This window comes from Salminus brasiliensis, chromosome 20 (assembly GCF_030463535.1).
Source record: "Salminus brasiliensis chromosome 20, fSalBra1.hap2, whole genome shotgun sequence".
Taxonomy (NCBI): Eukaryota; Metazoa; Chordata; class Actinopteri; order Characiformes; family Bryconidae; genus Salminus; species Salminus brasiliensis.
This window is the reverse complement of record NC_132897.1, coordinates 2,274,589-2,346,677: the sequence shown is the minus strand read 5'-3', so window position 1 is coordinate 2,346,677 and position 72,089 is coordinate 2,274,589. Positions and strand designations below refer to the sequence as shown.

The window sequence follows — 72,089 nt, the reverse complement described above, 5'->3', positions numbered from 1 at the left end:
TGCAGTAACAGCCTCTACTCTTCTGGAACATTGCTGTGGGGAGGATTTGATTGCACTCAGCCGCTCACATGCATCAGTGAGGTCTGGTACTGATGCGGGGCAATAAGGCCTGGCTTGCAGCCGCTGTTCCGATTCATCCCCACGTTGACCACTGCTCTGGATCCAGGCTCGTAGCGCTCTCCTGTCGAGTCCAGAATCATCCCTCAGACTGCCAGACAGTGAAGCGTGATTCGTCACGCCAGAGAACAGGTTTCCACAGCTCCAGGCTCGTGTGCAGCCGCAATAGCACTTGCAGCTGACTAGGGCAGCTCTAGCAGGACAGATTTTGGCTGTGCTCCAAAGCCTAGGCAGCGTTTCTCAGCCGATATGTCGTAAAAGGCTGTTTGAAAGTGAAGGAGCCCGGAAATGCAGCCTACGTTCGGAGAGATTTGGAAAGCAGTTACCCACAATTCTCTGCACAGATTTCACGCCACAATTGCAAGAGCCGGGACCTTTCCGATGATGTCACCACGGAGCCTGGTCAAACCGTTCCATTCGTGTGACCAATCGGCTGCAGGCTAGGACTTTGGGATGCTGCTTTTATGTAAGAGTGGACTGGGTGAAAATGTCTCTTATGCCCCCAAGTGGCTGTCTGCAGTACAACTTTTAACCCCAATTATGTATATATCTTTATTTTGCCAGTTGTGATCTGTCAATTCTATAGGCTCCGCCCACATTAATACCCCCTAGGGTTATTCTACATGTTTTTTGTGAGGTATTTGATGACGTTGAAAGGGGTGTGGCGAACAGGTGATTGCCAGCTGTGGGCAAGTTGATTGACAGCTAATACTGACCGTCTGATATCATGAATGCACAGGAATTACAAGACCAATAGTAGCGTATTGCTGTAATTTCGGACTTGGCGTGCGGATGCTTGAGCAATCAGGGTGTGGTAATCGCTATTTATCGTTTCTAACTTGGGATGGCAGCATCCATTTCGTCCACTGAATGGGGATGTTCCCACCCACTCCTTAGGGCTCCCCCTATCACACAGTCCCAGCAGTGCTGGTAGAGTAAAGATGATGATGATGATGATGATGATGAGAGAGAGAGAGAGAGAGAGACCAATAATGCTCTCTGGAATTCCAAGGCAACGCATGGCTGTGGCATCGGCTGGGCAGCAAAACAGCCCCAGAGCATGACACTACCACCACCATGCTTAACAGAGTCAATACTGCTAGACATGTGGTACAGCCAATTACATCATGCCAGGCAGTACGACATTCCGAAAAAAATTCCTGATCCCGTATTTTATTCCGTATTTAGTGTTTACGTTGTACTCAATTACTCATTTTCGGAGGGCCCCTGTCAGTCACAGGCCTACAGAATCGTCCACCACCCCCATCCCCCCCAACCATACACCGTCCCTGGGTACGCAAGTCAGTGTGTGTGTGTGTGTGTGCTGTCCTCTGCTGTTTCCTGCAAAAGTTGACACACTCAGATTGTTGGACCGGTCTCAGTACACTGATCCCTCTCTCTCTCGCTCGCTCGCTCACTCAGTATCTCACTCTCTGAAGCTGGGAGGAAATGTGGTGTCTCAGGTCTATAAATTGTCTCTGTACCACAAAGACATAGACCTGCTTTATGTGTCTCGGCTGTCTCTCACAGAACCTCAGGATGCTGCACAGTCAGTCCCAGGTACCGACACACATACCGTACACATACAGACGTACACAGCCTGGCCGGCCCTGAGGACCAGGCCGAGAGCCTCTGAGGGCAGGTGTTTGTGGAGCAGTGAGGAAAAAAATGATGGTAAAGTTTATTTTTATCAGTTTATTATCAGTTTATTATCAGTTTATGCTTCTGCTCTTACATTTCTTTTGAGATTTGGGGATTAGTTTTATTTCTATTATAAATTTTTGAGCTTGATTTTTGAGCTTCTCCCCCTTTTTCAGGCAGTAGAATCATCTGCAGCTCTGTTCATCACTCTGGACTTATCTTACATACCTTTTTTTATACAACGCCAAAAACAGGGGCAGCAAATGGGGATCCTAATGCTAAATGCTAATGCTAGCTGACACTAACTTTGACCCTCTCTCCTCTCCATCGACCGTCCCGGACAAACCCAAGGAAGCGAGTGGGGGCAAGGCTAAAAGCTAACCGGCTACAGTCTCTTCAGCTTGCTAACAGCACATCATGCTGAGAGGACACAGCGAGAGGACAGCAGCAGCTCTATCGTGGGAAGCAGGTTGACCAATGATTTATGTAGATGCAGGTACATGTAGACCAATAGTGGCAGTACGTCTCACCTGGACCCGCCATCCTTCCTCCACCAGACTTTTTACTGTCCTGCACCGAAGTGGTGGAACGAACTTCCCCTGGGTGTCCGAACAGCGGAGTCCAATGCTCACTGTCCTCAAACCCAGACTGAAGACCCTCTGAAGAGTGTAGAGGACACATCTGGGGGAAAGCGGACGTATTGCCAACCCTGCGTAAGCCTGCCAATCAGAGCACATATCAGAGCTCATATAAAAGGAATGTCAGTGTTTTATTCTTAGGTAAAGTAACGGGGTGGTAAATAGGCTTGTAAAACCACATGTGAGCATTTTTAACCTCAACCAAAGCCACATACATATTAATAAATCAATACCAGCTTAAATTCTCCATAATTCATTCTATTCTTTACATTGTGTGAAAGTTTCACGCTATACAGACCAATAGGTTCGGTACCTCCATGCTGCTGCATCCTGAAAAGTGTCGTTTTGGAGAAAACGGCATTCGGAAAGGCGTCAACCTTAAAAATATGAAGATAAATAATTAAATAAATAAAAATTGAGGAAGATGTTATTCTGTAGAAGATACATTTATCATATTTTATTATGAAAACATAGATAAACATGTTACTACTAAATAAACTATATTCATTAATAGATATTTTATATTTCATATAAGAATGATATGATTATATATAATTATATTGTAGATATTTTCATTATAATTATTATTATTATTATTATTATTATACAATTAGAAATATAGATATTCACATTATTACTATTAAATAACCTGTATTCATTATTATATCATTTATATTTCATTTAATAATGAAAATCTAAAATACAAAAACATTAATATTTTCCTTATTTTTATTATTATACAATTAGAAAATATAGATATCACATTATTATTAAATAACCTGCATTCATTGTTATATGTATTATATGTATAAAAAAGAAATATAATATATATATAATTGTAATAAAATAATAATATGATTATTTCTAATTAAAGCAATGAGTTATTTATTTATTTTTGTTTGTTTGTTTGTTTATTGTATTTTGAGCACTTTTATCCTCCATAATTAGAAATTTCATATTAAAATCTTTAGTTAAGGGTTTTCTGAGGTTGTATTACAACAATGAAATGCTGCCTTAAGTTAGACTTGCCTCTTTTACACACACACACTCACACACACTCACTCACACACACACACACACACACACACTCACTCACACACTCACTCACACACACACACACACACACACTCAAAGAATAGCCTGATTCAGGCCTTCGAGCCGCCTTCCGTTCAATGGGAGACAAAACGCCTTGTCTCAGGTGTTTGAGAAGCGCTGACCGCTGGTGAAGGGACCGCAGCGGAGGGGCAGAGGGGTGATCGAGGCTGTAGTGAGGCTGTTTCTGCTCTGCACCTCCCCCCCATCCTCCCCCTCACCCACACTCCAATAACACCAATGGATATGGTCCGACCGCTCTGAACTCAGAGCATAACCTTCCTCTCTGCACACACACACACACACACACACACACACACACACACTTACGCCCCCAACAGCTCGTAGAGCTGAATCATCAGGAAAAAGTGCAGGGAGATGCAGCTTCGCCAAGAATGCTCTCCTCTGATTTCTCTCTGTTATCAGTGTAATTCGACGCCACTCTGTGGAGCTGTGTGTGAGTCCTGCTCTGATGTCCTGGGCTGCATGCTTGTTTTTATCACTGTGTGAGGACCCTTACATGCAGCACACAAGAGTCCCAGAAGAGCCTCTGCAGTACTACAGAGGCTCCCAGCCAACATGCTCATGTGGGGCTCGGGTGGGTTCCAGGTGGGCATAGGCTTACATGTGTTGTTACTGGGACCCAGTTGGGCCTCCCAAATGGACCCCATCATTACAGCCCACCTTAAGTACCAACTCTCCTTCTAGGCGCCCATCTAGGCCCCATATGCAGTGTACAATCCCTCCTGGTCCCATCACTGACCCTGCTGGCCAACGTGGAACCCAAAGGTTCCTCACACTCAACCATCTACCATCTCTCTTACAAACAGGGTTCTTTATGGAACCAAATGAGGTTCCTCCATGACATCACTCAAAGAACCATTGGAAGGTTTGAGGTCAACATGACCATACCAACGCCCCCTGGCTTTGGGCTGTGGAGCAGTGGCTACAACGGGACACTCTGGAGAAGCCACCCATGGGCCTCTCCAGTTGGCCGGAGGGGTACAAAGACCCCATCCCAGCACTAGGCTGTAGAGCAGTGAAGAACCTGTGAGACATGGAGCTCTAGTCAGCTCCTGGGAGATGAGCTGGAATGCAATCAAATGCTCACACAGCAATGTTCCCAGAAGACTCCAGTAATGCAGTAATACAGAGGCCCAATGTAAGTGTCAACACCATAGTAGTATGTGTCCAAAAGTATCTGGACGGAGATGCACATGAGCCAAGAACCATGTGTGTAGGTCTGAAGAACCTTCTCACGATGCAAAGGTTCCTCACATCTCCATTGCAAGCATTACCAGCGCAGTGAAGCAGCGGAGAACTGCATCCTGTGGTGTGACGGACCTCTTAATCATCACCGAATTATCCCCAGTCTGAGTCGGAATGCAATCAGATTCTCACAGCAATGTTCCATCGAATAATAGCGCAGCAAAAGTGGCCATAAGCTCCAAAAGAACCGCTGGAGAACATGTGTGTGTGTGTGTCTGGGCTGGCTTGGGCGTGGCTGGCAGGGCGGGGTGGGGGTGGGGGGGTAGAGAATGACTATCAGGGTCAGGGCCTCATTCAGTATTCAGCCACTGCGGAGGACGGGCGGCGTGAGGAGGGAGCAGCCTGCAGTGCACTCACACACACACACACACACACACACTCACACACACACACACTCTCTCACACACACACACACACACCAACTCAGATGCTCCGCATTGTTCGATCCCATGCAGCTGCAGCACACAGCATCCGGGGAAAGCTGCAAGTGCAGCAGCTGATGATGCATCACTCAGCGGTGCTGTAGACTGTAGTAGCCTCTGCACAGCTGTTCCAGATGCTGAGTGACGGCCCTATAGGGATCAGTGATGGGACACGGGGACACGGGGACTCTAGGCTGTGAGATTAGGGTGGGCTGTAACGACAGGGCCCATTTGGGACGCCTAACTCCCTTAGAGCCCATGCCAAGGAATGTCAAGTGGCCTCCAGGACTGGGCTATGAAGCAGGGCATACACCGATCACCGGTCAAAAGTATTCGGACACCTCTCCTAATTCCCAAAGAAAGCTTTGGACCTTCACAGGGTGCTCTGATGTTCTAGAAGAACCACCCTTGGAAAGGTTCTTCACACTCACCTTTGCTTTGAAGAGGGTTTTTGAGAGGTTACCGTGCCAACCGGTGGAGCAGTGGTTCAGTAATCATCCTTTATGATGTTCCTCACTCTGCAGGAGCATGCATGCACAAGGGAGAGAGGGCCAGGAGGAATGCACGTGAGCACTCTTAGAGATGGGTGGAGGGGTGCACAGGCTCCTCTTTTTCTTTTTTTTTTTGTCCAGTGCAGCAGGATCTCCTCTCTGCTGCGCCTCGCTCTGCGTCAAATGACGCACCAGCCCCCCTCCGTCTCGAGCTCCATGCATGTATATATAGTTGGGTCCGGAGGCTGGAGCGCGTGCACTTTCTCTCCCCTCTCTCTCTGATCTCTCTGATCTCTCTGATCTCTCTCTCTCTCACCCTCTCGCGCTCCTCGTTAGACCATGGCTTTTACCGGCGACGCGTACTCCAGCAGCTCGTACCGGCGGATATTCTCGGACCCATCGCGCCTCTCCGCTCGCTGCCCCGTGACTACGTCGTCTCGGTTGCTGCACGCGACGCCCCGCGTGGGCGCGCGCCTCGCGCTGGACGCGACGGCGGACCTCGCGCACACGGCGGCCGTGACCAACGAGATGAAGATCATCCGCACGAACGAGAAGGAGCAGCTGCAGGGCCTCAACGACCGCTTCGTCTGCTTCATCGAGAAGGTGCGCGCGCTCGAGCAGCGCAACCGCGCGCTCGAGACCGAGGCGGCGCAGCTGCGCGAGCGCCACCGCGAGCCCTCGCGTCTCCGCGACCTCTACGAGCGCGAGGTGCGCGAGCTGCGCGCGCGCGCCGACGAGCTGGCGCGCGACTCCAGCCGCCTGAGCGTGGAGCGCGCGCAGGCCGGCGAGGCGCTCGAGCGCACCCGGGAGCAGCTGGCCGAGGAGGTGCGCCGGCGCGAGGAGGCTGAGCGCGGCGTGAGCGGCTGCCGCAGGGACGCCGAGGAGGCGGCGCTGGCGCGCCACGAGCTGGAGAGGCGCGTGGAGGCGCTGCTCGAGGAGATCGAGTTCCTCAGGAGGGTGCACGAGGAGGAGCTGCGCGAGCTGCAGGCGGCGCTGCAGTCCACGCAGGTATGGGGTTGGGGGAAGGGGGAGGGCTTCAGGGATTAAAGCCTAGGCTTGGACTAAACCTCAGTGGCTAAATCTCTGTTTAGTCTAAGCTTAGACCTAATCTTGGTCTTGAGCGAACCTTAGGCTTAATCTAGGTGCGGAAAATCTGGACTACAGGGTCCTGGACTAAACCTTAACACTGAGTCTAGATAACTGTCTGGTTTCCTGGAGATTAAAGCCTAGGCTTGGACTAAACCTCAGTGCCAGTGCTGTTTTATCACTAAAGGGTCTGTTTAGTCTAGTCTTAGTCCGGTAAACTGGTACTAAACCTCAATACCAATACAGTTTGTATTGTTAGGCTTAATCTGGGGTCCAGGGAATATGCTGGAGTAAAGTCTAGGCTTGGACTAAAACCCTCATTGCTGTTTTATCACTAAATTTTGGTTTAGTCTCATCTTAATCTTAATCTCCATCAATTTTCTGGACCTGGATCAAAACCTAGTCTAATGCCAGTAATGCTTTACCAATAAAATTCCACTTAGACTAATCTTAGACTTAATCTTGATTAATCTTGATTAGTCCTAGTCATGAGTTAAGGTCTAGTCTTGGACTAAACTGCAGTAACAACAGTGTTTTATTCATCTGTGTAGCCTAACCTTAAATTTAATCTAGGTATGAACTGACTGTAGGGGTTTTGGACTAAATCCTAAACATGAGTCTAGGGAACTAGCTAGTCCCCAGGCTGGCATAATCCTAATCTGAGTCTGAGTAATTTTGGACTTAATCTTGGTCTGGTAAACAGACATCTAAATTAGTACCATACTAAATGGAAAGGTCATTGCTTTTAGTCTAATCTTAGACTTAATCTGGGTCTAGGATACTGGCCTATAGATTAGAACTGTACTAAACCTCAATGCTGTTCAAATTCATTTAGGTCTAATTTTAGGCTTAGTCTCAGTCTAGGGAACTGGATAGGGGCCTGATTTGCTGCACATGGATTCAAACCTAGTCCTGGACTAAACCTCAACACAAATATAGTCTTATAGTTTAGTCTAATTTAGTCTTTGGACTTAATTTTGATCTGAAGACCTAACCTGTAGATTAGTAAAGAACTAACCCTCAATGCCACTGTCATGGTTAAAAGTCATTGTAGTCTAAATGTAGGCTTAATCTGGATCTAGGGAGCTGACTTGTGGATTAGTACTGTACTAAACCTCAAGTCAATGCTGTTAGAATTCATGTTAGTCTGTTTAGTCTATTTTAGGCTTAATCTGAGTCTGGGAAGCAGAGTTTTGGACTAAACCTCAATAATAATAGAGGTTCACCATTGAACTTTAATTTTAGTCTAATTTTAGGCTTAATCTTAGTCTAGGGAACCTTTGAAGTTACATACAGTAAACAGTGGTTTTACAAGTGCATAATAAAAACATAATATAAAGTTTAAGATTAAACGAATAATAATAATAATATTATTATTATTATTATTATTATTATTATTAGTGTGATCTGAGGTGTGTGGGGGGCTGTTAGTGGTCCCGATGTGGTGAATAATTAATGCACAAGCAGCAGTTTGTCCTGACTGTGATTCTCCAGCCTGCACTGCAGCACACACACACACACACACACACACACACACACACTGAAAGGCCAGACATCTCTATCATGCACATATTAATGACTCACAGTGTGACAGAGAGAAAAGAGAGAGAGAGAGAGAGAGAAAGAGAGAGAGAGAAAGAGAGAGAGAGAGAGAGAGAGAGAAAAGAGGGAGAGAGAGAGAAAAGAGGGAGAGAGAGAGAGAAAAGAGGGAGAGAGAGAGAAAAGAGGGAGAGTGAGGGGGAGAGAGAGTGAGGGGGGGGCAGGAGCAGTGAAGTTGCAGCACTCTCTGTAGCGCAGGATTCTAGGTGTGGCCCTGCACTCTGATTGGCTGGAACAGTCCCGGGCCACTCAAGAGTATAAACTTACTGGCCTATCACAGCACAGGAGGGCGGGGTCTATCGGAATACAGCAGGAGAAATGTAGATAGAGCACAGCAGGCAGGTTTAATGTTATATAAAGCAAGAAATCAATGGCCTTAAATAATATATATATATATATGGATTATGTATCCAGTAATATTAAATCCTGTATAATGGATTACGTATCTATTATACAGGATTAAGAACCCAGTATTCAGATACCTCTTCTAATTCAGCTACTTTAAGGTGCACCATTGCTGCACACACACACACACACACACACACACCTTGTATAATCTCCTTAGAAAAGCTTAAACAGTGGAACAGCTAGAGGGATATAAAGCCCTATTGGGGATCCTCAGCGTTGGGCTCTTGAGCCGTGGAACTGCATTTTCTGTAGTGATGGAGATCCATCTAATATCTAATACCTTTGGGATAAGCTAGATCAGCCAAGCATATTAATAGACCTATCCATCTTTAGGTGGTTCTAAAGGTCTGCAGTGTGGTTCTGTATACCGTACTGTACCGTATGTATCACTTCTAACTCCCCCGAGCATCGGCAGCATCAGCTGTTCTGTTCGCTTGGAGTTCTGACTCAGCAGCTCAGATTAGGGCTCTCAGCGATTTAACCTCATTAAAGCTCACAGCTTTTCAGTTCATTACAGAAATGAACAGCAACAGCATGGGGCTATAGATACACTCACTGAGCTGCAAGAGCTTCCAAATATCAGTTAACCCTTCTGATATTCAATTCAGTTTCATTCAGTTCAAATTTATTCATTTGGTGCTTTTTCGCGACGGATGTGGTCACAAAGCAGCTTTACAGAAAGCCAGGTCCGATCCTCTTTTGAGCAAACCAAACATGACAGTGGCAATGAAACTTTGTGAGGAACCCATCCTCCTCTGATCGACACTGGATAGAAGAACAAATAAAATAACAATGAATGAATCCAGAGTATCCAGAGTAGGACAGCATCGCAGCAGGCAGCAGGATAGTGGAGAGCCGGGTTGGGCAGAACCAGAACAGAACAGTAGGAAGAGGTCATCTCAATATATGGGAAAGAGACAGAAAGAAAGCAGAAAGGAAGGAAAAACAAAGGGGTTAAGAGGATTATGGCAAATCTTGGCAAGTTAACACAGCAGGAGAGCCTGATCCAGAGAGCAGGCAGGCAGCAGCACTTAACCATTAATGGGACTGGCACCAGCATCAAGCAGACAGCAGATGGCAGCTCAGGACATGGGAGAAAGAGGAGAAAGGAGACGTAAGAAAGAAAACCTGTAATCTGAGTAGTACATAACAACGGGTAATGGAGGGTTTACTGAACGATTGTACGGATTGTACGGATTTGGGGGAACTGTATGAAAGGAGGAGCTGACAGCAGGCCAGCATCTTGCGAGCTGGTCATCCAGGAAAAAAACATACTGGTAAGCCAGCTGGTTAACCAGTTCTACACCAGCGTAGCGTACGTAGCATTTGAGTTTGGTCTCGCTTAGTTTTGCTTGTCATGCTGGTAAAGCTGGTTGTCTGCAATTAACAGATGTGAGCTGGAGGCGATCATCAAAACTAATGACTGTAGAAAACATGGACAGTGTCTTTGAAAAGTGAAGCAACAGGCCTGGCGCCTCTGCTGGCTGGTTGCAGGATGATGAGTAGCTCTGCCCATCCCTATATATATATATCCCCATTTAATTTCCCTCCTCTATGTAATCTCCAGTGTCTTCCAAGTCCAACAGTTAGTGTTGGGCTGACATGCAAAAATATGGGCCCCTAAAATATCAACTTTATAGAAAAGGGAAACAAACTCTATGTAAAGAAATTTAATTTCAAATCATTTTGGAGCATTTCTATTGGTCCGTTTATCATGAAATTATAATAAAACATTTAAAGAAGAACTGCCAGATTGACATTAAGCCAAAAATGGCAAAAATGGAGATGGTGGACGTTCAGCCAGAACTTCTTAGAAATCTTATTCTTATTCCTGGAAACTCCTCTGAGGGACCTCATTTAAAATACACCCTAGTGTGCTGGGCTAACTAAGGATACCTGAGGTTGGTGTGGCATTGGGGTTCGATTCTTGGTCTGGGTCACTATGCTGCGATACACCAATTCCAGAGTCCTTAGGCAAGACTCCTAACACTACATTGGACCCACTTCAGTGGGTCCAGATGAAGTAGAGTAGGTCTTAACTGAACTGGAGACACCGCAGCACCACTGGGACAGTGTCCACTGGGACAGTGGAATGCCTACCTTGGTATCCTTATCCTTGTGATGTTTCAGAGCTTTATGGGACCTAGTGTTATTGGTCCTGTCAGTCGTCTTCGTATTGTTGGGTGAATTGTATCTATAATATGTTTTTACTGAAGCTGAATCACAGAAAAATTTTTTGTTAATTTTCCAAACGATGGATCAATGGTTTTCTCATCTGACTGAAGAATGCAGGACGAATTCCATCCAATTTGACCTAACCTCAGTTCCTTTCTCTCTCCTAATGCTGAACAGGTGTCTGTGGAGATGGACGTGAGTAAGCCGGACCTCGCCGTGGCTCTGAAGGACATCCGAGCTCAGTACGAGGCTCTTTCGTCCAGGAACCAGCTGCAGGCGGACGAGTGGTACCGCTCCAAGTTTGCCAGCGTCACTGAGGCCGCGGCCCGCAACAACGACGCCATCAAACAGGCCAAAGACGAGATGAGTGAGTACCGGCGACAGGTACAGGCACGAACCCTGGAGGTAGAGGCCCTCAGGGGCCACAACGAGGCTCTCGAGAGGCAACTGGCTGAGATGGAAGAGCGCCACAGCAACGAAGTCGGCGAACTGCAGGTGAGTGCCTGGACTCTTCGGCTACTCCCTATAGGCTTCCTTAGAACATGTCTTACTTGGAAGGAACCTTAAGAGGTTCCTCCACAGTTTCAAACTGAAGAACCTCCAAAAGTTCCTCAAGGATCTTCAACATTTTACAGTGTAGGCCCTGTGTTCTTGCCTGTATGTAGACAGCTCCTAAGCTTCTGGACCTCACTCTTTGAATGCACTGCTCGTTTGTAGGAGGCCATCCAGCAACTGGAGGACGCCCTGCGCAGTACTAAAGGAGAGATGTCCCGTCACCTGCGCGAGTACCAGGAGCTGCTAAATGTCAAGATGGCGCTGGACATTGAGATCGCTGCCTACAGGTCAGAGAGACCTTGTGTCACCTTTGCTGTTGGTATGAGGTTTTAGCTGTAGTTCAGAGACACTGGGCTGACCAGGGCTGCCGAATGCCAGGCGAGGGGCTAGAGGGGGTATAAAGCCCCCCAGCATTGAGGAGCTGTGGAGCAGTGGAGGAGCTGTGTTCTCTGGAATGATGGTGGTGGTGGAGCTCCATCCAGTACTTTTTTGGGGATGACTAATTAGGGAGTTGGGGATGCTGATCATCCTGGCAACATCCTGACCTCACTAACAATCTGAATGCAATCAAATCCTCACAGCAATGCTCCTTTAAATTCTAGTAAAAAGCTGTCCTCCATGGACAGTAGAGACAGTTACCCCAACAAACTCTTTTCTGATACCCAGAAAAGAGTTTTCAAAGTAGGTGTCCCAATACTTTTGTCCATTAAGATCATATCCTTGCATTGGCTTCCACATCATGTTCTGATGCTAACTCGGCCTAAATCTCCCTCTCTCTCTCTCTCTCCTTAAAGGAAGCTGCTGGAGGGTGAGGAAACCCGTCTGAGCACCGTGAGCGGCGCCTTGCTCCAGTCCGCGTACCCCAGCATGTCCTACTCGTCCGGACGCACCTTCATGCTGGGCGCTTACAGGAGCAGCGTGGCCAAGCCTGCCGAGACAGAAGAGGTGGAGGAAGAGCAGGAGGAGGCGGAGGCCGAGGTGGAGGAGGAGGAAGAAGAAGGAGCAGAAGAAGAAGGAGCAGAAGAAGAGGAGGGTGAGGGAGAAGCAGATGAGGAGGAGGCTGGGGGAGAGGGAGAGGAGGGTGAGGGAGAAGCTGAGGAAGCAGAGGGAGAAGCTGAGGAAGAGGGAGAGGAGCAGGAAGAGGCTGAGGAGGAGGAGGGGAACGGAGAGGAGGAGGCGGAGGCGGAGGAGGAGAAAGTAGAGGAAAAGGAGAAGAAGGAGGAGAGCAAACCGAAGGAGAAGGAGAAGGAGGCGGAGGCGGAGAAGAAGAAGAGCGAGAGCAAAGGGAACAACAACAACAAGGTGGAGAGCAAGAGCGAAAAGGCCGACAGCAACCAAGGAGAGAAGGGCCCTGCTGCCAAAAGCAAGTAGAGGCATCACCGGTCCAGCCACCGCTGCCCTCCACACCCCGATCCTCTGGACTGTAATCTCCCTTACCTCTCTGTTCATCACACACACTCACACACACACTCACACACAAGCACAAACACTCACGCATGCATGCAGGTGCACCCACACCATCATCGCACCCCATAGTCCATCTCTCTGGGTACGATAGGGTTTACAGACGCTCTGGCGCACTCTTAAAAAGGGGGTTCTGTAAGGGTTCTGAAGTGAAGGCTGTGGTTATATACAGAACCATGATGGCTCACAGAACCAGGTAAATGGGTGAATAGCTCTTCTCTATGACGGAGAGCCCGCTGAGGGCCTTTTAAAGGGCCCCGACCATGGAAAAACGACCTGCAGTGAGCTTGCTGTAGTCTATAAACACCATACAGTTGGCAACATTGTACCAGTATATATATATATATATATATATAAGTATAACATTTTATCTAACAAACAAGAAAAGGAAAAACTATAAAATAATAATAATAATAATAATAATAATAGTATAAAATAAAACATACACCTATGGACTAGGGGTGTCCAAACTTTTCAGTGCACTATTTATATGATTTTCAAATTTAATATAACATTTACAATTCTATGAAAAAATTAAAAAGACATAAGAAATGCACAATTAAATTTGAAAAAAAAAACTTAAAATAATAAAGTGCGTACATAGTTGACTAAAAAAGTTGGACACCCTTATATACCTTATATATACCTTATAATACCTTTTTCAGATCTGCTTTTACAATATTTAAAATTATTTCAATTATATTTAATATATTTAAACTATATTTATAAAAATTTATTTCATTCATTTGTTTTTTGTTTTATTTAATATTTCAAGAGAATTTAACAACTAATGAGTTATTAAATGGTAAATATTATACAATACTATAATGTTCTGTTTCTTGAAAAATTGATCCCCCTTGAAATTTGATTCAATGAGACATTATGAATATGGATTTTTAATATTTTTCTGCAACTGCTATGAATCTCAATCAGTAGTTTTCACCTCATTCTTGCAAAATCTTGCTGTACACTGGAATTGTCTGGACTTTAGCTGTACGATATATAGAACCCCCTTTTTCTAAGAGCCTGCAGTCGGCCCACTGTGCTGACCGAGCGGATCCATACAGAGTAGCTGCAGGTAGCTCATGCACTCACAAGACACTCAAGGGACCACGAACAGAACCGAGGTCCGAATGTTTGACGACGGCGAAGAGAATGCATGCCTTAACGTGACAATAGCCAGTGGGATCTGGAGCCCACAGTGCCCAGTCACTCCGTTCATCATGTGCCATCATTCCCCAGAAGAACGTGCTGGATGGGAGAAGTGCAAGGCGACGGCTGACCTCCACTGCAGTAGAACCGTCCTCTCTGGTTCCAACTTTCCGGTGCTATTAGATTTAAACATCAAGTTGGACGTTGACGGGTTCAAATGGCACAACATAAAAACAGCAAGTGCTTCGTTTGAGGTCTTGAGTGAACGATACCAGCCAACAAATCACCCCAATCTTCACCCCAGAACCCACCCCCCCAATCCCCCACCCCCCCGTGTACCCCACCAAGCACCCCAGTCTTCAGTAATACTAGAATAGCTATGTGCACACTCTTGAATGTCTATTTCTTGGGGCTGCCCAAGCTCATATCTAAGAAAGGATGTAGAATGTCTGCCTAATGTTCTACTATTTTCATAACTAAGTTCATAACCAGCACTAATCTGATCTCCTACCATCCATCGTCTGTTTTATTGCGGAGCTCAGCAAAAGTGTCAAGATTCAGCAATGAGCAGATCATCGAGGAGGGCTTATAGACTGTAGATCTGAGAGATGGGCCTGCATTTTGCATCCAATGCAGTCCATCCAGGAAGACTTAAAAAAGACTGCTGCTATTTATCTTCCTATTCCTGCTACCTTTATGTTAGAAGAAAGCTCCTCCACTCGACTGGTTCACTCTCAGCAGCTATTTCAAAGAGTCTCCAAACAGGAGACCCTGATTGGAGTTGAATTATAGGGTCTTATGTCATCAGTTTATTTCATAATATACAGGATTATAAGTCTACAGTATTGTGCAGAAGCCAGAAACCAGCCCTTCTTTTATTTCCAGTCAAAATGTGCATGACTCATCCATAGCTTACCACCTCACCTGTTAAACATGGTGGAGGGTGTGCTCTGAAACCTGCAGGAGATCTTTCCACATCTCCAAATTTCGGCCTTCGATGTTTAGAAGCATTTTCTGCCTCTCGACATCCGAGCCGTCCCGTACACATTTACTAATGTTGAGGTCTGGACTCTGGGGTGTCCAGGTCAGCCCGTTGTTCTGAGAGCAGCTAGAACTTCTAGAAGGAGCTTCTTGATCAGGTGGTGTTGGTGGTCTACCAGTGCTCGCCGAGTCTTGTTAGGGGTCCCAATTTCTTGTTAAGAACTTACACCTCCGAAATTCAGCCTTAGAAGTTTAGAAGCATTTTCTGCTTCATCATCCAAGTCCTTCCAAACACATTTACTAATGTTGGGGTCTGGACTCTGGGGTGTCCACAGAACAGACCCATAGTGTTTAGCCATTGATTTCAGAATGTGGATGTTCTCAGATCTGAAGAGGTGGTGTTGGTGGTCCACCAGGTCCTGCACAGGGTTGTTAGGGGTCCCATAAGAACTCTAGTTTTACGTCTCCAAAGTTCAGACTTAAACGTTAAGCAGAATTTTGTGCTTCTCACCCTCTAAGCCATCCCGTACACATTCAGTTATGTTGAGGTCTGGACTCTGGGGTGTCCACAGAACAGACCCACAGTGTTGAGCCGTCAGCTTTAACTGCTGTTCTGATCTGATGGCAGGTGGTGGTGGTGGTCTACCAGGTCTTGCAAGGGGTTTCCCCATCCTTATGGAAGAAGATTTATCTGATATCTGGTCTCAGAAAGATCTCCAGGAAGATGTGTGAAGGCCAGTTTGACTGGGAAGGACTGCTAAAGAAGGCTGGGCCCTGACTTTTCCACAGTGCTAGATTTTTGAATGCTGCAGAGTTCAGTGGTTATCACTGAACCTGGACCAGGTCTTTATAGTGGTGCTTCAGTCATCATGAGTCTGTCTGTGTGTGTGTGGCATGGATGGATGCTTGGTGTGCTTGTAGGGTGTCTGAGGGCATCTTTAGATTGTAATCTTGCAGGTGTCTTTAATACTGTATGGAGTGAAACACCATACAGTACTAAACTAGATAAGTGTTTTCTTTTCATGAGATGGATATTGTACCCTGCCCATTAGAGCACTATGATGTCATCAACAATCAGAAAACATGTTGAGATATCAAATATGGACTTTAATGCCATTAAAACATAATTTAAGATTAAATGTGCAATACTGAGATATCAAATATGGATTTTAATGCCATTTAAACATAATTTAATACCAACTTTGCAATACTGAGATATCAAATATGGACTTTGTTGCCATTAAAACATAATTTAAGACCAAATTTGCAGTGCTGAGATATCAAATATGGACTTTAATGCCATTAAAAAATAATTTAAGACCACATGTGCAATACTGAGATATCAAATATAGACTTTTTGGCACTTTAAATGTAATAAAACACCAAATGTGCAGTACTTATATCAAATACTTACTTTAATGCCATTTAAATAGAATAATTTAAGACCAATTTTGCAGTGCTGAGGTATATAGACAACTAATGTCATTTAATTCCATATTTACAGTACTGTTGTATAAAATATTGACCTGAATACCATGTAAATGTAATTCAAGACTAAATGTGCTGTGCTGATATATCAGATATTGACTGTAATGCCACTTAAATGTAATTTAAGACCTACATAGTCATATCTTTACATTGATGACAGTGATAATGTGCCTGTATGTCCACAGTCTGTGGTTTGACTCTGTGGTGTTAGAGTAAGTAGAGCCTCTTTAATGGGCATCTGGTCATGACAGGTCTGGCTCTTTGCGGTCTCTGCAGATGACAGCTCAGAAAACAGCTACAGCTATAGTTAAGGGCTATTACCAAGACATTTAACCCCCTGATTGAATGTACACTCACACCCCTCTCTTATATCTGCCCACCTGTATGGTTATATACGGAATTGGGCAAAACTGTTTTTTGGACCATACAGTGTGCCAGAAATATTGCTATAAACAATATTACTGTCATTATAAGACCATTTAATGCCACAGATATAATGATAATGTAACAGCATTGTAATGCAGTTACCCCCATTTTAAATTGACTTTTTTATTATCTAAAATATTTAGACACTAAAAGTGGAATATAACCTAATTCAACATAAATTGAATAGAAAATTGAATAGAAAACTAAAGGACAAATTGAAGAAGACTGTCTGAAACTTAATTAACAGTCAATTAAAAAAGTAATGCATTTAAAAAGTACTAAATTCAATTAATAGTTTGTCCAACAATCCAAGGAATGTGATTAATTACTGACCTTAGACCCAGTCGATCAAACAAGACATGTACTTCTTTAGTTAGAAGCAGAAGATGCTATGCTAATGTTGCTAACAAACACTGGATTTAGACTGTCACCAATCTTACCATGAATAAACACCATTTTTTATTTAAATGCTTCGTAAAAGTTACAAAAACAAGCTAATAAAGCATAAGTAGGCCTTATTTAAATACTGAAGCTACATTATCATCTGAATATCATCCCACTCTGTAGTTCTAGTCAAAATTGGTTCAGTGGAGAAGTTCATTTTTGTGTTTAAAGACTAAAGCAAGTCACACAATTGTTCTAAATCAGTGGTTCCCAACCCTGGTCCTGGAGGATGTCCTGTTCTGTACACTGTAGTGTTTACTCTGCTCCCAACACACCTGGTCCAGCTAATCAGCTCATTAACAAGCTTTTCCTGAGTGGTGTGTCAGAGCAGGAAACCAAGCGTTTTTCCCAACTAATCATACAAATTCACCCACTGGGAGAAACTGGTTCAGAAGGCAGGCAGGCAGCAGCATCCAGCACAACATACAACAACATGAGTCAGAGCAGGAAGCCAAACGGTTTTCCAAACTAATCAAGATTTGAATGCATTTTAACAGACAGGTTGAGGGTTTCCGGCATGGTTTTTAGGCCTGTACTTACAGAATTGAGATTGGTGATGGTCTAAGTCCAGTGTTTGTCAGCAGTGTTAGCGTAGCATCTCTTATTCTAAGCTAAAGAAACACACATAGGTGTAATTTGGAGCTGCATGGATGTTCAGAATGACTACAGGCCACAGAGGTCTGTTTGCTAGCGCCACTGTAATGTGTAGTACTATCCTTTGTCAATGTTCTACTTGCTAGATCCTATGATACAGTCATCAAGTGATCGAGAGCAGTGGGGTGATATATCAACCGCTTGTGATGACTGAAGCACACTGTCAGCAGCTTGTAAATGGATGAAGTGGGAAGTGAACCAGTTTATGGGAGGATGTTTTTTTTTCTTTTGCATGGCCTGATCCTTGGAGCTTGGCAGTAGAAGACAGGATGGGATAGATATGCTTGTTGTGTCTGTAAAAAAAAATAATGTATGTACTGTAAATGCCTTAATAATGAGAGAAATGCGTTGCACTTTTCTGCATTTTCACACTGTTCCAGAGAGGGTTCAGAGGAGGTGACACCATACTGAGCAAACTGCTAACCTACTGCAACCGAACGAGCTGCTACTTCCATACAGTGGTGTTCTCAAAGCCAAATAAAGCCATTTATCAACCAAAATCACTACATTTCTGAGTCTGTACTGTGGTTTATTTAGTGCTGTCTGCTTTGTGTATGAGACCTGCATTTTGCACAATAATAATAATAATAATAACAGTAAAAACAACTAAAACAAACAAAAAAAAACATTTAATTTTGGACATTTGCTCACTTTTAAGTTTTGGCAATCCCATCAGAATAGCTCTGAGTTTGAGAAAAAAGGTAAATAATGTTAAATCATTATTGTGCAACAAACAACAGAACAGCTGTAGAATAACAGGTCGGACAGACTGAGGCAGCAGGAACAGGTTGTCCCAATACATGGGAAAGAGAGAGGAGATAAAAAATAAACCGAAAGAAAAGAGAGGGTAGTGGCAAACGCGTGCAAATTCACCCACTGGGAGAAACTGGTCCAGAAGGCAGGAAGGCAGCAGCATCCACCGCAGCATACAGACTCGCACCAAGAACAGAGAGCAGGGGGCAGCTCAGGACATGGGAGACAGAGGAGGAAGGAAAAGCAAGAAGACTGCCGAACTGCCAAGGGCTGCATGGAAGGGTCAGTGGCATTTCAACAATGGGGAGTTTGGGACCAAAATATCTGCTTTTTATTGTGAAAAATGTTCTGTGGTATAAAATGACCTTGATTATGTTTCCTGTAGCATTTCCTGTGACCTTGCCTGGTGAAGGCCTCAAGCCTTGCCCTCAGAGCCTGAAGATGTAGACCACATATTGACTTGTGTTTAGATGTAAAGGGCTCTGGACCTCATGAATGTGGCCTGTGACTAACATCAGGCTTGGCGAGGCCAGCGGCCAGGATGGTAGCGAAGTTAATGCTGTAATAGCGATGCTGTTAGTCAGTCTGTCAGCCAGTCAGACGCCCAGTACGCCAAAGTTCCTTCCTCTAGGCAGGCCTGATAGGTGGTCCAGCAAAAATGAAGAATTTACAGGCCCTATCCTCAACTTCAGCCCTACACCCCTCCTGGAAGACCACCCTACGCCCTAAGCCCTACTCCCCTGCATCTCAGAAGTGACCGATCTGAGATGCAGAAGTTGAAAATGTGAGGAGAACTTCTGACTAAACTAAGTTGAGCTAACTCACAAAACGCTGTGTAATCAGTTACTGCATCATTAAGGTGGCCTGACTTTACAGTTTTACAGTGTGTGTGTGTGTGTGTGTGTTTGAGAGTGTGTGTGTGTTTGGGTGCAGTAATGCATAGGATGAAGTTATGGATTATGGATCTAGCTCATGTCTAATGACCACTAACTGCAGCTCCCTCCACTTAAATTAAGTATATTAAAGGAGTGTGACTCGCCTCACCACTCACAATTTGGCCCAACACCTGGTGTCCTGACAAGTCTCTGTGGTGTGTGTGCAGACTTCCAAAAACAAGGGCACTGAGAGCCTTCATCTGCCATTAATTCATCTTTAAGTGGACGTCTAATTAAGGCCGGATGGGATGCGGGCCTGCTGCTGTTTCAGCCTGGCTTTGGCCCAGTTCTGATTTATGCTCATGTCCTGACTGGCCCTGTGGGTGAGGAGACAGCCAGGTCATATTCATTATGCATGAGCCTCCTAAACACACACAGCGCTGACGGCATCTCTCCCCATCTCTCCTTATCCGGACGGAACGAATGAGGAGCAGCTCTGCTGGGTTCCGTCACCCTGCTGCTGCTTCTGTAAGCCTGCAGACACCTGTAGGAACCCACAGAAACCTGCATAAACCTGCATGAACCTGTAGGAACCCACAGAAACCTGCATAAACCTGCATGAACCTGTAGGAACCTGCAGAAACCTGTATAAACCTGTAGGAACCTGCAGAAACCTGTAGGAACCTGTATAAACTGTAGGAACCTGTATAAATCTGTAGGAACTGTATTAATAGTAGGGACCTGCATATATACCTGTAGGAACCTGCAGCAACCTGCAGGAACCTGTAGGAACCCACAGAAACCTGCAGAAACCTGTAGGAACCTGTAGAAACCTGTAGGAACCTGAATAAATTGTAGGAGCATATGTAAACCTGTAGGAACATTATAAACCTGTAGGAACCTGTGTAAACCTGAGGAACCTGTACAAACTTGTAGAAACATGTATAAACATGTAGGAAGCTTATAAACATTTAAGAACCTGTATGAATTGTAGGAACCTGTGTAAACATGTAGGAACCTGGATAAAACTGTAGGAACCTACATGCTGGTAACCCGCTCTACACCTGGGTGGGTTTGCATAAACCTTGGTTTTCACCTCCAGTCCAGGGAGCCAGAGCCCTTCACAGTTTCAGCTATTCCCTGACCCAAAACAGCTGATGCACTCCTCAGCTAATTATCAAGCTCTGCATGAGATCAAGTGTGTTGGGAACGGAAGAAAACCTGAAATTGTGCAGAAAAGCTTTAGAAATATCAGTAACCCAAAATATGACATTTCATATTAAACCCATATGACCTTTAATAAGCTGCGTAGTCCTGAAGACATGAGAAAAGGTCTAAACCTGTAGAACCCTGCATGACCTCTAACATGCATGAACCTGGATGACCTGTATAAATCTGCATCAACCTGTAAACCTGTAAACCTGCAAACGCTACGTAAAGCTTTACACAACTGAATAGTTGTGTACTTGTGTCTGTAACCTGCATAACCAGTATAAACCAGTATAACCTGCTTAAACCATTATAACCAGTATAAACCATTATAACATGCTTAAAACAGCATGACCTGTATAAACCAGTATAACCTGCATAAACCAGTATAATCTGTATAAACCATTATACCCTGTATAAACCATTATAACCTGCATAAACCAGTATAATCTGTATAAACCATTATACCCTGTATAAACCATTATAACCTGCATAAACCAGTATAACCTGTATAAACCATTATAACCTGCATAAACCAGTATAACCTGCATAAACCAGTATAACTTGTTTAAACCATTATAACCTGCATAAACCAGTATAACCTGTACAAACCATTATAACCTGTATAAACCATTATAACCTGCATAAACCAGTATAACCTGTATAAACCATTATACCCTGTATAAACCAGTATAACCTGCATAAACCAGTATAACCTGTATAAACCATTATAACCTGCATAAACCAGTATAACCTGCATGAACCATTATAACTTGTTTAAACCATTATAACCTGCATAAACCAGTATAACCTGTATAAACCATTATAACCTGCATAAATCAGTATAACCTGTATAAACCATTATACCCTGTATAAACCATTATAACCTGCATAAACCAGTATAACCTGTATAAACCATTATAACCTGTATAAACCAGTATAACCTGCATGAACCATTATAACTTGTTTAAACCATTATAACCTGCATAAACCAGTATAATCTGCCTAAACCATTATAACCTGCATAAATCAGTATAACCTGTATAAACCATTATACCCTGTATAAACCATTATAACCTGCATAAATCAGTATAACCTGTATAAACCATTATACCCTGTATAAACCATTATAACCTGCATAAACCATTATAACCTGTATAAACCATTATAACCTGCATAAACCAGTATAACCTGCATGAACCAGTATAATCTGCTTAAACCATTATAGCCTGTATACACCAATATAATCTGCTTAAGACAGTATACCCTGTATAAACCATTATAACCTGCATAAACCAGCATAAATCAGTATAACCTGCTTAAACCTCTATAACTTGTATGAACCAGTATAACCTGTACAAAAAGGTATGGACCTGCTTAAACCAGTATAACCTTCATACTGGTATATACGTAAACTGGTATAACCCTATAGTACGAGCAGTCAGATCTCTGTCTGTCTCCCTTCCCCTCTCTGTATCATCTCCTTCCTCTGCTGCTCTCTATCACACACAGCTGCAGTAACAGTGACTGTGAAGTTCTGGCTGAAGCGTGACTCAGGATCACCACACACACACACACACACACACACACACACACACACACACACACACACACACACACACACACAGCTCAGACAGGAGCATGCAGAGAAGTGATGCAGCTAAACAGAACTATCCTCCTCCCCCACAGAGCACAGTGACTCAGCAGAGCCTCCAGCTGCTAAAAGCACACACTAAAATATTAAATGTAGTGAATACAGAGCAGATTCACCACGCCTGCCCAGCAGCTCTGCTCCCGGCCGGATCCACTACCACTCACTATTCACTACTGAACCCACTGAACCTACTGAACCTACTGAACCCACACTCCGCCCACACAGGAGAACCATTCACTAACGCTAATCTGTCTGTCTGTCTATCTCTCTATCTATCTGTCTGTCTGTCTATCTATCTCTCTATCTGTCTGTCTATCTCTCTATCTATCTGTCTGTCTATCTGTCTCTCTGTCTGTCTGTCTATCTATCTATCTGTCTGTCTATCTCTCTATCTGTCTGTCTATCTGTCTCTCTGTCTATCTATCTATCTATCTATCTATCTATCTGTCTCTCTGTCTGTCTGTCTATCTATCTATCTGTCTGTCTATCTCTCTATCTGTCTGTCTATCTGTCTATCTATATACCTGTCTATCTATCTATCTATCTATCTATCTATCTGTCTCTCTGTCTGTCTGTCTATCTATCTATCTGTCTGTCTATCTCTCTATCTGTCTGTCTATCTGTCTATCTATCTATCTATCTATCTATCTATCTATCTATCTATCTATCTATCTATCTGCCTGCCTGTCTGCCTGTCTGTCTATCTATCTATCTATCTATCTATCTATCTATCTATCTATCTATCTATCTATCTATCTATCTGTCTCTCTGTCTGTCTGTCTATCTATCTATCTGTCTGTCTGTCTGTCTGCCTGTCTGTCTGTCTGTCTGCCTATCTATCTATCTATCTATCTATCTATCTATCTATCTATCTATCTATCTATCTATCTATCTGTCTCTCTGTCTGTCTGTCTATCTATCTATCTATCTGTCTGTCTGTCTGTCTGTCTGCCTGTCTGTCTGTCTGTCTATCTATCTATCTATCTATCTATCTATCTATCTATCTGTCTCTCTGTCTGTCTGTCTATCTATCTATCTGTCTGTCTATCTATCTATCTGTCTGTCTATCTGTCTGTCTGTCTGTTATTCTGTCTGACTTTAAATTACTTGACTTTAATAAGAGTATTGATCTACATGTCAGTATCACTTTATTGAAATGATTGGTTAACACAGTCCCCTCATGTCAGCTCATTGTTTGTGACATTTGGCCTCACAGGTGATGGAAAACCATGACTGGCATTGGTCAAACCTTGAATTACCAAACTCAGCCATGTGGAATATCATTAAGAGGGAAGAATGCACTGTGAGCCCTTAATAGCAAAGGGACTGGCAGACCACCTCCACTGCTGATGGCAGATGATTGCCCACTAATCTTCAGAAAAATCCTCAATTTCCTGTCCGACAGATCAGGAACAACCTTCAGGAGGTGGGTGTGCATTTGTCAGAGTGATGGCAGGAGCAAAAGTGTGGCTTTTTTACTATATGTCCAAATGTTTGTGGACACCCCTTCCAATGAAGTTGCACCCATTGCTGACACAGCTTGCACACACACAGCTTGTCTAGTCCCTGTAGAGAAGTACAGCCAATAGAAAAGGACTCTCTTTAGCAGATAATCATTATGACCCTATTGGCACCACGCTGCCTAATATTGCCAGGCGTGGGCTAGTAGAGGGGTATAAAGCCCCCCAGCATTGAGCTGATGAGCAGTGGAAGAACTGTGTTCTCTGGAATGATGGTTGATGCTCTATCTAACACGGTTGGTAAGGGTTGGGGAGTTGGGGATGAGGTGGGGTGGGGATCATTCAACATACTGACCTCACTAAGGCTGTTATTGCTGAACGCTATCAAATCCTCACAGCAATTCTCCTCCATAATCTAGTAGAAAGCCATCCTCCCTGGACAGTAGAGACAGTTACTCCAACATCTTTTTAGCACCCTTGATTTCAGAGGAAACAATGAATGAGCAGGTGTCCCAATACTTTTGTCTTTATAGTGTAAAGATAATGTTGTGGTTAGGTGACCAAACGTATGTTCTACTTCATCTTGTTTAACTACAAAAGGCTCTCTGGTACATTTTACCCTGCGTTGTGCCTCATTCCCCCCTAAATGTTCACTGAGGGCTAATCTAGTGAACAGGATCTATTTGGAGTCATGAGTGTAGTTAATTTTCCCAGGAGCAGTTTCATTTAGCCTGCCATTTCCCAAGGCTGCTGTATTTTTAGTAAGGCCGTAATTTCCTGCCTTCATATTCTTACTTTAGTCCTGTAGCGTTATATCAAGATGGTGAGAGATTCAAGGTCTGATTGACTCACATTAAAGAGAGCGAGAGAGGGAGAGAGCGAGAGAGGCACTGAACATTTAACATGCTTCTGGTCATCTTCTCATGTTCCCACTAAAATGTCCTCTAGGTGGCGTAATAGAACATTACTCATTACATGAAGCAGACTAACAGCTTGCAGTGAGAGCTATCCAGGCTACAATATAGTCTCCAAACATGGTGGAGGTAGTTTCATCAACAGCTCACAGTGAAAGCTAGCCAGGCTGAAGTACAGCCTCCTAACATGGTGGAGGTAGTTTCATCAACAGCTCACAGTGCGAGCTAGCCTGGCTACAGTACAGCCTTCAAACATGGTGGAGGTAGTTTCATCAACAGCATACAGTGAGAGCTAGCCAGGCTGCAGTACATCCTCCAAACATGGTGGAGGTAGTTTCATCAACAGCTCACAGTGAGAGCTAGCCAGGCTGAAGTACAGCCTCCTAACATGGTGGAGGTAGTTTCATCAACAGCTCACAGTGCGAGCTAGCCTGGCTACAGTACAGCCTCCAAACATGGTGGAGGTAGTTTCATCAACAGCATACAGTGAGAGCTAGCCAGGCTAAAGAACAGCCGTCAAACATGATGGAGGTAGTTTTATCAACAGCGTACAGTGAGAGCTAGCCAGGCTACAGTATAGCCTCCAAACATGGTGGAGGTAGTTTCATCAACAGCTCACAGCGAGAGCTAGCCAGGCTGAAGTACAGCCTCCAAACATGGTGGAGGTAGTTTCATCAACAGCTCACAGTGAGAGCTAGCCAGGCTAAAGTACAGCCTCCTAACATGGTGGAGGTAGTTTCATCAACAGCATACAGTGAGAGCTAGCCAGGCTAAAGAACAGCCGTCAAACATGATGGAGGTAGTTTCATCAACAGCGTACAGTGAGAGCTAGCCAGGCTACAGTATAGCCTCCAAACATGGTGGAGGTAGTTTCATCAACAGCGTACAGTGAGAGCTAGCCAGGCTGAAGTACAGCCTCCAAACATGGTGGAGGTAGTTTCATCAACAGCTCACAGTGCGAGCTAGCCTGGCTATAGTACAGCCTCCAAACTCCCTAAGCACCCACAGTTCTCTCTATGTATGTACATGATAAATATGGCACATATACATAACATATACAAAACATAGGTCACTATACATTCACCATATGGACAAAAGTATTGGGACGCTTGCTTATTCATTGTTTCTTCTAAAATCAAGGGTACTTTAAAAGAGTCTTTCCTGCTTATGTTGGAGTAACTGTCTCTACTGTCCGGGTAAGAAGGCTTTCTACTAGATTTTGAAAAAAAAACATTGCTGTGAGGATTTGATTGTCTTCAGTGACAAAAGTGTTAGTGAGGTCAAAAGAGAGGTTCAGCATGATCCTGAAGCTGTTGTTTTGAGGTAGAATTGCTTCATAAAGTTGTTTATTTTAACTTTATTAGTAGTTTTATTGCTACCATTGTTTTTAAACTAGACGTTTAAAGCAGCATTATGCGAGAATTGGTTCTCTTGCTCGTGGGTCAGTCAGGAAGTGTAATTCGCACTTTGAGCCACCCTTAAATAACTTGCTTTACACATGCATTTCTGGACAAGCTGAGAGAAGCTCCAGAAGCTTGATCTGAAGGTGGAGCAGTATGTGGGCTGAGGCAGTAGAGTAATACTACAGGATTTTACACTAATATGACTCTATGGGTTCTGCAGCGTTACACAGCAGCAGTTCTGGAGAGAGGTTCTCCTCCTGCAGCTCCACCCCTAAAGCTCCATAGTGCAGTAGCAGCAGCAGCAGTGCTCCGACCCAGAGTGGGATTGACGGAGACGCCGTTCTCCCTGTTCCAGTCAGTGGAGCATCAGCATTAAGCTGCTGCTTTAAGGTAGAATTGCTTCAAAAAGTTGTTTTTTTAACTTTAGTCGTTTTATTGCTACCATTGTTTTCAAACTAGATTAGACTAGTTTAAAGCAGCATTATGCGAGAATTGGCTTGCCTGCCCCTGGTCTCCCCCTACAGTCTGGAAGTGTAACTTGCCACCAATGTTCCATGGTGCAATAGCAGAGTGTATTCTTCTGTCAGTGACAGTCAGTGGAGCATCAGCATGATTCTGAAGCTGCTGTTTTAAGGTAAGAATGTTACATAAGGCTGCTTTAATGATTTAATGCAGGCCGCTGGTGGGACACCCTGGGAATAGACTCCTGAAAATTTCTTCCCTAAGCTTTGTTGTTTTTGTTATTATTTTTTTGTTCGCTCTCTTTCTGTCGGTTTCTCTCTCTCTCTCTCTCTCTCTCTCTCTCTCTCTCTCTCTCTCTCTCTCTCTCTCTCACACACACACACACACTTATTGCTATATATGGACTTTCTGCATTGCAGATGTCCCATTACCCAAAGCCTCGAGGCATTATGGGAGGTGGTGTTGATCCCCAGCCAGAATTTGTCACGCACACACACATACACACACACACACACACACACACACACACACAAACACATGGATGATAGGAATTATGCTCAATTAAAATGACAATAAAATATAACAATTAACAGCTATACAGAAATATGGGTTTCATTATTGATTATTGCTGTAATTATTTCATTATTCATTTAGTTAATTTAGCTTTAATATCCTGATTTTTGCACCTAGATGTGTTGTCGATTTTGCAGCTTTGCTGCCAGACCATCCATTCAGTATGTACAGCAATCAGCCATAACATTAATACCACCTCATTGCTTCCACACTCACTGTCCATCATATCAGCTCCACTTCCCATAATGCAGCACTGTGTAGATCTATAACTCCAGACTGTCTCCATCTGTGTCTCTGCAGACTCTGTTATCGGCCTCCTCCTCTTACCCTGTGTGTTCTTCACTGCTCAGGACCCCACAGGACGGACCACCACAGGGCAGACTGTAGTATTTTTGGGTGGGGGCTCATTCTCAGCACTGCAGGGACACTGACTGTCCTGGTGGTGGAGAGTGTGTTGGTGGTGTGTGTTGCGCTGGTGGTGGTACGAGTGGATTGGACGCAGCAGTGCTGCTGGAGTGCTTAAACACTGTGTCTCTGTGTCCACTCACTGTCCACTCTCTGTTAGACACTCCTCCTACCTAGCTGGTCCAGCTTGTAGATGAAGGTAAAGTCAGAGACAGAGGCTCTCTGATCTGCTGCTGCACAGGTTGTTGATGTTGGTCATCCTCTAGTCCTTCATCAGTGCTCACATGAAGCTGTCTACATGACACTGAGGGGTTTAAACTCTCCAGCAGCACAAATACTACAGTCTGCTCTGTGGTGGTCAGTCCTGACCACGGTCTTCTTCCAACAAAAGCAGGAGAAATACCTTTGATTAATACCTTAGACTTCAGAAGAAATAATAAATGAGCAGGTGTCCCAATACTTTTGTCAAAATTGTGTACTTCTTCTTCTAAAGCAATGCTAATGACACATTCCTGTGAAGGTGGTGCTTAGTATTACAGTTTGCGGAAACACTTATGGGTTAAAACTGCGGCACCATCACTCTGGACTGTAAACTGTAAATCACAGCATGTGTGTGTGTGTGTGTGTGTGTGTGTGTGGGCCATGGGGAGCTTTTCCATGTAATGTTCTGGCCGGTGATATATTTGCTTAATAAGTCAATTGCACTGCCAGGGAGATGGATTCCCTCAAGGATCCTAAAGTGGCCAGTCTCTAATAAACCCTAACTAGGGTCAGCACATGTAAAGACTACCTGCATAGAGGCTTCATAACACGTGTATTAACACGCATTTGCAATATGATGTACATTTATAGCTCATTAATAACACTGCTCATAACTAGGCCTCTGGTTTATACTATATGACTCATGAGTAACTAATACTATGTTAATGGCAAGTCTGTGATTGGAGGTTACTTACATAGAGACTCTATAACACATGCATAAGCTGTAGTCCCTATGTAGGTAGCCTTAAAATTAAGCATTAGCCTCTACTGTTTTACACCTATGGCTCAGAACTTACCATTATTATCTTAATGGTAAGTCTGTAATTGGAGGCTACTTACATGGGGACTCTATAACACATGCATAAGCTGTAGTGCCTATGTAGGCAGCCTTCAAATAAAGTGTTACCCACTTTTTACAACCATGATTTAGGACTAACCACTACTATCTTAGTGGCAAGTCTATAATTGGAGACTGGATACATAGGGACTTTATAACACATGCATAAGCTGTAGTCCCTATGTAGGTAGCCTTCAAATAAAGTGTAACAAACTTTTTAAGTACTACTATGTTAATTGGATATCTTTAATTTAATGCTACCTACACTGGCACTTAATTAAACATGCATTAGATTTAGTTCCTATGTAGGTAGCCTTCAAATGCATAGAGACTTTATAACACATGCATAAGCTGTGGTGCCTATGTAGGTAGCCTTTAAATACCATACAATTTTTAAGATACATGACTCATGGGTAAGTCCTACTGTTTCAATGACATGTGTGTAATTAGAGGCTACCTACATAGGGAGTCTATAACACATGCATAAGCATATAAGTAACATAATGCTAACCCTAGTATTAATGAATAGCTTATGTCAGTATTCGCAATATGTTGACATTCGTTGGTCATTAATTACATTGTTTATAACCAGGCCTCATTCTGTTTTGTATGTATTACTAATGATGCCTTATAATGGTAGCATTGTTCACTATGTAGGAAGCCTCTAAATAAAGTGTTACCCACTTATTTACACCCAAGGCTCAGGACTAACCACTACTATCTTAGTGGGAAGTCTGTAATTAGAGGCTACCTACATAGGGACACATGCATTAGTAATAGTCTATGTAGGCTGCCTTCAAATAAAGTGTTACCCAATTACTACTACTACTAAGTGTTATGAACAGGTGTCTGAAACATTGTTTATAACACATGTGTTAACTGTAGCCCCTATATAAGCCCCCTTTAAATAAAGTGTTACCTAATTTACCCAAAATTACACCCATGACTCAGGACTAACTACTACTATCTCAAGTCTGTAATTGAAAGCTTCCTACATATGGACTTTATAACACAAGCATTAGCATATAAGTAGCATAATACCAACCCTAGTATTTATGAATGGCTTATGTCAGTATTTGCATTATGTTGACTAATAAATAAAACATGGACAGCTATTACAGTTCTGGCAAGACAGCACATGATGCCATATCCCATTGTTTCATTCATAACACCACTATTAACCAGGCCTGGAGTTTATATTGTTTCATATAGTTTCATGTTTTACTAATCATGCTTCATAAGACTGTCATAAATGGAGCCGATGTATGTCCACTGTATAGGGATCTTTAAATTAGGTGCAATCACTTTGTTACCAGCTTTTTAATATGCATGACTCAGGGGTAACTACTAATGACTATTTACTTAGAGGCTACATACTTAGAGACTTTATAACACATGCATAAGCTTTGAAAATCATAATGATAAAGCAATATCATTAAACACCTTATGACAGTATTTGCAAGATGGCATAAGGTGTTAAATCCCATTGTTTTTGCTCATAATTGACCGCAGGTGTCTAGTGTTCTGTTATACTCTTTAACTGGAGGCTGCTTACATAGAAACTTTATATCACATGCATAAACAATTCATGATGTAATCGATCATATGGGTTACATTAAGTGTTGCTAATGGTGAAAATGAAGTGCTATCCAATTTAAATAGACATGATTCAGGAGTTGCCACTATTTAAATAGAGACTCTTTAATTGCAGGCTACATACATAGGGAGTTCATAACACATGATACATAAACACTGAATAATGTAACCAAAAAACACGGGTAGCTTACGACAGTCCTCGCAAGGCGGCATACCATGTTGTATCCGGTTGCTTTATTCATAACACCACTCTTAACCAGGCCTGAGGTTTATTTTGTTCTATTGAGTATTACTAAGTATGCTTCATATGACTGTTATAAATGAAACCGATGTCTGTCACATGTTTTCTATGTAGGTGGCCTTCAAATTAAGTGTTAGCTACTTGTTTATGTGTTTAGTGCAATTAAAAAGCAATCCTTAAGTATTTATAAAGGGGGGTTCATGCTAGAATTCACAACATTTGACATAAGGGTCCTTAATATTTAGGTTGCTCCATTAATAACGCTATTGTGAAGCATCATTCCCAGGTAATAGGCTTTAAAGGACAGAGGCCTCGTAAAGAAGACCACGATTTCCTATATTTCATTGATATCACAGTCTTTTAAAGCTGTGCTGCAGAACAGAGCAAAGGGTCATGCACAAAGCTCTGATCTCTATTGTATGGGCCCATGTTATACAGCCACCTTTTTTACAGCATTGCTGCAGTCTTCTGGACCTGTTCCTCGCTGTACACAGGCCTTTAGTGCCACCCAGTGGCTTCTGTCTGAACTGCAACAACATAAACAGTTAAAGGAATGGTGCAGACCAGTCTGATCCACCCAACTGTCCTATTATCCCAAACTCAGCTTACTGCTCAGTGACACAGACTTTTATATAGGGTATTGTACCTCCAGCGAAAGACAACATGAGCTACTGTGTCTTGGCCAAGTAATTAGAAATTTAGTGAGGGTCCACTTATGACCTTTATGCACCGAAAGCAGCTATAATTTACTTTAACGTCACCATGTTTCGACCCCTCTTTAGCTTAGAACTGAAAGGGCTGTTATTGTTACTGTTATTATATTACTGTATGTACTACTGATATTTCTACTACTGCTACAACCACTAACACGACTACCACCACCACTACTACTACTACAACCACTACTACTACTACAACCACTAACACGACCACCACCACCACTACTACTACTACAACCACTACTACTTCTACAACCACTAACACGACCACCACCACTACTACTACTACAACCACTAATACTGCTACAACCACTAACACGACCACCACCACTACTACTACTACAACCACTAATACTGCTACAACCACTAACACGACCACCACCACCACTACTACTACAACCACTACTACTACTACAACCACTAACACGACCACCACCACTACTACTACTACAACCACTAATACTGCTACAACCACTAACACGACCACCACCACCACTACTACTACAACCACTAACACGACCACCACCACCACTACTACTACTACAACCACTACTACTGCTACAACCACTAACACGACCACCACCACCACTACTACTACAACCACTACTACTACTACAACCACTAACACGACCACCACCACCACTACTACTACAACCACTACTACTACTACAACCACTAACACGACCACCACCACCACTACTACTACTACAACCACTACTACTACTACAACCATTAACACGACCACCACCACCACTACTACTACAACCACTACTACTACTACAACCATTAACACGACCACCACCACCACTACTACTACAACCACTACTACTACTACAACCACTAACACGACCACCACCACCACTACTACTACTACAACCACTACTACTACTACAACCACTAACACGACCACCACCACCACTACTACTACTACAACCACTACTACTACTACAACCACTAACACGACCACCACCACCACTACTACTACAACCACTACTACTACTACAACCACTAACACGACCATCACCACCACTACTACTACAACCACTACTGCTACTAATACTACCACTCCTATTACTGCTACTACTATTACTACTACTACTACTACTACTACTACAATCACTACTGCTACTAATACTACCACTACTACTACAACCACTACTACTACTACTACCATTACTACAACCACTACTGCTACTAATACTAATACTGCTACTACTACTACAACCACTACTACTACCACTAACATTACTACAACCACTACCATTACTACAACCACTACTTGTACAACCACCACTGACACAACCACTACGAAAACATATTTTTATTACTACCATTAGCTAATCCTACATCCACTTCTAACACCACCACTATTCCTCCTACTACTACCACGAGTACTACACCTACTCCTACTACTGCTAACACCACCACTACTATTCCTACTACAACCATGAGTACTACACCTACTCCTACTACGTCTAACACCACCACTACTACTCCTACTATCCCTAGTACCAGTTCTTCCACTACTACTCCTTCTACTACCATTAGTACTACACCTACAACTACACCTACTACTTCTAATTCTAACACCACCACTACTACTCCTACTACTTTCACTTGTACTACACCTACTACTACTACTACTTCTAACACCACCACTACTATTCCTATTACTACCACTAGTACTACACCTACTAACATCACTTCTAACACCACCACTACTACGTCTACTACCACTAGTACCAGTTCTTCCACTACTACTCCTTCTACTACCATTATTACTACACCTACTACTACTACTACTACTTTTAACACAATCACTACTACTCCTTCTACTACCATTATTACTACTACTACTACTACCACTACAACTACTACTACTACTTTTAACACAATCACTACTACTCCTACTACTACCACTAATACTACACTACACCTACTACTACTACTACTACTTCTAACACCACCACTCCTACTCCACCACCACTACTACTACCTTTAACACAACCACTACTCTTCCTACCACTAGTACTACACTACACCTACTACTGTTACTACCACTGCTTCTACCACCACCACTACAAGCATTAATACAGTCACTACTATCTCTACTACTAACACTACTACTACCACTACTACTAACACTACTGCTACCACTACTACTACCACTACTACTAACACTACTACTAACACTACTGCTACCACTACTACTACCACTACTACTAACACTACTACTACCACTACTACTAACACTACTACTAACACTACTACTAACACTACTGCTACCACTACTACTACCACTACTACTACCACTACTACTACCACTACTGCTACCACTACTACTAACACTACTACTAACACTACTGCTACCACTACTACTACCACTACTACTAACACTACTACTAACACTACTGCTACCACTACTACTACCACTACTACTAACACTACTGCTACCACTACTACTAACACTACTACTAACACTACTGCTACCACTACTACTACCACTACTGCTACCACTACTACTACCACTACTACTACCACTACTGCTACCACTACTACTACCACTACTACTAACACTACTGCTACCACTACTACTACCACTACTGCTACCACTACTACTAACACTACTACTAACACTACTACTACCACTACTGCTACCACTACTGCTACCACTACTACTACCACTACTGCTACCACTACTACTACCACTACTACTAACACTACTGCTACCACTACTACTACCACTACTGCTACCACTACTACTAACACTACTACTAACACTACTGCTACCACTACTACTACCACTACTGCTACCACTACTACTACCACTACTACTAACACTACTACTACCACTACTACTACCACTACTGCTACCACTACTACTACCACTACTACTACCACTACTACTACCACTACTACTAACACTACTGCTACCACTACTACTACCACTACTGCTACCACTACTACTAACACTACTACTACCACTACTACTACCACTACTACTACCACTACTACTACCACTACTACTAACACTACTGCTACCACTACTACTACCACTACTACTACCACTACTACTACCACTACTACTAACACTACTGCTACCACTACTACTACCACTACTGCTACCACTACTACTACCACTACTACTACCACTACTACTACCACTACTACTACCACTACTACTACCACTACTACTAACACTACTGCTACCACTACTACTACCACTACTACTACCACTACTGCTACCACTACTACTAACACTACTACTAACACTACTGCTACTGCTAACAACCAATTTGACACCCATGTTTGCTAAGCTGCCACTGTTGGGCCCTTAAGCAAGGCCCTTACTCCTCACTGTATCACTGTATGTGTTTGCTCACTAGTGTGTATGGGTGTGTTCGCTGCATGCATGGGTTAAAGGCTACTCCCAGTACTACCAGTATCACTACTGCTACAACTACCACTATTACTACCTCCATCACCACCTCCACTACTACTACTTTATTTACAAAGCACTGTTTGTAACACAACATCAGACCGTGCTGTAAATTACGCTTAAAGGGACACTCTACCCTGATAAGGAAACCCCCTTCTGATGAGGGGTCTGTGAAGGTGGATCTTGTAGGCCCACCAAAGCAGATAGGGTCAGAAGGGGTCAGAGGAGGAGCCAATTTAAAATGAAATAATACAATACTCATAAATACCATTTAATTTAAGTAAAATTGTAAGATTGTAAGTTATGCTTTTTAATGTATTAAACAAAGCGTCTGTAAAATAGTGTTATTTTTATTATATTGAGTCATTTATAATAGTTAATAGTACTTATTGGAGATACTGAATTATTTGTAGTAGATACTGAATCAGTTAGGGTATTAAATAAATCATATCTAATAGTTAATAGTGTCTTTGCAGATACTGAATCAAATTTCTGTAGCTACCGAATCAAATTTCAGTAGATATGGAGTCATTTATAATAGTTAATAGTACTTATTGGAGATAATGAATCATTTTTAGTGGATATTAGATACTGAATCATTTGTAGTAGATACTGAATCATTTATAATATCAAATAAGTCATTTTTAATAGTTTATAAGTGTCTTTGCAGATACTGAATCAAATTTCAGTAGATATGGAGTCATTTATAATAGTTATTAGTACTTATTGGAGATAATGAATCATTTTAATGGATATTAGATACTGAATCATTTGTAGTAGATACTGAATCATTTATAATATCAAATAAGTCATTTATAATAGTTAATAGTGTCTTTGCAGATACTGAATCAAATTTCAGTAGATATGGAGTCATTTATAATAGTTATTAGTACTTATTGGAGATAATGAATCATTTTTAGTGGATATTAGATACTGAATCATTTGTAGTAGATACTGAATCATTTATAATATCAAATAAGTCATTTATAATAGTTAATAGTGTCTTTGCAGATACTGAATCAAATTTCAGTAGATATGGAGTCATTTATAATAGTTATTAGTACTTATTGGAGATAATGAATCATTTTTAGTGGATATTAGATACTGAATCATTTGTAGTAGATACTGAATCATTTATAATATCAAATAAGTCATTTATAATAGTTTATAAGTGTGTTTGCAGATACTGAATCAAATTTCAGTAGATATGGAGTCATTTATAATAGTTATTAGTACTTATTGGAGATACTGAATCATTTTTAGTGGATACTAGATACTGAATCTGTAACTGAGTCTGTAAAATAGTGTGCAGGGGGCGTGTCTTACAGTCAGTTATGGACGCTGGTTAAATTTATGAATTACAAAAAAATATTTTTTTCATATAATTTATTTATAGAGCTCATACTATAAAACGCCAAATATTAAAATAAATATATTTTTTATTTTTTAATTATTTATTCGATGCAGACGTTTCACAGATAACCCACTGGGGGCGCTGTCGAACGGCTGCTGTAAACCAGGGGAAGCTAAGCTAAGCTAAGCTAACCCGTGAAGACTAACGGGAGCCTTCAGCTCGCTTCTCCCTTTCTTATCTCATATTTCCCTTCAAGCGACGCTGAAATGACAGAATTGCGGCACCGTGGTACAGCGGAACATGACCTGAAGCACCAGCAGTCGGAGGATAAGGTAATTAAGCTCAGAAATGCGTATTAAAGCGTGTAGGAGTGAGGGAGCGTTAGTCACCCCGATAACCCAAATGTCACAGCGGGCTAGCATTAGCACGGAGGCTCGGTCACCAACCTGCCCGCTTATCAATGAGCTAGCCGGCGTAGTCCTGCTGTTTCACACATAAATGACAGAAAACCGTGCCTGCCTTCGATACGGGATGCATTTATGACCGTCGCGCTTGTTTTTGTGAAACACCGAAGCTGTTTGCGAGGCTGAAGTTGTGTTCTGTGCTTGTTATTGGAATTTTCCGTTCCACCTTAAATTGTGCAGCAGTTCCTTCAGGAGCGTCTGCGGGCGCCCTATTCTAAGCAGCGCAGGATTTAAGGTGGAACGGGGAATTAAGATCAGGCTCGAAATTGAGTTTGGGAAGCTGGCTGGCTGGAGAGCTGGATGTTTCAGTGGACATTTGAGATGTTTTAGTGGATGGTGGTAAATGGGTGTGTGACACTGAATCATTTGTAGTAGATACTGAATCATTTATGGTATAAAATAAGTCATTTATAATAGTTAATAGTGCCTTTGCAGATACTGAATCATATTTCAGTAGATACTGAATCATATTTCAGTAGATATTGAGTCATTTATAATAGTTAATAGTACTTATTGGAGATACTGAATTATTTGTAGTAGATACTGAATCAGTTATGGTATAAAATAAATAATTTCTAATAGTTAATAGTGTCTTTGCAGATACTGAATCATATTTCAGTAGATACTGAATCATATTTCTGTAGATATGGAGTCCTTTATAATAGTTAATAGTACGTATTGGAGATACTGAATCATTTATAGTGGATACTAGATACTGAATCATTTGTAGTAGATACTGAATAGTTATGGTATAAAATAAATCATTTCTAATAGTTAATAGTGTCTTTGCAGATACTGAATCATATTCCAGTAGATACTGAGTCATTTATAATAGTTAATAGTATTATTGGAGTATTATTGGAGATACTGAATTATTTTTAGTAGATACTGAATCATTTATGGTATAAAATAAGTCATTTCTAATAGTTAATAGTGCCTTTGCAGATACTGAATCATATTTCAGTAGATATTGAGTCATTTATAATAGTTAATAGTGCCTTTGCAGATACTGAATCATATTTCAGTAGATACTGAATCATATTTCAGTAGATATTGAGTCATTTATAATAGTTAATAGTACTTATTGGAGATACTGAATTATTTGTAGTAGATACTGAATCAGTTATGGTATTAAATAAATCATATCTAATAGTTAAGTGTCTTTGCAGATACTGAATCATATTTCAGTAGATACTGAATCATATTTCAGTAGATACTGAATCATATTTCAGTAGATACTGAATCCTATTTCAGTAGATATTGAGTCATTTATAATAGTTATTAGTACTTATTGGAGATACTGAATCATTTATAGTGGATACTAGATACTGAATCATTTGTAGTAGATACTGAATCAGTTATGGTATTAAATAAATCATATCTAATAGTTAATAGTGTCTTTGCAGATACTGAATCATATTTCAGTAGATATGGAGTCATTTATAATAGTTAATAGTACTTATTGGAGACACTGAATCATTTATAGTGGATACTAGATACTGAATCATTTGTAGTGGATACTAGATATTGAATCATTTATAGTAGATACTGAATCATTTATAATAGTTAATAGTACTTTTTGAATCATTTATACTGGATACTGAAAAAAAATCACAGTAGATACTAAATCTTTTGTAGAAGATACTAAGAAAATCACAGTGCTGAATCATTTGTAGTTGATACTGAATCAGTTATGGTATAAAATAAATCATTTCTAATAGTTAATAGTACTGATACTGAATCAATTCTGGTAGATAGTTAATAGTGTTAATAGTAGTTAATAGTGCCTTTGCAGATACACAATCAAATTTCAGTAGATATGGAGTCATTCATAATAGTTAATAGTACTTATTGGAGATACTGAATCATTTATAGTGGATACTAGATACTGAATCATTTGTAGTAGGCATTCATAATAGTTAATACTACGTTTTGGAGATGTTGCATTTAAAAGTGTTAAAGGTTCTACTCTGAAAGGATATCTGACACTAAATCATTTGTAGTTGATACTCAATCAGTTATGGTATAAATTAAATAATTTCTAATAGTTAATAGTACTTTTTGGAGATACTGAATCAATTGTGGTATAAACTAAATCATTTATAATAGTTAATAGTACTTTTTGTAGATACTGAATCAATTATAGTTGATACTGAAAAACATCACAGTATATACTGAATCATTTGTAGTAGGTATTGATTCATTTCTAATAGTTAATAGTACTTTTTGGAGGTACTGAATCAATTATGATAGATATTGAAAACTTCACAGTACATACTGCATCATTTATGTTATAAACTAAACCCTTTATAATAGTTAATAGTGCCTTTGCAGATACTGCATCAAATTTCAGTAGATACTGAATCTGATTTCAGTAGATATTGAGTCATTTATTATAGTTAATAGTACTTATTGGAAATACTGAATCATTTGTTGTGGATGCTGAAAAACATCACAGTAGATACTGAATCATTTGTAGTAGGCATTGATCATTCATAATAGTTGATACTACTTTTTGGAGATACTGAATCATTTATAGTTGATACTGAATAGTTTATAATTTTTAGTAGATACTGAATCATTTATAATGGTTAATAGGTAAAAATCATCTATACTGGTTACTGAAAAAAATCGTAGTAGATACAGAGAAAATCACAGTGCTGAATCATTTGTAGTTGATACTGAATCATTTATAATAGTTAATAGTACTTTTTGGAGATAGTGAATCATTTTTGGTAGGTGCTGCATCATTCATGATGGAGACTGAAAAAAAATGACAGTAGGTATGGAATCGTTTGTAGTAGATATTGAATCATTTTGTAATAGTTAGTAGTAATTTTAGCAGATACTGAATCAAATTTTAGCAGGTACTGAATCATTTTGTAATAGTTAATATTACTTTTTGGAAATACTGAATTATTGTTGTCAGTTTTTAGTCCATTTTTCTCCATGGTTTGAAGCCTGTAGCTGATCTGGATGAATGGACCAATAGAAATGCTCTAAATTACTTGGAATAAACTATTATTTTATATTGACTTCCATTCAGAGTTAGAACTTTTTTGCCTTCTCCTGTAATGTCAGCATTTTGGAGATAAATGTTCTTCCTAAAATATGCTGGGTTTCTAATAACAGCTGTAACTAATGGGAAATCTAGCAGTTCAAAAACAGGCTCAGTAACTGTGCTAACAGAGGGCTCAGAGTGGCCTAGCGGTCTGACTCACTACCTCTACGGCCCGGGGTGAGGAGCTGTAATCCCAGGGCATACCGCCTTGATATCTGGAGTCCAAGAGGGCACAATTGGCCGTGTGGGTGTTCTTGGTGTGGCGCAACAGATAACACCACTACCGGCCAGTGAGATATTATAATATATATAATAAATAAGGAATACAGGATACATACAGATTAACATACTAAATTCATAAAACCACTATTCAATTACTCTCCTGTACTGAATACAGTGATTTCTATTCAACATCTGCTGCACTAATAATACCCTCTATATTCTCAGAAAAGTATATTGTATATCACGATAACTTTGATCTCGATACGATAAAATATTATATTGCCCAGCCGTACTGTATAGACTCTATACATGTACAATACGCATCCTGTACATGGACTGTACACACTGTACGCTCTAAACACACTATATACACACACACTATTCACTCCATGCATAACATATGCGTACACTACAGATACAATATACATTGTACATGCTCTACACACACCATACATACACCGTACATATACCATACACACACTTTACATATACCATATTCACATTTTACATACACTGTATATATTCCATACACACATACTATGCACACGTTATACATACACTGTACATACTCTACACACACCATGCATACACTGTACATATATCCCCTATACCTATACCATACACACTGTACATATACCATACACACACTTTACGTATTCCATACATGTTATAAATATACACTGTACCCACTATACCTATACCATACATACACTGTACATATACCACACACATTATACATATACACTGTACAAATACCATACATACACTGTACCCACTATACCTATACCATACATACACTGTACATATACCACACACATTATACATATACACTATACATATACCATACATACACTGTACATATACCATACACATTATACATATACACTGTACACATACCATACATACACTGTACCCACTATACATATACCATACATACACTGTACATATACCATACACTCACTTTACATATACCATACACATTATACAAATACACTGTACATATACCATACAGACATTATACATATGCACTGTACATACTCTACACACACCATACATATACCATACACATCATACATACACTGTACCCACTATACCATACATACACTATACCTATACCATATATACACTGTACTCACTATACCTATACCATATATACACTGTACATACTATACCATACACATTATATACATACACTGTACATATACCATATACACTGTACCCACTATACCTATACCATACATACACTGTACATATACCATATACACTGTACCCACTATACCTATACCATACATACACTGTACATATACCATACACATTATACACATACACTGTACAAATACCATATATACACTGTACCCACTATACCTATACCATATATACACTGTACATACTATACCATACACATTATATACATACACTGTACATATACCATATACACTGTACCCACTATACCTATACCATACATACACTGTACATATACCATACACATTATACACATACACTGTACAAATACCATATATACACTGTACCCACTATACCTATACCATATATACACTGTACATACTATACCATACACATTGTACACATACACTGTACATATACCATACCCACATTATACATATACACTGTACATACTCTACACACCATACATACACTGTACATATACCATACGTACATATACATATATTGTACACAAACTGCGCTTACTACACACACTGTACACACACTATACATATACTATACATAAACACACATGCTGTACATAAATCATTGCACTGTTTAAAATGTTCAGGTTCATCTGTATCTGTATACGCTCCTAACATATCTTCACACAGAGCCTTCAGAGGAGAACCAGTGTTCATAGAGAACCCTCCATTTACATAACTCGACCCAGCCTGACTTTATATCCTAAATAAAATCAGAACTCAACATTTCAAAAACCGTGAATGTAAAAATCCTGCTGTTGAGGTGACTCTAGACCCAGCATTGAGAAACCCTGCACTGTTGGAAGCTTGTTCTTCCAAACCCTCAAGTATCAGCTGCTATGGGACTGAAATTAGGTTACTGGAAACCGGACTCCGAACAATTCTGGCTGTGTTTTAATATTTGGGCAGACTAAGCATCTCCAACAGCAGGAAGACTGAGAACTCTTCCTGATGGTCCACAGTTGAGCAAGGCCTGCCAGAACGACTCGTGGAGAGGGGAACAGCTTAGCAATGGGTTTACTGGCTAAACTGGGTTTAAGGAAGGTTGGAAATAGGGAGCAACACTTCGAGAGTCTGGAAGAGGGTGTGGTGATGGTGGTGAGTAGCAGTCTAACCACATGGAAGAGTCCAGGCTTGCTCGCCTGTTTTTTTATTTATTTCTTTTGTGAGCAGTTTATCGTGGAAACTTATGAGGTATAACAGTTTTAATACGGGACTGATAGTTGAGCACGGACAAACGTTTATTGCAGATAGGGCCCTCGGCCTCTTCTGAGTGTTCACACTATTTTAACCACTGTCAGAGATTTAAAACCAGAGCCAGAGGGTTCTTCAATGGTCCAATGGGCTTTATAGAGAAACGTAACCAAAAAAAATGATGATTGTTGAAATTTATTTCAGTCAATATTTATTTATTTATTTATTTTTTATTAATTTTGGCTTCCAGTGGTTATGAGAACAATGGTGGTTAATTTAATCTTAATGTATCTTACACTATAGCTTCATCCTTCACTATTATTTATATATAAATGACATATTTTCAATATTTTGTTAGTTTTTATTAGTGTTTTCTGTTGTATTCTATTAAAATTGAAGGAAATTCAGTGTTAGACTGTTAAACTAAAATGAAAAGAAAAACAATTGATTGAAATAATCTTTTGACATTGGCCAAAATAATTGTTATTATGTGTTTTCAAGATGATCAAGCAGCTGTGTTTGAGTACAATAGTACTTTTTGCACCAGTTAGCACCAAAAAGATTTGCACTCTTAAAAAAACAAAAAATAAAAACCCCCCAAAACACGTATCTGTACTAGGGGTGGGTGATATGGTAAAAAAGTATATATAAACAATTCATTATAAATGATTATTATTTAAATGTAGATAAAAAAAACATTAATTTCATGATGCAAGATATTTATTGTGATACTTTTCATGCACACTATCCAAACTAAACAAATACTCTGCCATACTTAGTACAGTGATCTATATTAATCTTATTTCTACTTAATTTAATTAACCAACGCTAATTGCACTCTTTGTAATAAAGCGGGCAGTTGGTCGGGGTACTGATGATCTACTGACGATATACTCATTAAAGCATGTTGTGTATCACGATACCAAAATTTATCACAATCCGATAAAATATCGTCACATTGCCCACCCGTCATCAGTACCATATAGGACCCTCCGAGCGCACCCCAGTTAGGAAGGCACCAATATGGGAACTATGGGCTGATATCCAGAGCTTTTATCTGTTGTACGTATCTGTTGATGCCGATACATAAACGTGTGTAAAATGTAGAAATTGGGACTAAATCCTAATATCATCGTCCCCGGTCTCTCAGTATGTCCTCGTGTTCAGCCAGTCCTAGCGCTGTACGTTGGATTTCTCAGTGATTTCGTTAATTGAGCAGTTTGGTTGGCTTGGCTGTTGAGAGAGCGGGGTCAGCTCATTCCACTCGGACACACACAGCTCTTTGTGTGCTTAACTAAATTAGGTGTGTATGTAAAGTCATGGCTCACTGGTGTACCAGCTATGGGTAGTGGCGATTTCCTGGAGAGTGTTATTGGGTCTGGAGAAGCAGAGTCGCAGCTGTGCAGTCGGGCCTGGGCCGTGGGAAGGGGAGTCTGATTGAGAAACAGACCTTTAGGGGTGAACAATGCTGCTGGAGCTTGGGCTGCAGGGGTGTACTGTTGAAAGGTTTACTGTGGAATAAAGAAATCAAAATACAGGATCCCACCAGTTAATCACCACAACAGATTAATCAATTCATTAATGGAGAAATGAGTCAACAGATTAATCCATAGTGAAAATAATCATTAGTTGAAGAAAATTTAGAGCTTCAAATGCAGCTTTTTATTTATATAACTTTTTGTTTTCGTAAAGGAGATGTTTTACATACGCTTCCATTAATCAATTACTATTTCCATTATTAATTAACTATTTAAAATCCTTTAAGGGTCAGTTTTTAATAATAATAATAATAATAGTAATAATAATAATAATATGCTACTAATATACTACTGCTGCTACTACTACTAATAATAATAATAAAGAGGAATTAGGAGAATTGTGAAATGGAGTACACTGTGATGCCTTAAAACCGTAGTACTTTCGCAGACCGTTTTCGTACCTCATACCGTTGCAACCCCATTTATTTATTTATTTTCAAAAAGGAGATATAATAACGTATATAAAACAATCAATTACTATTTCCATTATTAATTAACTATTTAAAAAAAGTCAATTTATAATAATAACAAGAAGATTAAGAATAAAAACCAAAAACAAAATAATATACTACTACTAATAATAATAATAATAACAACAATAACAATAATAATAATCTACTACTACTACTAATAATAATAACAACAATAACAATAATAATAATCTACTACTACTACTAATAATAATAGGAATGAGAAGAATTGTGAAATAGAGTACGCTGTGATGTCGTAAAACTATGGTATTTTCGGAGACTGTTTTCGTACCTCATACCGTTGCGACCCCAGTGGAAACCTCACCACCTTTTTCCTCTGCTCATGAGTTTTTATGTCTGGTGGTTTGAAGACCGTTGGGACATTCGCAGCAGTAGCAGTAGTAGCGCTGAAGAAGAACATGCCTGTTCAGTAGGGCTGAAACGGTTATTCAAGTAAGTCAAATAATTCGATAAAAAAATTAGAAGTTTAATTAATGTCCCCTACGTCCATCTAATTTAAATGTCCCCACTATCGCATCACTTCTGCCTTGTAGACTGCTGCACAGCACCTAGCAGGACAGCAAATGCACCAAGATCTGACTCCATGTAATTTATCCCTCCTCATTTTGCCGTCACACACACACACACACACACACACACACACACACACACACACACAGATTACATCTCAAACACGCCTTTCCCATTCATGAGGTAGTAATAATAAATGCAACAGATGGACAAATTAATTTAAGACTACATCAATGACTACATATATTAGTATATAGATTTACTTTTGGGGATGGTTGTGAAATATATAGAATATAAAAATATACTTTCTGTTATTTATTCTTTATTTTCAGATGGGCTTTTGCAGGGGATGCACACTTTTTTTCTTTTTTAATTAAGATAAAACTAAGCACAAATATGTGTATTTATGTATGTGTGTGTGTATATATATGTGTGTGTGTGTGTGTGTATATATGTACATGGAAGAAAACTGTGACATACTTTTTTACTTTTATATATTATAAGTGTGTTAGTGAGATTAGTCCGGATGTTGGATGATCATCACCACCCCACCTCATCTCGCCTCATATATTTATATATAAAAAGTGTGTATATGTATGTTGTATTTCATAATTTTCTTCCATGTACATCATAAGTTTCACAGAAAGGTTGATTAAATGGGCTCAGTTCTGGAGTCAATAAGCCAAAGGTTTTAAGCTATGATTTAGTAAAAGTATTGAGATTAAATAAAAACCTTTTAAGAGGAATTGCAGCCAATTACTTGCTCATTTTAAAAGGCCTTAACACACTATTGATAGTTATTTAAAAACACAAAAGCATGATTGATCCGATTACTCGATTAATCCATGACCGAACACTCGATTCCAAAATTATTTGATAGTTGCAGCCCTGGAATAAAGGCTTGTTATTTACATTCTGAGGAATGGAGGAAGGACTTGCACATGGTCTGAAAATGAGAACACTTGGCTGCTAAATATGTTGTCCTAGTTTACTGTGAAAGAGGCTCTAATGAAACCTCTGAGGCATTTCCTTCTAACAGTCCTCCGTCCATTTCCCAAGATGGGTTGTTCTTGGACCGGTGTGGTGATGGATTCTCCAGAACCGCTGAAGAGCTGAAGGTCTAGTTGAAGCTGAACTGCAGTGAAATATCTATTCAATTCATTTTAGTGCATTTGACCCATTTTATAATCATATAATATAAAAACCTCTGCCCTCATGTTTTCCACTTGGCCAAGTTGGACAAAAGTATTGGGACACTAGCTAATTTCTTCTGAAATCAGGAGTATTAAAGAGCTGATCCTGCTTCTGTTGAAGTATCTGTCTCTACTGTCCAGAGAAGAAGACTTTCTACTAGATTTTGGTTTCTGCTTGGATTTGATTGCATTCAGCGACAAGAGCGTTAATGAGATTATTTAGGATGTTGGATGATCATCACCTCAACCCCACCTCATCCTCAACCAACTCCCCTACTCCTCCAAAGCGCATTGGATGGAGCACCACCATCATTCCAGAGAACACAGTTCTTCCACTCTGCTTCACAGATTGGAAATTGGAAAGGGTGTCCGCAAATATTTGGACATGTAGTGTTCTGCTCTTGCTGAACTTGCTAGGACGTCCTGGCCTGGCCTCTGCATCTCCAACCTTCTTTCTGAAGGCCTCAGAGGGCTCTGTGGATCTGGCCATGGTGATTTTTGTTAATGGGCTGCTTCTCCAGACCTCCGTAGCACCTCTCTGAGCAGCCCTGTGCCGAGGATTGTGCTGCCATGTTGACCCAGGTCAGTGTGGAGGCCTAGCCTGGCCTGTGGCTCTTTGCTCTGATGACTCGGTGGCAGTGTTGGGAGGATGTCGACGGCTCGGCCTGGTGGAAGGTCTTCTCCTGCTGTCTGTGACGCAGCCTAAACATGCTTGCTCTGCTGTGAGTCGTGGAGCTCCTCAGCCTGCGTGGGATCATCTCACGGCTCTCGGCCAGATCAGCAGAGAGGGAATCAGTCTGACAGTGAGCAGAAAATAGAACCGAGGCTCGCCAGGAGTGGAGAGACCGGACTTTCTCTCTCTCTCTCGCTCTCTCTCTTCTACTGTCTTTTTTTTTCTCTCCTTTTTTCTCGCTCACTCTCTCACTTTTGCTTTCTCTTTTTCTCTCCCTTTCTCTCTCTCTTCTCTCTCTTCTCTCTTTTCTCTCTCTTCTTTTTTCTTTTTCTCTCTTTTCTCTTTTTTCTCTCTCCTCTCCTTATTTTTTCTCTCTCTCTTCTCTCTCTAATCTTCTCTTTCTCCTCTCTTTTCTCTCTTTCTGTCTCTTTTTTTTTTCTTTTCTTTTCTCATTTTTCTCTCCTTTTTTCTCATTTTTCTCTCTTTCCTTTTTTCTTTTTCTCTTCTCTCTCTCTTCTCTCTCTCTCTTTCTCTCTCTTCTCTCTCTCTCTCTCTTTTCTTTCTCTCTCTTCTCTCTCTCTCTTCTTTCTGTCTCTCTCTTTCTGTTTTCTTTTTCTCTCTCTCTCTCTTTCTCTTTTCTTTCTCTCTCTCTCTCTCTCTCTTTCTCTTTTCTTTCTCTCTCTTCTCTCTCTCTCTTCTTTCTGTCTCTCTCTTTCTGTTTTCTTTTTCTCTCTCTCTTTCTCTTTTCTTTCTCTCTCTCCTCTCTCTTTCTCTTTTCTTTCTCTCTCTCTCCTCTCTTTCTCTTTTCTCCATTTTCTCTCTCTTCTTCTGTCTCTCTCACTTTCATTCTGTCTCTCTCTCTCTCTGTATCTTCTCTCTCTCGCACTTTCTGTCTTGTTCATCTCGCTCTCTTTCTTTTTCTCACTCAATCTCCCTCTCCTCCTGTGTGTCTCTCGCTTTCTCTCCCTCTCTCCCTGAAGTGTCACTGGGATGTCCGCAGTTCCTGAAAGTGTGTTTGCGGTGGGGGGTAAGGGAGGCAGGGTTGAACAAGTACGTGTATTTTTAACCCTGGCATCCTGAATGACAGGATGTACTCTGTCTCCATGGCAACCCTGGCTCCTCCCGGAAGGATCCTGTCAGTCAGATGGAGCTGTTGGGTGGTGTTATTCACACAGGGAGGGAGAGAGAGAGACTCGCCCACTCACTTTGCCTTCCAGGCAGTTTACGGATGTAGCCGTTCACTCCAGAAAGAGGGAGGCCGTGAGAGAGAGACGGAGAGAGAGACCTAGAACCACTTCTGGTTGCCAAGAATGACATCATCATTTTCAGGCTGTTGCTATGCCGATGAGGGAGGTTGGTCAGGACATCCCTTATGCAATGCATTATGCAATTTCACTACAGCCATGCGCGCCATTGTGCAGTCGGGGTCGTGCTCATATATAGAAAAAAATGAGGAAACCCCTTTAAAACCTCTATTATTGATTATTGATCATATGTAAACATCTGGCCGTTTGATCTTCATATGATCAACCCTGAGAGATGGAGGTGATATGACTGAATTCACACACCTGCAGTAACGTCTTTAATCATCATTAATGGAAAAGGTTCGAACCAGCTGAGCCTCATAAATGGGCCCCCATCATTACAGCCCACCCTAATCTCACATGGGTCCCATCTAGGCACCATATGCAGTGTACAGCCCAGATGGGGCCCATGCTTAACCCATCACTGACTTTCGCGGGACCCTGGTGGAACCCTTGGACAAAACTTTCTGGCTCCCACTTGGGCGACCCATACAGGGTCATCATGAGACCTATCCTGTCTTCTGTTTGTATTGTTGATTTAATCTCTCTCTCTCTCTCTCTCTCTCTTCCCCCCCCCCCCACCCCCCCATAGGGCTCGGAGGCAGAGGATAAGATAGAGAAAGATGGAGGAACGTCAGATAGTGACTGTAAAGTGGACTCGGGTGTGCCTGAGGTTCCTGTATCCGCAGATGACACGCCGGAGGTCCTCAACAAAGCCCTGTCAGGCCTGTCGTCACGGTAACGTTATCACGTCATCACCGTTCTCACATGCATTCGCAAGGAGCAGTAGATAGTGATACAATCAGCAGATAAGGAACAGATCAATTGGATTGGTTGGATAAATGAAGTGCAGATCTGATTGGAGCAGTTGTTTGAATGCCGACTCCCCCTTAACTCCGGCCGTTTGAGTGCTGCTGTGTCCGCAGTACAAGCCCCGCCCTGTTTTACGCCCCCACTTCACTCAAGGGGCGCAACAACTAATTAATTGGCTTATTCGACCGAAATCTAAATAATGAATTAATTAGATTAGTTTAATATGATACTAAATGAACGTGATGATCGATTAGTTGGTGATGGTGACGTCATCATATGTTTCTCACACTAAATAGGAACAATTCGGGACGCACGTGAACCCGCGGAATTGTTCCTAGTTAGTGTGAGAAAGTAATTGTTCCTAGGTAGCGTGGGAGTTCATATCCTGCTGTTACTTCTTCAGTAATCAATTCTTCAATCTGGATACATCTGCAGTGCCATCGCTCTGATGTGTGAGTGGAGAGCCGGGTTCTGTTAGTTCTGCTAGTGAGAGTGTTCTAGATAAAGTCCCTCCCTCAGCAGAAAGAGCCAGTCAGCTTGCTGGTTATGGATAAAGTCCATAAATTTACTGAAACAAGATAAAATTTGTCTTAGGTTTTTCCCCCTTTTTTCTTTTGCTGATTTAAAAAATATGAACATGTGCTTGGTTTTAAATTTGGTAACAGGAAAAAGATATTGAAGTTTTATTGATTCTGGATAAGAGTGTCTGCTAAATGCTTCCTTGAATGTAAATATTGATTCATATCAGCAGGAAAATTCATTAAAACTGTGAATTTTTTTATGTTGTTTATCTTCATGACCCTCATTGCTAATATATAAAAACAATCTCAAGCTAAATTTAAAAGCTAATAGCACGGATCGGTCCAGCGGACTAAGGCTCAGTCACTATGATCAGAGGGTCGCTGGTTCGAATCCCGGTCATACTGTTTGCCATAAGCAGCCAAACCCCCCAGAGAGGGTAGGTCTCTCTCTCTCTCTCTCTCTCTCTCTCTCTCTCTCTCTCTGACGCTAATGTGATGGAGGGAGATTACGCAATTGGTGGTCCGAATTAGGAAGAAAATTGGGGGGAATCGGATAAAATTTATACAAAAGAAGCTAATATCTAATTATAATTAGTAATTTATTGATTCATAAAAAAATAATCAACAGATTACTCAACTATCAGAATTGATTGTTGCTGTCTTACTTCACTCTGATTGGGTGCAACCCAGTTTGCCTTGTTTTGATCGGGGATGTGTGTGTGATTTATGCTTTCTATAGCTTGTGTGTGTGTGTGTGTGTGTGTGTGTGTGTGTGTATGTGTTTGGGGGTTAACATTAGCGTTAGCCTCCTCCACTCGGTTCTGAACGGGTTCTTCAGAGCTGGTTTATAAACAGATAAAGGCGAGTGAGCGGTTCTGCGGTTCTCCCGCTGGTAAAACAGAGCGTTTCAGTGATGGTTTTATAAAGGGTCAGATATTATGGTCTGTTTTCAGGTTCCACTGTAAAATAGCTCCACACTGCAGAACCTCAACTCCTTTATTTACCTTCTGAGAACGTCCGCACTGCTGCTGCTGCTGCAGCCGGCTGGAGGTAATGTCTTAACGTTATGGTTAAAACAAAGACATGGAACTGGATTGAAATTAAAATAGCCCGTACCCGATCCATTAAAATATGCCTGTATTGGCCTTGGTGCTCGTCCACTGGATATGATCGGGACGTGATGGGATGGGACATCCCTAATTAGAGTAGTGGAGTACTAATGTTATTAGGTGAACTCATCTCTTGCTTTTTCCTGCCTGTAGATTGAGCTCCTTCTGGGCCTGGAATGGCTTTATTGATTGGTCAGCAGCCACAGCACATTCTGCTGTTAGTAACAGGGTGTGCTCCTAAAACTCAGTCATTTAGATGATTAAATATCCCATCTAATCGGATCTGTGTGTGTGTTCTCCACAGGTGGAAGAACTGGTGGGTGCGGGGCATCCTCACCCTGGCAATGATCGCCTTCTTTTTCTTCATCATCTATCTTGGTCCGATGGTGCTGATGATGATCGTGAGTGCTTTCTTGGTCCTCATCACTTTAAAAGCACTCTCAGCGCTCCCTCCTCCTAACGCTCAGCGATAATTAGCCCTGGAACACTTGGTCTTCTCAGAGGACACCATATGTCCAAAAGTTTGTGGATACCCCTTCTAATGCATGCATTCCGCTGCAGACACACTCACAGCTTGTCTAGTCCCTGTAGAGAGAAGTACTGCCAATAGAATAGGACTGTCTGGAGCAGATAAACCAACATGACCCTATTGCCACCATGCTGCCTAATAATGCCAGGCTTGAGCTAGAGGGGGTATTAAAGCCCCCTGGCATTGAGGAGCTGTGGAGCAGTGGAAGAGCTGTGTTCTCTGGAAGGATGATGATGATGATGATGATGATGGTGGTGGAGGTGGTGCTCCATCCAATACTTTTGGCATGATGAGGTCGGGTGGTGACCGTCCAACATCCTGACCTCAATGAATGCAATCAAACCCTCACAGCAATTCTCCCCTTCCAAATTCTAGTAGAAAGCCACCTTCCCTGGACAGTAGAGACAGTCACTCCAACCAAAAACTTTTTTAAATACCTTTGATTTCAGATAAATGCAATAAAGCAATAAATGAGCAGGTGTCCCAATACTTTTGTCCTTTTATCGTATGTCTGTAAACCTCTTTTTGACGGTCTGTCTGTCGCAGGTGCTCTGCGTGCAAATCAAGTGTTTCCAAGAGATCATAACCATCGGCTACAGTGTCTACCACTCCTACCACCTACCCTGGTTCAGGACACTCAGCTGGTGAGACGCTCCAGACCCCCTTCCCGACTTTTTCACACTCCTCCTCCTCCTCCTCTCTTTCGCTCTCGCTCTCCTTGGCTTCATTAACACCCACACCTGCTCCCGTTGCTCTCCTGCTGTGCAGACCATAAGCCTCTTTCAGAGGTCAGCTTAACCTCCACACTGTTTCTCTGTAAAGCTGGACGATTGTGTCTGCTGTTAATCAGTGTGCTTGTCTGTCCAACCAGCTTCACTTTTTCTCATCAGCACAATAGAGGTAACGGCCACCCTCTGTTCCTGGGATGGGATTAGTGGTATTGGGGGAGTGTGTGGGGGGGCGGGGTGTAATGTGATTAATCCCAGGGTTTTCAGCAGCACTAAGGTATGTGTCTCATAGCAGCACTGGGTCTCATAGCACCCCACATTTTGGTCAAAAGTTTGTGGACACATCTTTGTTGGCCAAAACGTATCATGAGCTTTTGAGCTTTTTTTTTTTTTTTTTTTTTTTTTTTGGGGCACTCCATGTTTTGGTCAAAAGTTTGTGGACACATCTTTGTTGGCCAAAACGTATCTCGTGAGCTTTTGAGCATTTTTATTTATTTATTTTATTTTTTTGGTGCTCCACATTTTGGCCAAAAGTTTGTGGACAGAGCTCTGTTAGTCAGACATATTGAATGAGCATTTCAGGCAAAAGCTCTGGCACTCCACATTTTGGCCAAAAGTTTGTGGACATAGCTTTGTTGGCCAAAACGTATCTCGTAAGCTTTTGAGCTTTTATTTTATTTTTTTGGTGCTCCACATTTTGGCCAAAAGTTTGTGGACAGAGCTCTGTTAGTCAGACATATTGAATGAGCATTTTGGGCAAAAGCTTTGGCGCTCCACATTTTGGCCAAAAGTTTGTGGACACAGCTTTGTTTGCCAAAACGTATCATGAGCTGGTGTTTTTTGTTTGTTTGTTTTTGACACTCCACATTTTGGTCAAAGGTTTGTGGACAGAGCTCTGTTAGTCAGATGTATTTCACTTTTTTTCCCCCAGCTTTTTTCACTTTTTTTTTTTTTCCAGCTTGCCATTCTGTCAGCCCCACTCACCAGCTCTTCACTGCTGCTCTGCACTTTACAGCTGTCCAGTGGTAAAATCACATTACCCCTTCTCCCCAAACATAGGATTAGTGCCATTAGCAATTAAATAGTAGGTTTGTATTGGAGTTTTGTATGAAATTAAAGTAGGACCTCATATTGTAGAGCACAGTAGAACCCGTAGCCTGGACAGTTCTGAGCTTGGAGAGGAACTAGTGGCCAGAATGCTTACAAACTGTGCCCACCACGGTTTCCTCTGCGTGGTTGACCAGCCGTGCTCAGTGCTGCAGAACCATTCAGTTGGGATGACATAATGACTTAGGTGGTCACTGATTGGCTGTGATGCCTCCTTCAGCACTGTTTCACAACCAGAAACGGCCACAAAACCCACTTTCCACTAGACAGCATCTTCAATAGTGGTGTGGGATGCAGTCAGTGACCCACTGTTGCCTGTGCAAGTTGAAGCCCTTGCTTAAATGGTTCTTTGGGGACCCGGAGGGGTTAAACATGGGCCCTATCTGGATTGTACGCTGCATATGGGGGCTAGGTGGGACCCATGTGAGATTAAGGTGGGTTGTAATGAGCGTAGAAGTAGAAGCGTATGTAGAAACCACTCATACTGACACACCAAATGAACCCATCAGGTGGGCTCCAGGTGGTCTTGGGCTCTAAGAAAGACCACCATCATTATGACCATTAACAAACTATGGGTTGTGCAGCACTAGGTTTATAGATTGGTCTGTGATTTTGTGTGTGTGTCAGGTACTTCCTGTTGTGTGTGAACTACTTCTTCTATGGCGAGACGGTGACTGATTACTTCTTCACCCTGGTGCAGAGGGAGGAGCCTCTACGAATCCTCAGCAAATACCATCGCTTCATCTCTTTCGCCCTCTATCTCACCGGTGAGGCACAACATCCACACAACCTTTCATACACAAACACTCGCATAGATGCAGCACTGGGCAAAAGTTTGAGTCCCAGAGTGTGAAGCCTCTAATCTGAACAGTGAGTGTTGATCTCCTCAATAAAACACTGATATTAGAATAAACACTAATAATATCACTCCTACAGAAAGTGGTGGTGGTTCTCCATCACTGTGTTCATCATTAGAACATCTCCAAAGTTCTCCTCTCTCATGGAGTCTAGTATTATTTAGAGTTCTCCTCAGATCAACACCTGGTTTGGTGGTAAATCAGGGCTTAATGATGGTAAATCAGGTGAGCTGCTGTTGCTGCTGCTGCTGCTGCTGCTGCTGGAGGTGAACACATCCTCCACGCTGTGGTGGCTGGACTGGGGGGCGTCCAGGAGAACCCTGGAGGAACCGAGCTCTGTTCTTCAGACTAGCTCCCCGACAAGATCTCACTACTTTCTTTCTTCAGAATGAGAAGCTCTTGTTTCTCCTTTTTACTGGATTTATGTTCAGCTGCTTTATCTGTTCTGATCAGATCTGGAGCTTCTGCAGTAGAAACTTTCTCACTGCTGAGAGACTGTGGGTAGAGGAATGGGATTAGGGGACTAAAAGGACAAAAGTATTGGGACATTTCCTCATTCATTGTTTATTCTGAAATCAAGGGTATTATAAAGAGCGTATCCTGCTATTATGGGAGTAACTGTCTCTACTGTCCTGGGAAGAAGACTTTCTGCTAGATATTGGAGGAGCATTGCTGTGAGGATTTGATTGCATTCAGTGCCGAGAGCGTTAGTAAATAGCTGAATGCATTCATTAGAAGTGTGTGTGTTGGGGGGGGGGGGGGGGGGCATGCAGTGTAATGCAGTATATGAACTCCTGGATGATGCGATTTTTAACCTGTATTGCTTGTGAAACCCGTCACTGAGAGTAATGAAAGGACGTGCAGGGGTGGTGAAGCGCACCGAGACACAGCACAGCAAACAGGATGTGGTAAAGCAACCCGGCAGAGCAGCTCAGCGTCTGCTGCAGCATCTGCTCAGCACACCCGCACGCCAGCCACACCTGGTTTAGGGGAAAGATTACATCAGCCTTTGAGGCAAGGCTTCCCTCTTCAGCAGAGGTGTCCGGTACTCGTTCAGGGGACTGACTGGTTAAGCGTTCTACGTTCTTCAGTACGGCTCATTTAACTGATGAGCTCATCGCTAATAAAAACAGAGGGGCCCGTTATCACTGTGCCAGACTGCTGCAGCTGTGTGCTCAGGGTAAACCGAGGGTTTAAAAGTCTTCTATAGAAGCTGAAGTATCAACTGAAGCTTTTTACTTCAGTAAAAGTGTAAAAGTACTGGTTTCAGAACGACTTCAAGTAGAAAAGAAAAAGTAATGCACCACAGGGGTCTATAGTGCACTACCCCCCCATTTCTCTAAAAGCCATAATGAGGAGAATGTTCTATTAAAATGTTGATGTTGAAAAAATGTTGGGCTGCACTAGGCTGCGTATAATAGCATAACATATTAAAGAGCAAAGCATTATTAATAATTAGGAATATTCACTTGTATATTACAATGAAATTAATATAGAAAATGTTTAATTAAAGTTATTAAACTTTTTAATTATTTTTATTATATTATTTAATCAGTCAACTAACAGACTCCTTAACGTTAATGATAATAATGCTTACCCTTTCTGCTTAAAGCTAAAAGGTTCCCACACCAGAACTGAAGGACTGAAATGTGGCTTTGAAACCAGGTCCATTTGGACTCGCTCTTCCAAACCAGTCTTTTGGAGCACACGGCTATTAGCTTAGAGTAACACATCTTAAGCTGTCATAAGTGGTGTAACGGCTCACTGTGTTTGCGGCTTATTTGAATTTTTTTGGATCTGAAAAAGGAAAAAAGAGAGACTGGCCAAAAAAATGGCAGCAAAAATAATCGAGGTCATGTCTATGTAATATTTCGTAAGTCTATAGCGTAATTATCACGACAGGCCTACATTCACCGCTACTGTAACACTGTAATTTCCTTCGGGATCAATCAAGTACTTCTATTCTAAACCCTTCTTGAGCTGAATCTGATCTGTTCGTTTGGGGAAAAGCTCAAATCGACATCATGTGGCCTTTTTTATTAGCATGCTGTGTTCAACACTGTACTCTAAATGAGCTCATTATTTAATGCTGCTCCAGTACGAGTCTCATTGATTTTACACCGTGGCCTTCAGGGGTGGTTTTGGAAGGGCAAATGCATTATTAGCACAGTTTTCTTATTTTCTAATCCATACCTACTGCACTAGAAATGCCCCAAAATCTACAGCTTATATTAGAGTTGCATTAAAACTGCAGGCGTTTGCTTCTCCAGACGCTCTACAGAGCATTTCTCTGCAACTAACTGCAGCGTTTCTGGTGTACCAGGCTTCAGCAGGCTGTGTAATTAACCCAGCTGCCCACAGAGACAGGAATTGTCAGGATTGGTCGCCCTCCTGCGTTTAATAAGCGGTTAATTCAGTGCGATCTTGTCGGCTTTTTTTGAGCATTTTAGGTTCATTATGCTTATTGCAGCTGATTTATGTCTCTGAGTCTGTGTGAGCTGTCTCTGCTTTACTCAGCAGATCATGAGGTCAATATTTGGATCGCAGGCTGGTGTGGGAGGGTCTCTATCTGTTTATCTATCTATCTCTATCTGTCTCTCTCTCTCTCTCTATCTATCACTCTCTCAATCTCTCTCTATCTGTATCTCTCTCTGTATCTCTCTTTATCTGTCTCTCTCTCTCTCTCTCTCTCTCTCTCTCTGTCTCTCTCTGTCTCTCTCTCAATCTCTGTCTCTCTCTGTCTCTCTCTGTCTCTCTTTATCTCTCTCGATCTCTGTCTGTATCTCTCTCTGTCTCTCTTTATCGCTCTCTTGATCTCTCTCTATCTGTCTCTTTATCTCTCTCTATCTGTCTCTCTCTATCTGTCTCTCTCTATCGCTCTCTTGATCTCTATCTGTCTCTCTCTATCGCTCTCTTGATCTCTATCTGTCTCTCTCTATCGCTCTCTTGATCTCTCTCTATCGCTCTCTTGATCTCTCTCTATCTGTCTCTTTCTATCGCTCTCTTGATCTCTCTCTATCGCTCTCTTGATCTCTATCTGTCTCTCTCTATCGCTCTCTTGATCTCTCTCTATCTGTCTCTTTATCTCTCTATCTGTCTCTCTCTATCGCTCTCTTGATCTCTATCTGTCTCTCTCTATCGCTCTCTTGATCTCTATCTGTCTCTCTCTATCTGTCTCTCTCTATCGCTCTCTTGATCTCTCTGTCTCTCTCTATCGCTCTCTTAATCTCTCTGTCTCTCTCTATCGCTCTCTTAATCTCTCTATCTGTCTCTCTCTATCTGTCTCTCTCTATCGCTCTCTTGATCTCTATCTGTCTCTCTCTATCGCTCTCTTGATCTCTATCTGTCTCTCTCTATCGCTCTCTTGATCTCTCTATCTGTCTCTTTATCTCTATCTGTCTCTCTCTATCTGTCTCTCTCTATCGCTCTCTTGATCTCTCTCTATCTGTCTCTTTATCTCTCTCTATCTGTCTCTCTCTATCTGTCTCTCTCTATCTGTCTCTCTCTATCGCTCTCTTGATCTCTATCTGTCTCTCTCTATCGCTCTCTTGATCTCTATCTGTCCCTCTCTATCGCTCTCTTGATCTCTCTCTATCTGTGTCTCTATCTATCTCTCTATCTCTCTCTATCTGTGTCTCTATCTATCTCTCTATCTCTCTATCTATCTGTCTCTCTATCTATCTGTCTCTCTGTCTCTCTCTATCTATCTCTCTATCTGTCTGTCTCTATCTATCGCTCTATCGCTCTCTCTATCTCTCTCTCTCTCTCTCTCTCTCTCTCTGTGTGTGTGTGTGTGGACAGAGTGTAATTAGTGACAGAGTGTGGCAGAGCCTAATATAGTTAGACACACAGATGGGAGTGCCATTAGTAGATCTCCCTCTCTAATCACTGACTTTTTTTCTGTCCTGCACCAAAGTGGTGGAACAAAGAGTCCAACGCTCACTGTCTTCAAACCCAGACTGAAGACCCTCCTCTTCTGAGAGTACTCAGGCGAAGAGAAGAGTACAATGGTCTAAATACTGACTTGTGTTTAGTAGAGTCTAAGAATAGAGGATCTTTGAAATTTTAGCTGAGGTTTTTCTTGAGTAAAAAGTGAAGCACTTTTGTGAGTCGATCTGGAGAAGAGCGTCAGCTAAATGCTGTAAATGTAAACGTACGCTACCAGGCTGATAATAGACCGTGTTTAATAATCCTTATTTACATTTGAGGGCACTATTAAGTGCGTCTGCCATATTTCTCTTGGTGATCGAATTGGAAAGTTGAAGTTGCAGAGTGTTTTTGATGGGGCCACCGCGATTTGTCGCTGGAGTCGATGGCATTAGTGGCGTCTGCATTGTTTTAACATTATTATAATACCTAATTCTTATAAAAAAAATTTTTGTAGGTCTCAAACACTTCAGTGACGATAGACAAAAAAGACTCAAGGCTTTCATTAAGTTATTTTACCTCTTTTTGTGTGTGTGTTTCAGGGTTCTGCATGTTCGTCCTGAGCCTGGTGAAGAAGCACTACCGGCTGCAGTTCTACATGGTGAGTGAAGCTGTGAAATGTCTTTGCGGTGAAACCTAATGATTGTGTCTCTTCTCTCTGACGAAATGCAAGCAACACTCAAAGCAAAAGTGCCTTGGTCTGACCAAGGTTACCACTACATCCAGTTTAAATCTGCTCGACTCCAGCTGAAAAACTCCGCCTGTCATGTGTCATTTTTAGAGTTGACTAATACAACGAGAGTTCAACTGAAGTGGAGTGAACGCAGGGCTGAACGGTGGGACAGGTTGACTCGGGTTTGTGTTAAAATGCTAAACTCGAAGATCAGCGTTAATTCATTCAGCATCCAAACAGGCTGATTCAGCAAGGTTCGGTTAAAACCCTTAAAAGTCAGAGCCCTCGGTGCCGGGTCAGAGCCCTCGGTGCCGGGTCAGAGCCCTCGGTGCCGGGTCAGAGCCCTCAGCACATAGAAATACGATGCTGTGTCTCTTTGCTAGCTGTGGTGTTCAGGGCGCTCGCTAATGCTAATCTCCTCCAGAATGAAGCTCAGTCAGTGCTGGTCTTCAGTCTGTCCAGTCAGAGGTGAGGTGAGGTGGTGTTAGCATAAAGAGACGCTCGGCTCCTGCTCTGCTTTGCTAAGCTCCTCACAGGAGGATTCCTAGAAGATCAGACTCCGATCCGCCCTGCAGTCTGAGCGCCGCTGCCTTCCACACTGAACACTCTCACCGCTGAGCTCTGTGACCAGACATAGCCTGATGCGGTTCGACCAAGACAAGCTAGCCTATTGTCCATGTTGGAGGGACTCCCAGACATGCTAACTGCCCTCCTGCTGGCTGTGCTGAAGCTCAGTAAATATTTCTTAGGGAGGCCGAAAACCCGCGAGCGCTCTGTAAAACACAGTGCAGGTGGAAGTTGGATAACGCTACTATTCAGAGCCGGACGTGGCGATGCGTTGTGTGTTTGCATGTGGCTTAATATCAGTTCTGTCTTTTGCAGTTTGGCTGGACCCATGTGACTCTGCTGATCGTGGTTACTCAGTCCCACCTCATCATCCATAACCTGTTTGAAGGGATGATCTGGTCAGTACTCTGAATCTCTACCGCTTTCAGAATTTACAAAATCTCATTTTTGTCAGTCTTAATCTGCTAATCTGTTGTTTGTCCTGAAGAAATGTGGTAGATGGGTGCAATTAAGCCATTAATTCAAGATGATCCGATCCAGTGACTCGGAATCGGGGGCCGATCCAGGTCTTTTTCTTGGATCAACTTTTAAGGTTTCGATCCTTAGGTTTGCTGTAGCATAGCACCATCTGTTATCCTCTAGGCACCATTAATAGACCTGATCCTCAGCTGCTGCAGACAAACTTCTCATTTTTTGGAAAGCTTCCCCAGACAGAGTTCATCTGTGACCTTATTCTGGTGAGGAAATCTAAACCGAGCTTTATTTGAGCTGATTAGAGCGGCTGCGTTACCAGTTAGCAGCCAAAACAAAAGCTAAAGTTGGCTTCTAATGCTAACTCTCCATTCCACCTTAAATAGTGCCTCAGTTACAGTGAGTACATTTCAGCAGCAGAGCGAAACTAAGGTGGAACGGAAAGTTTGGGGAAGAGGTAAACGTTAGCTTAGCGCTGGCTCAGAGCCTCGCGGTAAACGAGACCCGGCAGCGACAGCAGACTAACAGTGAGAAGATCTAACTTCCCTCCATCCCGTCTTTACTTCTGAATTAGGTAGAAACCTGGCTATAGTGGAAATGCTCTGTTCTACCAGTGGGAGAACCTCACTCCTTTCTTTGGTTCTAAAGCAGCTCTGAATGGTGCAGTCAGAACCGAGGAGGAGGCTAATGCTAAAGCTAATGCTAATGCACACACTAAGTAATCAGACTGCAGAGCTGTAGCGGAGCTGGGAGCTAAAAGGTTAGGTGGGTCAGTCAGACTGGACTGTAAGATGTTAAACACTGTAGAGTTTAAAACTGTAGAGTCGCTCCAAACAAAGTAGATTAGACTTTAGTCTGATTACAGAAACTGGTCCTAAAATAGTGATTTTACTGCTGTTTACTGTTGGGGATTAGCACAGCTTACCTAAATTGTGGGGCTGAGTTATTTATAGAAACTCAAAGATTGGACTGGATCGGTGTCGGTCAATAGTCAGCCTCAAGAGAATCTCAAGAGACGGATTGGGGGGGGACCTTGATCAGGGCATCCCTAGCATTAATGTAGTGTAGGTTGGTGTAATTTTTCAGCTGAAACTAATACTAGCACTTAATTACTGTGTGTTATTGACCGCTGCTGTTGCTAATTACTGCACTGATGGTCCTCCTGATTCTTAATGAAACGGGTGTGTTTACACGCAGGTTTATCGTACCCATCTCCTGTGTGATCTGTAATGACATCATGGCGTACATGTTTGGATTCTTCTTTGGGCGAACTCCGCTCATCAAGGTGAGCTTCCAGCTGCTGTTTGACATTTCTGTAGACTGTAAAAACAGCTGCTGGCTGCAGGGTTTGGATCATGCAGTTAGCAGCCAAAGCAGAAGCTAAAGTTAAGATAAGATAAGATAGTCCTTTATTAGTCCCGCAGTGGGGAAATTCACAGTGTAACAGCAGAAAGGGATAGCAGGACACTAAGTTACAAAAATTTAGATAAATAATTTACACTATATACACAATATAAATAAGAATTAAAAACGCAATAAACAATATTAGTTATTTATTAGTTATATATTACAATAATAGTTAGCTTCTAATGCTAACTCTCCATTCCACCTTAAATAGTGCCTCAGTTGTAGTGAGTCCATTTCAGTATCAGAGCGAAACAGCTGCGTTATTTAAGGTGGAACGGAAAGTTCGGAGAAGAGGAAAACTTTACCTTAGAGTTAGCTCAGAGCCTCGCTGTAAACGAGACCCGGCAGCATTTCTGACATTTCTGTAGACCTTAAAAACGGCTGCAGGCTGCAGGGTTCGAACCATGATGATGTTTTAAGAGACGGATTCTCAAATAATTGTTTATATCCTGTAAATTTTAATGTTTATGTTTTTAAAACTGGATGATAATTTTATGATGAATTAAGAAAAAAAATATTGTTTTCTGTCCACCATGCACAGCTGTCCCCCAAGAAGACCTGGGAAGGTTTTATTGGAGGATTCTTCTCCACCGTAGTCTTTGGAATCCTGGTAAGACAATCTGAACAGTGTTTGTCAGTGTTGCAGCATCACACACACTTTCAGAATTGATTTCTGAGGTCAAGGTTTGATCTGTTTATTGGTTTTTAAGTTATAAATATGAACAGAGTCAGCTCTACCCTGACTGGTGTGATCCAGTGGATCTGGCTGTTCTTTAATAAAACTCTAACCTCTACAATTTATACACTACTTGAATATCAGCCCAGTTGTTTGTGTATTTATGCATGTAGATACACAAACATTACTTCACAGGGTCCTCTGAATTACAGGGTATGTTAAGAGCCGTAATGCTTATATTGCTACATGTGAGCTAAAGCCGCTGTGCCTCAGTTAGACGTCCCTCGTTGGCCGTTCGCGGGCGGGTCACTTTGTGGCTCGTCGTTCTTCTTGAAAACCCTGTTCGTTCCGGTGCTGAATGTGGACACGCCGACTACACCGGTCTGAGCTCTTACTGCCAGTGTCCCAGACCCTGATTTTGACCATTTACGTTGCAGTGTAGTCTTAGATGAATCCATGTCAGGAAACCAGCTGTCAGTGTTTATACGTTTCACCATCTGACCCCCCCCCCCCTTTCCCTGTCTTTTATCTCTATCTCTCTCTAGTTGTCCTATGTGATGTCGGGCTACCGTTACTTTGTGTGTCCAGTGGAGTTCAATAATGACTCCAATAGTTTTACAGTGGACTGTGAACCTTCAGAACTTTTCCAGCTGCAGGACTACACACTGCCCACCGTCCTTGAGTCAATCACTGGCTGGGTAAAACACACACAAACACACAAATATATGCATTGATTTTGCTTCTTTCTTTATTTTTCTATTTTTACAGTCCTTCCTGCCTTTATTTCCTTTATTCCCCCTTCCTGCTTTCCTTTATTCCCTTTAATCTTTCCTGCTTTCCTTTATTCACCCTTCCTGCTTTCCTTTATTCCCTTTAATCTTTCCTGCTTTCCTTTATTCCCCCTTCCTGCTTTCCTTTATTTCCTTTATTCCCCCTTCCTGCCTTACTTTATTCCCCCTTCCTGCTTTCCTTTATTCTCTTTATTCCTTCCTGCTTTCCTTTATTTCCTTTATTCCCCCTTCCTGCTTTCCTTTATTTCCTTTATTCCCCCCTTCCTGCTTTCCTTTATTTTCTTTATTCCCCCCTTCCTGCTTTCCTTTATTTCCTTTATTCCCTCTTCCTGCTTTCCTTTATTTTCTTTATTCCCCCTTCCTGCTTTCCGTTATTTCCTTTATTCCCTCTTCCTGCTTTCCTTTATTTCCTTTATTCCCTCTTCCTGCTTTCCTTTATTTTCTTTATTCCCCCTTCCTGCTTTCCGTTATTTCCTTTATTCCCTCTTCCTGCTTTCCTTTATTTCCTTTATTCCCCCTTCCTGCTTTCCTTTATTTCCTTTATTCCCCCCTTCCTGCTTTCCTTCATTTCCTTTATCCCCCCTTCCTGCTTTCCTTTATTTCCTTTATTCCCTCTTCCTGCTTTCCTTTATTTCCTTTATTCCCTCTTCCTGCTTTCCTTTATTTCCTTTATTCCCTCTTCCTGCTTTCCTTTATTTCCTTTATTCCCTCTTCCTGCTTTCCTTTATTTCCTTTATTCCCTCTTCCTGCTTTCCTTTATTTCCTTTATTCCCTCTTCCTGCTTTCCGTTATTTCCTTTATTCCCTCTTCCTGCTTTCCTTTATTTCCTTTATTCCCCCTTCCTGCTTTCCTTTATTCCCCCCTTCCTGCTTTCCTTTATTTCCTTTATTCCCTCTTCCTGCTTTCCTTTATTTCCTTTATTCCCCCTTCCTGCTTTCCTTTATTTCCTTTATTTCCCCCTTCCTGCTTTCCTTTATTTCCCCCTTCCTGCTTTCCTTTATTTCCCCCTTCCTGCTTTCCTTTATTTCCCCCTTCCTGCTTTCCTTTATTCCCCCCTTCCTGCTTTCCTTTATTCCCTCTTCCTGCTTTCCGTTATTTCCTTTATTCCCCCTTCCTGCTTTCCTTTATTTCCTTTATTCCCTCTTCCTGCTTTCCTTTATTTCCTTTATTCCCTCTTCCTGCTTTCCTTTATTTCCTTTATTCCCCCCTTCCTGCTTTCCTTTATTTCCTTTATTCCTGCTTTCCTTTATTTTCTTTATTCCCCCCTTCCTGCTTTCCTTTATTTCCTTTATTCCTGCTTTCCTTTATTTTCTTTATTCCCCCTTCCTGCTTTCCTTTATTTCCTTTATTCCCCCCTTCCTGCTTTCCTTTATTTCTTTCTGCCTTTCTTTATTTATTCTTTCTCAGGTAAGGGTCTATGATGACTCTCAGCCGTCTTCTGGACGGCCCCACACACAGTAATCCTCATGCAGAAGTGGCGTGTAATTGAGCACGGCAGAAACCATTCCTCTTCTGTCTGTCCCTGTTTCAGACCACGGTGAAGCTGTACCCATTCCAGATCCACAGCATCGCTCTGTCGGCCTTCGCCTCCATCATGGGGCCGTTCGGAGGCTTCTTTGCCAGTGGCTTCAAGAGGGCCTTCAAGATAAAGGTTTCAGAATTTAATTCAGATTTTTTTTTTTTTTTTTTCATTGCACACACATCAACTTGTAAACCCCAGTCTAAAAACAGCACCGGCACATAGACACATCTCCTCAGATCGTCATTGGATAACGAATATAAACCCATGTATCATGGTACCATGGATCAGATGTAGAAAGGAAAAGACATTTAGTCCATGGGTTTGCCTCACTGTTTGAGTGCAGCCCAAAATAGATCAATATTCAGAGCACAGGATTGATCATGGCTGAAGTAACACTGTGTACAGAGTTGTAAGATTAAAAGCGCTCCTTTGTGGGATCTGTAAATGTTTACACGGTTTTCCTCTTAGCCCAGATGTCGTCAGTCAGCCAAGACATGTTTGGTCTAGTGTCCAAATACTGCTCTTTGGCTTGTGCTCCAGAGCTACTGTTCCTAACAAACACTAGAAGTTAAGTCACCCAATTTTTTTCGTGTAAATACATCCCCAGAAAAATCTCTTATCCCACCCAAACAACATCCAGGCCTTCATTAAAGTGACCCCCACAAGTCTGCAGCACCTCAAAGAAGAGCTGGCTGTGTTTACAGAAAGGGTTTGGTGGTGATTGCTTACTAGTGTTTAGCGCTGCAGTGCCGGACTGATGGTATATAACTAAATAAAAAGCAGAATTTGGACACCACGTAAATCCCAGCTGGAGTAAATGAGTAAATTTGATTGGATTTATCAACCATTTTCCAATATCTCACCCTCCTCTCCCTTCTGCAGGACTTTGCGAACACCATTCCTGGTCACGGAGGAATTATGGACCGGTTTGACTGCCAGTACCTCATGGCCACCTTTGTCAATGTTTACATCGCCAGCTTCATCAGGTGAGACTGTTGGCGTTTTTATTGAGTATCAGTGAATGGTGTTTACAGAGGGAGTGGTCCGTGACTGTGGGTAGACTTTCCAGAGAAACTAATTAGTGCTGAAGGGTGGGTATTCCAGAGAAAATAATCTGTGGGTGGGTTTTCCTGAAATAGATAATGCACCAAAGCCTATCTTACCCTGACGGTCGTCTTCTTACATCTGCTATCCTTTATAATGTTGTATATGTACATTGTGTATATGCAGTGTGTGTATATTAATTTATTTATCCACACATACTCACCAATTAATAAAAATGTGTCCTGTTCCTCTGCATACATATATAAACATACACATATATATATATATATATATATATATATATATATATATATATATATATATATATATATATATATAGTATGTGTGTGTGATCTATATATATATATACATATACACACATTTTTTTTTTTTTTATATATATATGTGTATATATATATATATATATATACACACACATACATATATATAAATGTGTATATACACAAATTTTTAAAATGTCTCTGTTTCTCTGCAGGGGACCAAATCCTACTAAAGTGATCCAGCAGTTGCTCGCCCTGCGGCCAGACCAGCAGCTCTACATTTATAACTCTCTGAAGGCCCATCTCACCGAGAGAGGCCTGCTCACAGCCCTGGAGGAGGCAGCTTAGACCCTGCTGGCCGTGCCAGGGAACGAAAGAGAGAGCGAGCCCTGGCCTGTGTGACAAGTAGGAGGGGGGAAAAAGAGAGCGAGAGAGAGAGAGGAGAGGGGCCCGGGGGGCATCATGCTATGTGGTGGGCAGGTGCTTGGTGGAGGTGGGCGAGGTTCTTCAGGAAAAAAAGAAGAGAAAAAAAAAAATGAAACTAAAGCCTTGGGTCATTCCATTTTCAGTGTGTGTGATGAGAGAGATGATGGAGAGGGAATTAGAGTGTGAGAGTGTTACATGTATATGTATGTGTTAGCATTTGGTCAGTGTTTTTTTTGCTAAAGATATACTGTGTTTTTTCTTTTATGCCAGACACAATTATTAGACACATCCTATACACACACACACATACACACAGCTTTCGTTTTGCTATTCTCTAATTGAGAGGCCATCCGAACATTTCCATATGTGTACAGTAAACTATAACTGTAACGTGTCTAAATATTTTAAAGTAAATATAAATATATATATATAAAAATATATTGTAATTAGGGTACAGATGTATTTTATTCTGTTTTTAATGCACTGCTCAGCACACCGTTGTTTTGACCTTATGTTAGTTAGTTCGTTACGTTCACAGTTTTGCCTTGGTTTTGTTAATAGTTGACCTTCTCTGACTGAGTTTTCACCTGTCCTGCTTATTTCTGGTGTCCTGTTCCATATCGGTACAGTAAAACAACCAAATACTGTTCATTTGACTTTGAGTAATTAAATTTTTCGTTTTAAATTGTGAGGATTTAATATGGGAGAACTCATTAAGGTTCTTAGTGACCTAAAGTTAAAGCTGTACCCAAAATTACACAACGTTAAGCCTACAGTTTATTCACCCTAGTTCAGTAACACCTTTTTTTTATTATTCTCACCTTTTATTGTTTTTCCTTATATTTTACGTATTGTTACAGCCACTGAACTGCTTCCTGCCTCAGAAACGAGTCGTCAGTGTCCGTTAATCTGTCCAGACTCCGCCCACAAGTTCGCTATGGAGTTGCTAGATTGGTCAAGCTTTACAGAATGTAAAAAGTGATATTTATTTAACCTAATTAAGTTGGTTTTGGAGTTCAACACGCTTGGAGAAGAAAACACTAACTGCCAGTTGCGCTGTTACATCAGCTAACAGGGGCCCGCGGTGGCCCTCAGTGTAATGAGGGATGGACGGAGAGGACAGGCCATTCTACCCACCCAGAGAGAGCAAAGCCAGTTATACTCCCTGAGACTCGCTGACCTGTGACCTTCCATTAATGGAGTCAACGCTTAGCTGCAGCACCCAGGAGCCCCCTAATATCCTTAAATTAGTTCTGCCAGCCTGGTACAGTGTTTATGTATAATCAACCAATACAAACCTTTAAACTCAACACGTTATCCAATTATGTCCAATCAGATTAAGATATGAATCATGTGTAACTTGTAATCCTCTCCTGATTCATTTAGGAAGTTCTGAGCTATAATTTCCCCATTTGGTTTTAATGGGACCTTCTGCCAGTGCTCTGTAAAGCTTGTCCAGCCTAGCAATAGTTGTTGCTACAGTGGTAGGTGGAGTTTGCATATGTCCGTAGAATAGCACTGGCTGTGCAGTGAAGGGTGGGTGGCTCCAAGACATCATAAAATAAATGTCACACTGAATGTTATTATTAAGTATTATAAATACAGTCTGTTATTGTTATGTTCTTCATTTGATCATGTTGTTTTTGTTGTTTTATTTTATAAATATAAACAAGGTGCCACAGTGGGGTCTCTTGGTATGGAGCCCCTAAAAAGAGCTAAGGGGGGGGGTATAGGACATGACATTTTTATTTATTTATTTATTTTATTTTTTATAAATGATAAAATGACCCAAGATATTTTTTAGAAATTACATTACCTTGAAATTTGTAGCTTGAGCTAATTGTCCTGAGGCAACGCTCTCCAGATAATTATTATGAAATAATTATCGAAATTAATTTAAGTATATCTTGTGATGTCCCGTGCAGGATTATTATTTTTATTAATATTACAATCCCATGTACCCCCCCCCCCATAAATGTCTTTTTAGGGGTTCCATCGATTGTATATACCAGGGATATACCAGATTCTCATGGTTTAAAGGTTCTGTAACATTATAAGGGTTCTCCAAAAACCTTTACATGATGTGGAGCTTATAAAAACTCGATTTAATTAGACTCCTCACACTCAAAACTCAAGAAGCTCCCACTGAAAGGTTCTTTAGGAAGCCGAGCGTTACTCAAAGAGCCGTGCTTGTTGATTTTAGTATTTACTGTATAGACTACCTATTTCTCTATGAACCAGTGGTCGAGATGGAGGGATGGATGGTGTTTTAGCTTGGAGAAGCTAAAGCAGACAATGGGAGTAAGCCACAGCCGACAGTGCAATACAGAGTCATAGAAAAGCTACAGTACGTGGTGTATATGCAGTGTGGCGCTACTGTAATCCATGCCGTCTGTGATTCGCCTCAGCTTTTCTCACAAAGCCATCTTCATACTTTTGTTTTGCCAATTTCTTATGATCTGTGCCCCTGTGTGTCTCTGTGTGTCATTATCTACCGTTTCTGTCTTACTTATTTTTTTGTATGATGTGCCATCATGTGTGACTCTGTATATATTTTATATTTCTGTCCCTGCCGTTGGAGAAAAGTCATTAGCGTCTGCAGAACTTCTAACGTTGCTTATCCTTCCAGCACTCAGCACTGTAATACATGTTGGGGGTCTTGGTAGATAAATCTACACTATATGTGCAAAATAGACCTTGGTACACGCCTGCTTAGCCAACGGTTCTTCTCAAATGAAAGGTATCGGCTGGGAGTTTGTCCCATTTGCAGCAGTAATGTGCTGCAGTAGCTTCTACTTATTTGGGTAGATGTTTGAATGTTGCTAAAGGATCTGATTGCATTTAGGACCTGAGCGCATTAGCAAAGTCAAGTGCTGATGGTGGATGATTAGTTCTGGCATTTCAACTCACCCAAAGGTGCTGGATGACCAGTTCTGGTACTCCACCTCATCACAAAGGTGGATTGGATTGGATGGCACTCCATCAGATCTGAGGCATGGAGACAAGAGCATCTTGCGTAACCAAACACCTGTATCAACAAGAAGAACAGTATGTTACACTAGATGAATTCACCTATTCGCTGGGTGTCCATAAACTTTTGCACATATAGTGTGTACTCATGTACGGTGGACCATTAGACAGAGGTGGTAAAAGCCTCATAGCTTCTTAGCCTCAGAGCAGTTCTGTGAATATGGTCTTCGCCAGAGCAGCTCGGATCTAAGCATGTCCTCCCGTGCTACTGGTATTATGAGTGTAAGGGATTATTATGGGATGCTGATTACCTAATAACAGGTTAGGCCACTGCCAAACCATGCACTGTACACACAATCCACTGCCAACCACCAAATAAAAACTCCAGCCTTTGGCATAAAACATGAACGCTTGAGCGTTGACTTTCTGTTTCTTGAAGACCAGCAGAAGTGGTTCTCAATCACAGGCCAGCTGATACCCCCCCCCCTCCTCATACTGAAGGCTACAGCGGCTCATGTAATACCCAATTTCCGCATTGTTCCATTTGGGCACAATCCCCATTGAATTTTATATAACTGCATCACTGGCGCTCTCCTGATGTTTGGGAAAGGGCCTGTGGGGCACACCAGACATGATTACTGCAGACGACCGGTAGTAGAGCCTTTCAGGATATAGAGAAGAACCACATTTGGCTTCTTCAGGCCTCGAATGGTCAAGAGGACTAAGGTCAGAGCTTAGGCTGCTAGCCATCGGCAGCCGGGGCCTCAGAGAGAGCACAATTGGCTGTGCTCTCTCCAGGGTGGGTAGATGGCGCTCTCTCTCCCTAAATCACATTTCACTTTGCTGCTGGTGGGTTGGAGCTGGTTGGTATGCTGCATGTAGTTCCCCTCCCAAAAAAATGTGGACAAATGCACATCGGAAGGGACGTGTGTTGGTCCGCCCTCACTGTTGAAGAAATCTTGGGTCCAAATTGGGAATTTTGGAATCTGAAAGGAATTTGGAAGTATGAAGGTCCAGTTAGGAACCTTTTCTGGTTTCTTGGTTTGAAGACCCTTCTAATCTACTGTAGGATGATCTGGAGGTTCTTCAAACTCTTTACATTTACAAAAATGGTTCTCCAAAGAAGTACACCTAAAATGTCTTCTATGGCATTGTTGCCAGAACTTGTTATTTTAGAGGCCAATATTTCCTTATTTAACACGTTTTTGTCACATTTTAACAATTAATCAGTGAGAAACCACATTTGGTGGTTGGTGTGGCGCAACAGATAACACCATGTTGGAGACTGGGGTTCGATTCCCGGTCTGGGTGACTGTGCTGCGCTACACCAGTAAGAGTCCTTGGGCAAGACTCCTAACACTACATTGTCCCGCCTCCACTGTAATACGAGTGACCTTGTAAGTCGCTCTGGAGAAGAGCCTCTGCTAAATAACGTAAATGTAAATGAAGATCCTTTTAGGAACCTTTGTTGGTTTGAGGAACCTTCTGAAAAGTTGGAGACCCGTCCCATGATTCTATACCAATTGAAATGGTTCTTTATGTTGTGTGGTGGTTCTTCTTTCAGAACTTTGGAAACCACCCCATAAAAGGTTCCTAAGTGGTTCTGATGTTGGGCGGACAGTTCAGAGATGATGTTCATCTGGAAGCTTTACATTCGATTCATACTTGTTCACATTTACAAATTTCATTCTCCAAAGAACCCTCCGTTGAACGGTTCTTTAAGAACCCAGAAGCGGTTCTTCTATGAAATATATATATTTAAAAAAAATCTACCAGACTTTTCTAAACGATGTGCCGAGCATCACTGACGTTTACGGGTTTTCTTTTCCCATAGGAATCGACAATCTTCTGATCAGTCTTATGATGGTACAAATACATTACCAACACCCAAACAACCACATGGGGTACCACAGCAACCACTCAGCAGCAAAGTAGCAATCACCCAAGACCACATGGGAACTACGTGAAACGCCATAGCATCCACCTAGCAACTCCTTAGCAACCACCTGAGATACAATAGCGACTGCCTGAAACTGGGAACCACTTAAGCTGTGCAACCAATCAACCAGTCCGCAATTTCTTCAGGAAGCAAACTTCTAGTTTAGAACCGGAGTCCTACGCTCAGCCCAGGACCTTCGGAGACCCCCAGAAAACGCACCAGGACTGTCTGTCCTCTATAGAAATACATGACGGAGGCTCATATGGAGAGAAGGGCTCAGAATACAGGAGTCACGGCTCACATTACAATATTTTTAAAAGCAAATTGTAGGACAAAAAATGTAAAGAAAATCTTTTTATCCAATCAGAACAGCTGGATCTGAAGACAACACTGCCATCTAGTGGTCAGGGTTTAAACACAACCCAAAATCAACCAAGAACTGTGGTGGAATGCGCTCCTACTTCTGAGCTGGGGTCTCCAGCTCGAGTCCAGAGGCATGCTGCTTTGCCATCGGCAGCCGAAGACCAGTAGAGCACAACAGGCCGTGCTCTCTCTGCGCTCTCCCCTCATCACGCTTAAGCCATGTTGTCCGACCGGCCCAAGCGTCTGTTAGCTGATAGGGTGGAGCTGGGGACCCGTCCCCTTCCCTCTGAGTGCGTCGGACATCAGCGGCAGTTGGCTTCACATGTATCGGAGGAGAGCGTACCCTCCTAGCGTCGGGAGCGCTGCTTTTGCTAGGGGGAGCTACGAATGGATGACGGGTCGATCTCAAAGCATGCTGACCACAACAACCGTCACACCCCCTCTTAATATTACTGTCCCATTTGCGAGAAACTGACCAACAGAAAAGGTCCAAAAGGACCTGGAATGGACTCTCAGTTAAGGGTTTTTTGCTTTACTCCTGTGAAGGTTCTGTTTTGGTCCACTTTGTAAAGATGTACCAACTGTCCTGCAGCCGAAACAGGCTCCTCCAGTATGGCTGTATAGTATGAAGACCTCAGATAGTCATCGTTTAACACCTATTCAGACTCAGACCTCCACCATAAGTGTTGGACACAGATGGATTTGACCTCCTCCGTCTCCAAAACCGATCCAACTGTGCCTTCATGGCCTTCAAGGTGCTACAAATGGTTCTTCGGGCGATGCCACAGCACCCCCAGTACTAGCAATCCTCCCGACACTAGGAGAGTACGGACACTCTGAGGAAAGCGTCAGGTCCAAGGGGAGAGAGAGCGCCATCTACCTACCCGGAGCATGTCCAACTGTGCTCTCTCAGACTCTGGCCGCTGATGGCAAAGCGGCATGGCTCAGGATTTGACCTTGTGACCCATGGGCCATTGAGCCTCTCAGAACCCCTTCAAGCGTGGTGCTTTATCGCTCACATTTCTTTGCAGTGCATCACCATAATCACGCCCCCGTTCCCACACGGTCCCGTTTAATGTTTTTACCCTGTTTAATTCTCCTTTTCCTCGTTTTTGTTCGTTTTTAAAGCAGTGTGTTTACGTTGTGTTGTGGAACTGTGAATGCTGGTGCAGGACCTTTTTCACAAGACTAAGATGTAATTTAAGCTATGATGGGTTTGTTCTATGAAGTTTTTGTCAAATTTAACACCAGTGTT

The 72,089-nt window shown here is 41.9% G+C and overlaps 2 protein-coding genes and 1 pseudogene across 2 annotated transcripts; all 3 read left to right on the top strand.

Annotated features, from left to right (window-relative positions):
• Positions 1-5,822: 5,822 nt before the first annotated feature.
• neff1 (neuronal intermediate filament family member 1) lies at positions 5,823-13,622 on the top strand. Its single transcript, XM_072664733.1, has 4 exons — positions 5,823-6,678; positions 11,116-11,433; positions 11,656-11,780; positions 12,288-13,622. Exons 1-4 carry the CDS (start codon positions 6,010-6,012, stop codon positions 12,862-12,864), a joined length of 1,689 nt encoding a protein of 562 aa, XP_072520834.1. The 5' UTR covers positions 5,823-6,009; the 3' UTR covers positions 12,865-13,622.
• A 22,807-nt stretch (positions 13,623-36,429) lies between these two features.
• cds2 (CDP-diacylglycerol synthase (phosphatidate cytidylyltransferase) 2) lies at positions 36,430-68,940 on the top strand. Its single transcript, XM_072664592.1, has 13 exons — positions 36,430-36,590; positions 48,706-48,851; positions 50,861-50,957; positions 51,632-51,729; positions 53,548-53,687; positions 58,247-58,305; positions 59,260-59,342; positions 60,613-60,700; positions 61,364-61,432; positions 62,044-62,196; positions 63,821-63,940; positions 64,694-64,797; positions 65,352-68,940. Exons 1-13 carry the CDS (start codon positions 36,525-36,527, stop codon positions 65,482-65,484), a joined length of 1,356 nt encoding a protein of 451 aa, XP_072520693.1. The 5' UTR covers positions 36,430-36,524; the 3' UTR covers positions 65,485-68,940.
• On the top strand, positions 40,439-41,889 carry LOC140542067 (uncharacterized; annotated as a pseudogene).
• Positions 68,941-72,089: the final 3,149 nt, after the last annotated feature.

Bases quoted from the DNA above. Each gene is read 5' to 3' on its own strand.
- neff1 (XM_072664733.1), top strand. From the start codon at position 6,010: ATGGCTTTTACCGGCGACGCGTACTCCAGCAGCTCGTACCGGCGGATA. The intron at 6,679-11,115 runs GTATGGGGTTGG...AATGCTGAACAG, and splicing joins CGGCGCTGCAGTCCACGCAG to GTGTCTGTGGAGATGGACGT. The intron at 11,434-11,655 runs GTGAGTGCCTGG...GCTCGTTTGTAG, and splicing joins ACGAAGTCGGCGAACTGCAG to GAGGCCATCCAGCAACTGGA.
- cds2 (XM_072664592.1), top strand. From the start codon at position 36,525: ATGACAGAATTGCGGCACCGTGGTACAGCGGAACATGACCTGAAGCAC. The intron at 36,591-48,705 runs GTAATTAAGCTC...ACCCCCCCATAG, and splicing joins ACCAGCAGTCGGAGGATAAG to GGCTCGGAGGCAGAGGATAA. The intron at 48,852-50,860 runs GTAACGTTATCA...TGTTCTCCACAG, and splicing joins CTGTCAGGCCTGTCGTCACG to GTGGAAGAACTGGTGGGTGC.